Source organism: Punica granatum, chromosome 2, assembly GCF_007655135.1.
Source record: "Punica granatum isolate Tunisia-2019 chromosome 2, ASM765513v2, whole genome shotgun sequence".
In the NCBI taxonomy this organism is placed as follows: Eukaryota; Viridiplantae; Streptophyta; class Magnoliopsida; order Myrtales; family Lythraceae; genus Punica; species Punica granatum.
In genome coordinates, this window is record NC_045128.1 from 43,327,351 (window position 1) to 43,388,221 (window position 60,871).

Sequence of the window (60,871 nt, forward strand, 5' to 3'; positions counted from 1 at the left end):
ACATCCCGCTTGTCACTATATAATTCCCATTCAATGGGAGCTTCCAATGTACGTGATATGAGAGTATAATATTTGGGATCTCTATATTGGTGAATAGCTCGGGTTTTAAGAAAGGTACTCTTCCTGTGAGATACTTGGGGCTCCCTCTTGTCTCGGGCAAGCTTTCCACGAAGAACTGCGAGGCTCTTACTGAGAGAATCCTAAAGCGTATAAGGAGTTGGTCTGTGAAACACTTGTCTTACGCGGGACGAGTACAGTTGATCAATTCAGTACTTTTCAGCATGGCCAGCTACTGGTGTATCCACTTCATTCTTCCCAAGAAAGTCATAAAGTTGGTGCAGCAGAAGTGCAGATCCTTCCTCTGGAAAGGCCTTGAGCAGCATATAGGAGGAGGAAAGCTCGGCTGGGAAACTCTATGTCTTCCAAAGTCTGATGGAGGACTCGGTATCAAGGACCTAACCCTGTGGAATAAGGTATGCGTACTCAAAAACCTTTGGTCTCTCCTCGTGCGTTCAGGGTCTCTTTGGGTGGCCTGGGTTGCTAAATATTTAATCAAAGACCGAAGTATTTGGTCTTTAAGGATACCTGGTGATTGTTCTTGGAACTGGAGAAAACTTTTGCAGCTGAGGACTTTGATGTCTCCCTATATCCGCTATTGTGTTGGCCCTGGTACGAATGTATCTTTCTGGTATGACAAGTGGTTACCGGTCGGTTCTTTAATAAACTATTGCACCAGGGGGCTCCAGTGCTTTCCGTCGATTAGGGAGCACGCAACAGTTAGTTCGATTCTGGTTGATGGATGCTGGCATTGGCCTAGAAGCTCGGATCTGCAAGCTGGCCTGCTCCGTGATCTCGCTAATGCAATTCAACTCTCTAATCGTGATAGGGTCACATGGACGGCTCACAAATCCGAGACATTTTATGTTGCTAGTGCGTGGAAATGCTTTAGTCCCAGAAGCCAGAAGATGGAATGGAGGAACGCAATCTGGTTTGAGGGGCAGTTTCCTCGATCCTCTTTCATTAGCTGGCTTTGTATTCATAATAGATTGAGTACAAAAGATAGGCTTATGAGTTGGAGAATCTCGATTACTGCACCCGAATGCGAATTCTGTAGTTTGGAATTGGAGACCCGAAATCACCTCTTTTTTGAATGCCCTATCACCCAAGGGATTTGGAGAAGTTTATTAGACCGTGTTGGAATGAACAAACACAATGTCGACTGGAATACGGAACTTTGCTGGGTCTCCTCTCTCCGTGGAAAGAAGCTGGATATTATTTGTCTTAAACTTCTCTGGACTCACTACATTTACTGCATCTGGAGGGAGAGGAACGCCAGGCTCTACCGGAATCAAGTCTCGCCTCCAACAATTATAATACGAAGGATCTTCTCGGATGTGAAAGCAAAGTTGTCTGTTCTCCCTCGATTCTCATGTAAAATTGCACACTCTATCATTGCGAGGCATATGTTTCACCATTTTGATACTGCAACTAGTTGACTTGGGAGTAGCTCTTGGGTATTTTTTATTTTACTCCGTATAGTGGAAAATGGTATTGGTTTCTGATGTAAATTCATCTGTTATCAATGAAGTTTCATCATTTATCCAAAAAAAAATATTTGGGATATTTTTCGACATCGGATGGGATGGAAGTTGGAAACATGCCTTGTTTTAATAGGAAAACGGACTTCGACAAATTCAATGCGTTGGGACTTGGGAGATCTATGATACTATTCTAAGACGAAACGGTATAATTTTTCCCAACTTATTAATTCTCAATGCGATCCCTGCAGAGTCGAAAAGGGGGGTAAATTGGAACAACTTGCTTGACAGGTGGCCTCGAGTATTTAAATCCGGAATGACAGACAAATAATATCCAAGGCTCGTATCATGTGCATAGTAGCCAGATAAGGCCAACGTGCAGCACCGACCCGGCCTTCGCCGTTGATAGATAAGCAGCAAGCGGCGGGCCCATGCAGGCGTGGCGCGGGTCTAATTAGGAGACACCAACGTCCCAGAAAAGGTTTGAGTTTAGAGATGGTAATGGCTGTTACGTGGAATCACGTGGCAGCGAGTGTAGTGGCAAAAATCCCATCGAAAGGTCCAATTAATTTTGCTGTCCGGAAGGGTATGCGGTGCGGACGTGATTTGCTGTCGCCCCTCAACGCAATCCTACGGCGGCTCATGAGCCTCACGTTTACCTGTACGAGGCTGACATGTGTCAGTGTCCGTCGTCCACACAGCGCCACTCTCCCTTTAGAGGTAATGCCCCTCGGCACCCCAATTATCACAAAAATGCCACTCCCCAGCAATTAAAATACTTTCGCGACGTGCCTCCTCTTTTGTTGGAAGGAAGCCAAAAGAGGCACCGATGACTAAATGGAAGATTGTAATATTTAATTTGCTCTAATTAACCGGGGATAAAATAAAAGAAGAGAGATGGATGCATGATTCCTGCCATGATAATGTTGAAGATACGAATAAATTATATTTTTAAAAGGTATTATTGATAATCTTATTAATGAATTGTAGCTTTAATAGGTCATATTTAAAATTCATGCAGAGAAGATGACATGTTTGTTGTTCAATGAATGTAATATTTACATTAATAGTGGCAAGATTTTATTTAGGAAACATAATAATGAGATATGAAATTATCTAATTTGATTAGTAAAATGCGAAAGTTCACAGCCAGAAAAACGAGGAGTTCAATAACTTTCATATATCTAATTTGATTTTAACTCAATGTATGCAAAACGTAAATGTGCCATACACAAGCTCTATTTATGCTAAATAATTTAGCACTATTAAGTCATCAATTCAATTGGATAATTGTGAAAGGTTATCTCATAATGTGATATTTTTAAAATTAAAGACAAGTATCCACCTCCACATTTTTCTCTGTATTTCCCTCATTTTCTTTTTGTCACCTCTCTCTTCTGACACCCTCATGCCTCCTCTCTCTTTCTCCCCACTCTCTTCGATAACTCTCGTAATAAGATGAATCTTTTACAATTAAATGAGTAATTAACATTAAAACTACGGGTGTGAAAAATCAAAGTGTAAAATTGAAGTACCTAAAAAGTATATTAAGAATATATTTACTCAGAATCTATTTGTATCAAAGAACATATACGGTAGTGGTGTATGCATTTGTCTAGTGACTAAGAGATCTCAAATTCGGTACTCGTTGTGGAACTATCAATGTCCATATTATGATATTATAATTTTTATTTTATATTATTATTAGGCCATACTCCTACCCCGTAATAAAGAAAAAGAAAATATTTGTATTATTTTAATAATAATAATAATAATCATGATATAATACCGTGCGTGGAACGGTCACACGATATAATATTAACCAATGACTAATTTAAGATAAAAGAATGTGGGTGCAAGTGCAACCCACCTACTCGTTCTGTGGGTGGCATTTCAGTAATTATAAAGAGAAACATGTCCTTTCTCCAGAGACCGTTGTCCGCGTTTCCGCACCAAAAAGTGCCCGAAGGCGTGGCCTGCGTACATTTATTGCCTTCGTAACGGAAGAGTCCAAGTCCTCTGTTCCCATCCTCCACCCCCACACTCAACTCTCTCCTCCGCGAGGCTACCACCGGCAATGGCGGCAGGCCTCTCCGCCGCCGCATCCCCCCAGCCGGTCACCGCCTCCAAGCTCTCCCCGCTCCTCCTCCTGCCCACGCCAGCGGCCTCTCTCCCCCTATCCCGGCAATCACTCTTCGCTCCCTCCCTCCCCAGGAGCTACCTCAGCTACTGCCGTTCCCGGAGAAAGGCGCGCCTCCTCACCGTCTGCTTCGTCCTGGACGAACGTAAGCAGAGCACTCCCACTGAAATTCTCTCTGGAGAGTCCTCAGAATCGGATGACGGCACGAAGATTGAGCCCATCGTGATAAATTCTCGAGCGGCAGAGAGGCTCGCGAGGAAGAGATCCGAGCGGTTCACTTACCTTATCGCGGCTGTAATGTCCAGCTTTGGGATCACTTCCATGGCAGTTATGGCCGTTTACTACCGATTTTCCTGGCAAATGGAGGTAAAAAGTTCCTCGCATCCCCCACAATTTTCCGTTTCAGCTCATAGCGAATATTTTAAGCTCGTGCATCAATGTCGGTTGAACCTCGTACTCATATTTTTACTGATGGCGATGGTCCCTAAGTTCGATCCGTTGAATTGAAATTGGGAAACTGAGCTGGATTTGATTTGTGTAGGGAGGGGAGGTTCCTCTGTCGGAGATGTTCGGCACTTTCGCACTCTCTGTGGGCGCTGCTGTGAGTTTCCTCCTCCGGTTGACCGGAAATTTATGTGTTCAAAGTAAAATCATTCCTGACCGTCCAATTTTCATATTCTCAGGTGGGTATGGAGTTTTGGGCGAGATGGGCTCACAAAGCTCTATGGCATGATTCTCTGTGGCACATGCACGAGGTAATTAACCAAATCAGATCATAGCTAGGCCTGATCAGATTTCTCTGTGGGGGGGGGGGGGGGGGGGTTGGTTGGTGCTGATGTTCTGTGAAAATTGCTCAATTGCAGTCCCACCATAAACCCAGAGAAGGCCCTTTCGAGCTCAACGATGTGTTCGCCATCATCAATGCGGTACCCGCCATAGCTCTCATGTCCTACGGTTTCTTCCACAAGGGACTTGTTCCCGGTCTTTGTTTCGGTGCGGTAAGTGAAGCTTAATGGCAGTCGTTGCTTTCCCTTTTATGACGGCAAATCTGTAGGAATTATAAATGGTTCAATCGGCTATAGGTGATCGATAGATAAAATCGTCCTGATAAAACCTGCACTGGCCAACCCAGGCTCGTCGTGATGGATAAATGGTTTTGACTGGCTATTTGCGGCAAATATGTGGCTCGCAGTGGTAGCATGGACACTATTGTGAATTGTGATTGAAACAAATTAACTTGTTTGGTTTTACAACATGATTTTAACTCTAATTCACTTTAACTTCACTTATTTTCAATTAAACAATACAATTATTACTTCTTTTTTTTCTCAATTTTTTTAACTATTTAATTTAATTTTTTAATACTAAATTCTCTCAATTATTCATTATTTTTTTCACAATTCAACAACATAATCATTACTTTATCTTAACTATTTATTATTTTTTCACATTTTTATCATAATTCAACAATACAATCATTATAAATAAATTAAAATCAAAATTTAACTTTACTCAACTCTAAAATCAAATACGACATTATTGTCAGTGAAATCGTTAAGGTGGGATGGGATTATCCTGGGATTAAGTTAGCTGCTGTAATTATTAATTCATTAATTTATTTAATGAGAAATTGGAGTCATCGTCTGGGTTGGGTCGGAGTAACGAGGTTGACTATATTAATGGAATTGGAAGCAGGGGCTAGGCATCACAGTGTTTGGGATGGCCTACATGTTCGTCCACGACGGTCTCGTCCACAAGAGATTCCCGGTGGGGCCCATTGCCAACGTGCCTTACTTCAGAAGGGTGGCTGCAGCCCATCAGGTAACACATTTCCGCCAATCACATGCCGTCGCTAGATATTCTCCCTCCCTCCCTCCCTCCCTCTCCTATCCTATCGTATCGATCATCACTTAAACAACGACCCCCACAAAAGAATCCAATCCACAATGTCTCTACTCTACATACAGTGGTATGTGTTACCTATGTCTTTTTTTTTTTTTATAATGAAATGCTGAGGAAACGACCGTCAAAATTTTAGGAATTGATTTTAAACTGGTCTTGTTTGTGTTTCAGCTCCATCACTCCGACAAATTCGATGGCGTTCCCTACGGGCTCTTTCTTGGACCGAAGGTAATTAGAACCCAATAATTTCTCCGATTCCTTTCAGTTGTTAACAATATATACTGCGCGTGTTTATCGTTCTATGATAATTTGAGACTCATGCTATCGTTGTGATGCAGGAACTCGAGGAAGTGGGAGGCCTGGAGGAGTTGGAGAAGGAAATTAGCCGGAGGATGAAATCATACAAGGGCTCATAATTGTTAAAATAAAATTTCCATATTATGTATATGAGACCCAATTTTCACTTTTAACTTAGGATTTTTCTCTGTAAAGAATCAATCCATAGTCATGAATGAGAGGAGAATTTTGGGTTGGCCATCGCCGTTATCTTGTCTAAGTCTAGCAAAAGTACAGCGTATTGGGGAGGGGGAAAAAAATGAAAGTCAACATGTGTAAGAGTTAAGGTCTCATAGGATGAAGCTCATTGCCAAAAATCCTGCTTGCATCGCTATTAACCTGCAATATCTTGTTTGTGTTGCGGACTATGGATCGTTATGAAAAAATTATTATAATACATAGTTCAAACAAATTTATTAAATTTACTTATAGGTATATTTCCTAACAAGACACGAGATTAATATTTTTGATAACGAGAAGTTTATTCGCTCGGATCATGAGCACTTTAGAAGTCCATGATCAAGATAAGTTCATGTGGAAATAGATAGCATATAAGGAAATTTGAACTTACGATTTTGCAAACTATTCAAAAAGCAGATGCACGTCCCAACCATTTGCTTTGATATTTGGAAGTTTGACAGGAGATTAATATTTTAATACTACATTATCTAAAATTTATCGGTATTAATTCACCAAAAAAAATATATTGGTATTACCTGAACTATTTTTGTCCCTTTTACCGACCGGTTGCTTTTTGTAGAAATTCTTGGAATAAATTATTCGACGAATCCCGGGATTGAGATTTGCTCCGTTATTTTACAGTCACGTATCTTTGACTCAATCGACAACAAAGGATGCGGTTGGATCTAACAGAAAAATGTGTTCGAATCCTCTGCGTGCACCTGTCCAGCTTCAGTCATATCATATTTATCCACCAATAATGGAGTCCAAAAATATTGGCACGTCCCGTTCGGTCATGGAAGAGGCGTGAAAGCTTCTCCATTTCCACTCTTTTTTCCTCTTGGAATATAAATTATACAATTAAATAGGATTCAACCAGTGGATGAGCAGTGTAATGGTCTTGATAAAGGCCCGATTCGACCTACTTTATTATTTATTTTTTATGAATTAAAGGTTAGATCGAATTATTAATTCGCTGTGGCTGTCCCAATTAAGAGAACCTAACCGCCACGAAATGTTCATTTCACCATAGCTCATTGAGATTTTAGCCTAATTTGATCACCGCAGCCCCACCAACACACTAATGAATTAAGTCCAAGGTCCACTCACTGAATCAAGTACAATAGACCAGCCTACCTTATAATCAAGTAAAAGAATGCTCCCTGTTAACTTTTTCTGTAAATACTCTCTATTAATTCAACTAGTTAGTAAAGACCCTGCTCACCTGGATATATTCCCACTCGAACTTACTTGCAGGATTTTCATGTGGTCTCTCTATGCATTAGTGAATGAAATTCCTAGAATCCCTTGTTCTATTAATAGGAAAAAAAAACTATCAGATAAGAAAAAAGATAGTATTGGACGTTGTATCATCAAAAGTTATCACTATGAACTCCTCGAGCCAAAAAAATAGTATTCTTATCACCTAAAAATGGCGAAAATTTTAGCTGATTATTTCTCACAATGATGCAGTGAAAAAAAAAATAGTTCACTATGTAAATTCATGGCTCACTAACCATGTGTTTATAAGCCATTATTTCTGTTTGCTACAATTTAATTAATTAGTACTTCCTTATAGCACTCGGTGAGGTACGATTCCTCAAGAATTCTTGAAAAATAGTTGGATTAATGGAACTGTTAAGATGAAATACATTTTTTAATAACAAATATAATGTGAAATCGAGAGATTTTTTCAGTCTATTTTATTTTATTAAAGCTTCTAATATCCGTTAGTTCTTATTGTTGTATTCTATTAGATTCATAAGTTATTGTTATAATTCAAAAGTGTCTTATGAATTTTTTTTATGACAATTAAAATTAGTTTTAATCGATAAATTGAGCACACTCAGTAATATCACCGAAAAAGAAATTGGCTTGAAGGGTGAGCAAAATAGTGATAATACCAACCAAAAAGTCTTTATGATTCATGCAAACGCGTCGTAAAAGGAGCAAGTGTTGACCCACAAACCACTAACGAATGTGAATGGGCTACGTGTTGGGCCTAGGCCTCGCTTGTGTGGGTGGGGGGGCACAATATCCCCTCCTATCCCCAATCTCTCTTCATGAGATTGAGAAGCGCAAACCTTAGTGGCCCGTCCACCATATATTGTATAATTATATTGCAAGTCATCAAAAAGCAGGGGTAACTTTTTAGAAATTTGCTTAGCATTATCCTCAACCTAATAATGCCTAATTTTGCATATATGTACCAATTACGAAAATCAAAATGCAAAAGACTATTGCCTATTCAGGTGCATCCACTCGACACGGAGATCTTGTCTTGACATTAATCTTAAAAGGAGAGCTAAATTCGCGAGCCAAGCATTGACGTGTCTTCTCAGCAAACAACCGTGACACGCGCAATAAGGAAGTTGCTTTTTATCGAAGAGATGTTCATAATCTTCAAGTTTGAGATTTCAAATTGAGTTTCTCACCTACTGATATCCAAACATGTCAAATTACTCAAACGATTACAAAAAAACACATAATCCATCAACCCAATAACGATTGAACTTCTCGAGATAGTTTACTATACAAGCGGCTCGACACTAAAAAGGGGACGTCTGTGGGTGGATCTATCACGAAAGTTCAATAGAAAGTACATTTTCCTATATTTGCGGAAATCAGTTAACCGAAAAATTTGTCAACATGAAATTAGTGGAAAGCTCAGCTACAGCTGACTTTGATAGTGCCATGGTGGATATTCCATCTCCTTTCCCACCGCCCAACCAATGAAATCGAGCCCGACATTCACTGACAGGGCAAAAACTTGGGATTGGGCCATCTCTGCCTGTCTGCCTCCACCATGTGTCTCCTTCAAAGCCGCCTTTTCTCCCCAAGCAAAATGTGCCTTTTAAAAGTGGAATACTGTTATACTATTCATTCAACCCTCCCTACGCGTGTTTTTATTTTCTTTCTATTAATTTTAAAATACAATTATTTTCATAATTTCCTTTGGTTGAAAAAAGATTGTTATTAATATTAATATTAAATAATAAAGTTAATAAAGAATAAAAATGCCCAGGAGAGAGAAAAAGAGGGAAGGAACTGTGAGAAGAAAAAAGGAGGAGAGAGTGTACTAAGCCCATGACTTTCTATTGTAATCAACATTAGAAAGAGGAGAGAGGGCATAGAGAAAGAAAGAAGAGAGTGAAATGTTATTTTTAGTGGTTAAGATACGCATAAATTTACTAAATTTTCCTCTTAATGTCCAATAATTTTGGAGGATACTAAATTGATAATATTAATCAAAAAATTGTTGATTAAGTGATAAGTAGCTCTAAACCCTGTAAGGATGAGAATACAAGTTCGAATCCCGAGAAGAACATTTGTTGGGAGAGAAAATAATATTAATGCTTGATATCCCGAAATTGCATGAGTGATATCTCTCGCAGTTTAAATTTACCGAAAAATAAATTGATAATATTATATGGCGAAGTGGATTTTTGAAATATATGAATGTTACCCCAATCACCACCCTATTCCAATTTGTAATATAGATGACGTTTTTTGTTTCATTTTTTTACTTAAAAAAAAAACTTAAAATACGGAAGACATTCATCAATGGTAACTACCTAGCGAAGCAATTGGCGGGCATCAATTTTGATTCCGGGCTTTGTTTCCCCGGTTATAAAAGGGGAATGAGATTTCCCCACTTTGGAGTAGTTGAATTCCCTGGATAGGAGGAATGGGATTTTGATTCCCTCATACCAAACACTTGAAATTTGAATAAAACGTCCCAGATTCATTTTTCAAATTACTTTTCTCCCAATTAAACGAACTCTAAATACAAACTAGGCAAAATAGTGGAGATACCCGATATGGATGGTCCACCTGTATGTAAATACTAGTGAGCTATAACTCTTTTTTTTTTTTTGCTGAAATCATGAGGATTCATTCATTCATAATATGAAAGGGTACATCCGAAAATGTTTAAGAAAGTAAATAGAAATCCCAGGGGATTTGGCCTAGTGGTTAATGTGCACTTAAGTTTGCACCGAGACCCGGGTTCGAATCCCCTTGGGGCCACCGGAGCGCCTTTGGCGTAATTACCTGCTCCGTGCGCCGCCGGGGGTTCACGGAGCCTCGGAGATTAGTCGGGCGAAACCCGGATACCCCGGGTTAGCAAAAAAAAAAAAAGAGTAAATAGAAGATCAGAGTAACAGAGAGATCCTCCTTGGCAGACTATATGAAAAATTTTTAAAGGTGGAAAATAACAATCAGTTAATTGGATGTACTAGCTCCTGACATACTGATCAAACGCCAATTAGTTAAATCAAACGGCCCTGAAGACGATGCAGTGAGCCATACATAACAGAATGACTCCGTCACTCGCATAATAAGAAATTCTCATCCAGTATTCAATTCTCATGATGGTGAAAACATATAATCTCGTCTCTTACTATTTATGTCATACCTAATTTTCATGATATAATTTCAAGCATCGAATTCATATTGTCGAGGACCTTTTATCTTTCCTTAGTTCACTTCGAATTTGAAATTTGAGATTTCATTGGATTAAGCGTATTTAGCTTGATTACTTTCATAGATATACTCAACTCGAAAGCTTCTCATTTGCAGGACGGGACTAAATCACAAGAAAAATAAACAAAAATTGAAAAACAGAAACGAAAGATTTATCCTCCAACGAGTGTAGATCACGGATATATCTACGCGAGTCAAATTTTCCCGATGAGTAGAGATTTTCCTTTCTCGATGATTGACTTTGCTTCTATTTCTACTCCAGTAGTGCCCATTCAAGCGTTTCAGCGGATTTTAAAGAGTTCATCAATGGATTGAGAGCTAAGACTTACTGAATTATCGGACGATGGATAAGAGAGTTGAGAACTTGTGTGCAACACTGCTGGCAGGCAAGGCGAGGGTAAGAGTTAATTGAGCTCACAAATTTGCCCAATGGGCTTGGGCCGAAACCTCACCACCAGGTATGGGCTGGGCTAGTGAAAACCGGGAAAAACTTCCACCTCAATCAAAAGGCTCCTACACCACCTAATCACAAAGCGACACGTGTCCTTAATTTGTTGATGGTTGACGCCATCGTTCGTTCTTGCATCTTCTCCAGCTTCTTCCGCAAAAAATCTCTGCACTCCACTCTCTCATTCCCGTCGACCCGAGCAGAAGCGATAGAGAAGAAGTTCCGGTCAGGTCCTCCTCGCCATAGCAGAGAAGCTTGCTGCGATTCCCCTTCAATATCAATTCCACCGCATCAGGTTTTGATTTCTTCGCTGTTTATGTTTTCCCCCAAATCAGATTAACGAAGCAATTCATGTTTGAGCTCATCTTCTGCTCCAGTCTCGAACTAATCACAGTGGTTATGCCATTCCTTTCGAATCTCCGGGCTCAGGCGATCAGCTTCATTCAGAATTTGACGTTTCTGTAACTGTCTGGTGTAAATTTGTAGATCTCTGATTTGAAAATCCAGACGAGGAAGAAACTTTACTTGAATTCTAAGTTGCATCTACGTTCTTAACATGATGTCCTCCTGTTTCATTTCTGCTGTAGGTTGGACTATGTGAATGATGATGTTGTTGGCACAGTGGCCGCTGCTTCCGCGAGTTGATATTAGCCTGTAGTTTCCGCCTGAGTGCATAGTATTAGCAAACCCCTCAGGGTTGTGGAGGATTAGGAAGGATGCCAACAATTCATGGGAGTGTGAGTTCTTACAGTGTCACTCTTCTTCTATCTCCTGCCGTGTCGGTTTGGGAGTGTGTTGTTCGTAAGATGAGGTATTCCTACATACCGGAGTGGGTGTAGTTTGTCTGGATATCGAGGTTCTTTCTCACATATATACTAGAGCTAGAGCCTAGGAGGTACGCATTGCAGAGGAAGACTCTGCAAGAATAGAAGCTAGATCAACTTAACCGCAGTCGGGGAACTGTAGAATCGATTATCATGAATGACCTGGTGTGCAATAGAGCACAGCCTGTGGTGAAAAAGGCGAAGAAGAAGCAAATAGTGGATGAGGTGGATCGACTTAAACAGGCCGAGAAGAAAAGATGCCGCCTGGAGAAAGCTCTAGCTACGTCAGCAGCTATTCGATCTGAGCTAGAGAAGAAGAAACAGAGAAAGAAAGAGCAACAGAAGCTCGATGAGGAGGGTGCTGCAATCGCTGAAGCTGTGGCTTTGCACGTCCTCGGTGAGGACGCTGATGAAACATGTGATGGTGTCTGCGACAAAGACGATATTTGTGGCGAATTCTTCAGGAGCTGTCAAATAGAGAGCTTACCTTGTTGGAAGAGACCGATTTGTTCGCTCGAAAAGATTGGTTGGGCATGCGACACTGGTGGATCGAAGTTCATATGGGGCGGATCCATCGATGACGAGGTATTTCCACTGGGAAATTTCAGAGGGAGCTTATATGAACCCAAAAATGAATAGAGTGTTTGGGAGAGTCCCAGATATTCTGCTGGTTTCTCGGCAGCACAGGCGGTCTCGTCTCTCCAGACCACCACAGAAGATGCTGGCGTTGGCTCACTCAGTTAACTGCACATGCGGACACAGTGCTCTTATCTGTTCAAACTTCCAAGTCTTGGTCCCGTGGTGTTCTTCTCTCGAACTCTCAATCATATGCTCATATCGTTGCTGAGAATCTCCCTATACGACGGGACTTAGACATCATATAATGTACTGGTAATCTGGTACAAGTCTTGCCCGTGGTTCACTGTTTATAAATTAATAAATAATGTAATGTACTGAGCATCTGTTTCTGTCATGCTTGCATTCTGATTTCTATGCCAATTCTCAGCAGTTATTCTTCTTTCGAACTCTCAATCATATGCTCATATCGTTACTGAGAATCTCCCTAAACGACGGGACTTAGACACATATAATGAACTGGTAATCTGGTAGAAGTCTTACCTGTGGTTTGCTGTTTATAAATTAATAAATGACGTAACGTACTGAGCATCTGTTTCTGCCATGCTTGCATTCTGATTGCTATGCCAATTCTCGGCAGTTGTTTATAATGACCTACTCAAGGCAAAGCCCACTGTTGACGTTTTCTGCAACAACTTAACAATTCAATGAATACAGTTCAAATACTAACTTTCAAAAGTTGCAACCAAATCGGGAGCGTAGTTTGATGAGAAATGAAATTAGGCCTGAATACAAAACGAATGATTGGTCTAATAAAACAAATGTGGAGTAGTACACACCAAATAGCTTGTTATATCTACTGGCCATCATCCCTTTGAATTCTGTCGTACTGGTGTTTCCTTAGCTTCCTCCGTTTTATGCCACAATGCATCCTCTTCTTGTTTATTATCCTCTTCTAAACTGTTTGATGGCTTGGCACCTGAGGTGATAAGGTTTTTAAACCAAGTTCCTTGACATCGAGGAGTGCCTCTGTGAGAACTGGTGGGTGAATCTGGAGAAACTGTAGAGTTTGAAGCGGCACCCAGAAGAAACCGATAGGCGACTTTGCTAGCAGATACAATCTCCGTCTTGGCTTGCCGAAACTGCAAGAAGAGAGCAAGGAAAAAACAAAAGCTTAGGGGCAGGCTTATAGAGAGGTAAATTAAGTTAAGCAATCTAAAAAAGGAAAAACAATATAAAGCAGCACTTGCATAACTTGGTGACAGGCTGAGAAGAACATTGCAATCATAACTCAGATAATCATAGTAATTGGTCAGCAATTTATATAAGCAATTTAATAGAGATGTCAAATATCGTTTGATATGAAACAGATATCATTATCAAAAATCTCTCTCACTCGTATGTTATCCAGGGGGCTGGCAAACATATAAGCATGCCTAATGGCGATCCAACAAAAATAAGGAAGAGGCGCTCCTGAAATGTGTTCAACATTTACAGAAAGGCATCTTACCCGCACTGCTGTATTTCCAGCTACTACCATTGCAGCATCACCAGCATTGGCAAACCGATTGATCCAAGCTGCAGGAGTAAAAATATATGAGGCTTTATCATTTTCTTAATTCTCATGCAGTGCTTATCTTCGTAAACGTGAAACGGTTAAACGACGGGGCAAATTATCCAAGGACTATCATGTTAAGGCAACATTTTGATGAAATCATCCCGTCCCATGTGCACTACCGTATCATATGTAAAATTAAACCGGTTGATTTCTACAGAGCATTATGCCTCCAACAAGCCAATCTCTGACTTACAGTTTCTCCTCAGATCAGGTGAAAGCCTGGCATTTGCAAATACGACCGAAGCAACACATAGGAAGATCTCGACATAAGAAAGCTACTTCTAGACGACAGAAAGAAAATTTAAAACCAGCTACAGCTATACCTGGAGGCTTTTGTACACCAAGTCGTCCACAGAACTCATCACAGAAGTGATTGCAGTTTCTTGCCAACAAGTCATATGTACTCCCCGGCCACTCTCTACTAAGTTCTCTCAAGATCTGATTCACTTTGGAGATCGAGAACTCGGTTCTTCCAAGAACAATGCATTCACGATATGTATACATGGGATTCTGTCCCGAAGGACAGCTGAACACTCCACTTCCTCTTTCGCAGAACCCGAAAGACCATTCATCATCTCCGTACACCTGGCGAGAAGAAACATAAGATTCTGTCAACTTACTCCACAGAAGGGGGCAGAAGACATCGCAACAATCTTGCCCGGAAGCAGTTTGTTAGTTGCTTCCGCATTCAGGAGAAGAACGCACAGGAGAAGACTAACAATCAGAATCCGAAGACAGTCTCTCTCTCTAATGTTGTACAATGGTGAGATCAGTGTTTTGACTAGGCAAGAAGACAAAATCCACATGCTGCAATGACATACTATGTTTGAAAGTGCAGAGAGGATCTGTGGATCATTCAGAAAGTAGAAGGACCGAAACAAAGGAATGACAGCACGTTTCTCTTCCGGAAGGATCCGTTCTTTAACTTGGATCGACCGAGAGAGAGACAGGGAGAGAGGGAAATACCTGAACAGCGCTGTGGAAGATGCCGCCGACACCCATAGTGTCCTTGAAGATACGGTTGATCTGCATAATGGTGTTGTTGGTCTTCTCGGATCCGCTGTTGGTCACATCGTAGATGTGCAGTATCACTTCCGTCATCTTCCTCACCTCAACCGGAAACCTAGAAACCACAAACTGAACCGCCCCGCCCCGCCTCGCCAAACTTCTTCTTCTACTCTCTGTCAAAAAGAAAGACTGCCTCTTTCCCTATCCCTCTTTCAAATTGAAACTGAAATTGAAGTCAAAGAAAGTAGCATTGGATTAAAAAAAAAAAAAAAACTCACTTTCCTTCTCGACACTCTCCTAAGATTCCATTCTCCGTCTCGAACTTCTCTCAAGATTGTTCCTTTTTCATGAAAAGGAAAAGCTTTGTCTCTCTCTGCTGGAATCGGATGGATTTCTCCGGTTTTCAAAATCGAAGACCTGTTGCTGACTCCACGCCACTGAATCTCAAACGACAAAATATGAAATCTCCCTCTCTCTCCCTCTGAAAAAATGGCGGAGCATCGTATTGACGGAAGCACCCCAACTATTCTTCACAAATACGGTATATGCCATGCTTTTTCTTTCCAAAACTCACTTTCAAAAATCAGAATCAAAATTTGAAAAGATAGATTGTTCTCATTTATATCTTGTGCAATGGAGAAAATTTTAGATGATCTTATTTTAAATGACGTGATTAGAAAGAATTAATAAAAATTTATTAATAAAGAATAATTATGTTAATTATTTAAGAGATTAGCACTAAGTCTCTAGTTTCATGTAAGTTGATTGGTGTTTCTTTACGTCATGTAATGAGATAAAATCACCTAATAATTTCTCTACGCAATGCGTTATTGACAAATTTAAGAGAACATTCTTCACAAAATTCGTTTAAAAATATATAAGATAGTTTTCAAATAAACCAAGTTACTGTCAAGCAATTGGCAACTGATGTCTACAGCTAAGACAAACGAGTTCTAGCAAACAGTTAATTTGTGGAAACAAAATTAGAAACAGTTTGAAATCAATATTGTTCATATTGGAGAATTATCTTTTGCCTAATGCAAAAACAAAAGTTACTTTTCTTCTCTTGTGAAGGTGGAAGTAATGATTTTGGCGAAGGGTGGATAACTAGAGGGCAAGGGGGCCAGTCTGGCAATAATCAATAGATAAACAGTGTAATGACGATTGTACCCTTTCAAACTTTTTCTTTTTTAATAATTCATGGATTTACTTTTTATTTGATCTTGGAGTTATTTTTTATTAATTTACTTCAATTTAATTTCACATATTTTCAATACAATAATATAATAATTATTATTATTTTCAATTTTTTATATTAACTACCATTCAATTCGATTTTTAAGATCAAATTCTCTCGTCTATTATTATTTTTTTATAATTCAACAACACAATAATTATTTTCTTTTAACTATTCATTACTTTTATAACTTTTTTTAATATTAAATAACACAATTATTACTTTATTATTTTCTCCTTCCACCTTATTATTATAATTCAATTAAATATATACGTGCATAGTTAACTCAACTCCATTTTTAAACAACCTTTAAAGCTTGTGTTTGCTTTTCGAGTTGGAACCCAACTTGCTTTTATGTAATAATTACAAGTGTTGATAAATATAATGATGTGTGAGAATATATATCTATATATATAAATATGAAAGTAGATGAAAATTTTATTGTTAAAAAAATCGGCATGTATATATAGATGTGAAAGTAGATGGAGAATTTATAATTAAAAATTAATTATAAAAATAGTTAGAAATGATTGTATTGTTGACTAGTGAGAGAATTTATTATTAAAAAAATACATATATAAAAAGGTAATGATCGTATTGTTAAATTGAGAAAAAAATAAAGTTGAATTGAGTTAAGTAAGATTACAATTAACAAAACAGGCCGACCTCTCATGCTATTCCCACCTCCTAATTTTGTGTTAAGGTTCACTTGCCAGTGCAAAGACTGCTGAAACTAGAGAAGATGTTTTCGGCACGATAATATTCGGAGCTAATTGATTCCCCAGCACGCGAAACGCATCGTCCGTGGCATATATCGTATAGTTGGGGAAACGACTCGGTAGATCCGGGAATATATCTTTCGATTAGCCGTACAGAGAGGGAGTCTTTATCAATTATTCTCCTGTGGGTCTTTGCAATAAACATGAGCTTGCAACTTGATTTTGAAAAACTGTCCCTGCAACATCACCGGAAGGGTATCATTCCAGCAAAACCGCCGGGCTACTGAGGAAGGGTATCCTCTCCGGTCGGCGAGAGAGAGGTGATGATGACGGCGAAGACGATGATGACCAATGATGATCGCATCCATCCACATGAAGATTCGGCTTTCCTTCTAGATGGCGATAGAATGATATTTAAGTTAGTGCACCATCCTCATCCTCCACATTATCTCTTCTATTCACCAAGCCCACATACATAAAGAACTCTCTAACCCACATGGAGAGAAGAGTGGGTGACAGGATGGCCGGGTCCCGATCACACGCTCCATCTCCAGTGCTTCCACTAGCCCGACTTAATAGCCGTCAAATCCGTGGAACCCTATCAGTCAAATATGAATCCCCCCCCGGCTTGGCCAAACTTCAGGGGTCAGGTGCAGCGGTACCGGGTTAGGAATGGTAGAGCCTTGTTACGACTGTCTCAATCATGCTTGGTGTAAAAGGATAATAAAGAAATGGAACGAGAACATTGACATATGTTCCCTCCTTTAACATGATAATAATTTCGTTCGGAAACGGTCTCATTCATTTTTGCCAAACGTGGCTGAGAGTATGCTCCAGCCTGCAATTATTGACTCTTAAACAAATCCTCACTACATAAAAAGCCATAATAATCGCAAGGACACTCTCCATCTTAAGCATCAATTGAAAGGAAGACTCAATAAACAAACTCAGAACGACTGACTTCTGATCCTTAAACCTTATCCGTGACAGTTGTCTTAAAATGGTATCATATTACTCCGCAGCTTAAGCATCAATTCATGTAACTAAGTACAATACAAGTTTCAGTATCGAACAGATCTTTACTGAACGAGCAAACAATCAAAGCTGAAACTTAAGAAAGAAGCCGCAAAGACAGGTATGATAGAGAGCGAAAATTCCACCTTTATTAGCAGAACATTCAACCCGAAACGAACAAACTCTACAAGAACCCAGCTATGTACAATTCAATCATTAACCATAAGTAACGATTTACTACAGATGCAAAGCTATTGCAGTGGAACAAAATGAATAATAACTTACTTACCTGTCAACTGGCGAAAACAGAACTGATCTCATGGCAAACTATCTGCCTTCATTTGTTATCAACTGCGAGAAAACTTGGCTCGTATTTGTCTCCGAGCTCCCATTTCCTTCTTCATCTCGCTCGATTCTCACACTTTGCGAAGGAACCCATGGAACAGTTGTCGCAGAAGGAAGGTCTTGCATGCCAATTTCACTATCCTCGTGGGCTTCTCTCTGCTTCTCATTCTCCTGTAGCTGTAAACAATACTCCAAGTTCCATAAAACATCGCCCATGCTCGGCCTGTCGACCCCATAGTCAGCAAGACATTTCTCAGCCGTTTCTCCAAACTTCTTCAACGAACTCGGCCTAATCTGCCTGACAAGATTTGGATCGATAATTTCCTCAAGCATTCCCTTCTTCTGCCACTGCATGGCCCACTCAGCTAAATTCACCTGCTCCCTTGCAAGAAGCGGGTCCACCGCAGGTCGGGCACAGAGAACCTCGAAGAGAACAACCCCAAAGGAATAGACGTCCGATTTGTCCGTAAGTTGCTGTCTTCGGAAATACTCGGGATCCAAATACCCAAAGCTACCCTTTACGCCGGTGCTGACATGTGTCTCATCGAGGCGCGGGCCTGACCTCGAGAGCCCAAAATCGGCGACCTTTGCAACATAATTCTCGTCGAGCAATATGTTGGTCGATTTGATGTCCCGGTGAATTATCCCCTGGGCTGAGCCCGTATGCAGATAGTGGAGCCCTCTCGCGGCACCAATGCTGATCTCAAGCCTCTGCTTCCAAGTTAATGGAGGAAGCCCTGACCCGTATAAATGGTGCTTTAAGGATCCCTTCTCCATGTACTCGTAAACTAAGATCATCTCGGACTGTTCCTCGCAATAACCAACAAGGGAGACCAGATGGCGATGGCGGATTTTGGATAAAATAGTTATTTCTGTCTGGAACTCTGGAAGGCCCTGCCTTGATCCAGGAACACCTCTCTTGACTGCAATCTTCGTTCCGTCTTTCAAAACGCCTTTATATACCATCCCAAATCCCCCCGAACCGATGATCAGATTCTTGTCGAAGTTGTTTGTTGCTAATTGTAAGTCTGCGAAGGGAATTCGCAGGCCAAGATACCCGTTTTGCCCAGGCGAGGTTGTGGCAGTGTTCTGAGAGGTTCGACTATGAGAGCTGCCTCCGTACACTCGTAAAGGAGTCCAAGCCACACTCTCTGAGGGTCTCGATTTTAGTTTTTTCTTCTTGCACTTCATAACCATTAAAATCACCAGCAGTACCACCAAACATAGACCGACGAATCCACCAAGAACTGGACCCACTATCACCCAAACATTTCTCTTCTTTCCAATGGTCCGCGAACCCGCAAGAGTGACCAGTTTCATGATCTCAGCGCCATTTAGAATAGCATTCATCCTCATGGGGCTGCTCAGATCAGAAGGGCCTACACTAACCCTCACGACCTCCGAAGGACTGGAATCAACGACAAAGTCTATGTAATAGGGGGATGCAAGCAAGTGATCCATGAGAACCGACAAGTCTAGGTTAATATAAGCTGGATAATCATCGATGTACACATCGAAGTATAGTTGGTTAAGGCTAGTACTCACTATATCACAGAAGTGCAACCGAACCAAGTGACTAAAACCACCAGAACCAACAGGGAAGTCCCAAGTAATATTGAATTTCGAATTAATGGTCGAGTTGTCGCGGTTCATCTCCTGTGCTGTCATATAAACATTATCAGGTGCGACTTCCCTGCTCGCGCCGCCACTCTGGTAATTGGGCGGGTGGGTGGTGGAGACTCGTTTGGCGGCTGATTTAAGGACCAAGTAATCGTCGTCGGGGATCCAAGTCCTCCACAGGGTATCATTGAAAGGGGTCACATTGGGACCTCCGACATTAATCCTATGGACAGTCTCTAAAACTTGCGAAGACATGTTCTTGTATTCCTGTGTCCCAGCATCGGAAATCAACCTCGCCCCGTCGTCGAGAATCAAGTCCGGAGGAGCAGAAAAGACCTCGATTGCATTCACGAACCCGAACCCCGAACTGCTGCTCGGGGTGAAAATGATATCGAGAGAATTCCCATCTACTTTCAGGATAAATTCTTTAACCACGGTAGCTTTGGTACTAAAACCGCTCAAGACCGAGAACCCATTAACGGATACCCCAAAAGCCGCAGACTTTAGATCAAAGCTGTGAGCTGAGAAGGGAGAGAAGTGGAAGCGTACCAAGTGGGTCCCATTCTTCTTGATGTCGAACCGGTAGACGGAAGCAGCCGTGAAGACCCTGGCGGTGTTGTAGAGCTCCGGGGAGCTCGGAGGTGGCTTTTGGTCGGTGAGGGAGACTGAATGGTCGTCCTTGGAGAGGAAGGTGGAGCCGGGTCCGGCTGAGTCTCCCACGAAGAGGCGGCCGAAGAGGCTGGCGTTTGTGGCGGAGCCGCAGCTGAGGAGGTAGTTGTCGGAGGGAGTGAAGGCTGAGGAAAATGGTAGAAGAGCGAGGAGAGGCAGGAACAGGAAGTGGAAAAGCTCGTCGGGTCTCATCGGAATCAAGCCTTGACCCTCTCTCTCTCTCTCCCTCACTGTGTGTGTACTCAATTGCGCTGAAGAAGAGCAAGAAAGCTCATCAGTAGCTTTTATGGTGAAGAGAGGGGTAGTAAGTAGCACAGCAAGGAAAAGCTACGGGGGGGTGGGGGTGGCATACGAAAGTCAAAATTCGGAGTAATCATCATCCTCCTACAGAAACAATTTCGCTCCTTGTTCATGTCTTTTTTTCCTCAAAGTCTGGTTTCTTTTTTTGAAAAAAACTTATTAGAAAGAACAGGAGAGATATTTTTTTTTTCTTCTTCTTTTTTATTTCCTTCCTGTTTTGATCCAAATCTCCTACATCATAATCATGATATGATATAAAATGGGAAAGGTAATGTCACACAACAAATTATTTACAACAACATATAATAATAAAACACTAACTTCGTTGCGTTGATGTGATGTAGTATTTCCTATCAATCTACATTGACTTGGTTCGTGAAATTTCAATTTTTTTTTTTCATGTCAATCAGAGATACATATATGACAGAGTGAAAAATATAACACGTCACACTTCACCGGCACCGCAGATTGAAACAAAGACAGAGCAGGAGGAGGAGGAGGATGATGAGGAGAAGAGAATCGTACATAAGTTCGATTCCACATGGCGTATTTCTAAAATGGTAATTGGGAGAGTGATTGGGAAAAGGACATGATGTAAAATGAAACCGGGCTGGGACTGTTGTCGTCGGTGCCCCCTCCCAATGTTCCTTCTCTCTCTTTTTTTTTTTCCTTTCTATTTTCATCCCCTCCATTGGGTTAATTACTCCCCAATACAAAAAAAAAAATTAAAAATGTAACACTTTGATATATAAAAAAGTTATTATTATAACAATCGAGTACATAGGTTTTTAAAGATATTACAATCAAGCACATTCTGTGAATTTCTACTGACGAAATTAGCGAATGCCACTGTAATTAATTGTAACATCTTTAAAAATATGTGTACTCGATTGTTATAATTTTTTTTTTGTACAATAATATTACACCATTAAAACGATATGTATTCACGGACTAGTTAGCCCCCTCCAATTCCATTGTTTGGGAAGGGAAGAGCTGTCACCAACCATCTGGAATATGGATAATGCCACCAAAAATGCCTCTATCATTAATGGGATCTAGCTAGCCCCTATAACTAAAATCCACATTGCCATGATTCTTCGATTAGTCATATGGAATCTCTATGGAAAATCGCACCACCGCCAAAGTCCTTTTTCGCTGATAGACCGGGGAAAAAAAGAAAATTTGCAAAAGAGGTCATTCGGTTTCTTATTTTCTCCTCTTTTATTGAGTTAGAGATCGATCATAACCCATGGAAATTTGGGGAAGCACTCGGGAAAATCGACTTCTCTTAATACAATTGGATTGTTTGAAAGAACGAGGAAATTAATTTGAAGAATATCATACATGGATATGGGAAGAATTTTGCTTAAGCTCGATTGAGACCGAAGTAGGACCGCCGATAAACGGTTAATACCTAGTAGACTTTTCTTCTAACTGTCCTTGGTGTAAAGTCTTATTGTCAAAACAAACTCGTGGTCATTTTATTTGAGGTATATGTAATAATTTAGCTAGATCAATTTTTTTCTTCGGTAAAAAGATGGGGCTGAGGCTATAAAGTGTTGCAACTGATATACGATAGTAGAAGACGATATGAACGAAAAAGCAAAAGGGACACACGGAATTGATTACCTAGTTCGTCAGTAATTCTGACTACGTCTGGGGGCGTCGCCAAGTCAGGTATTTCACTATTTTGAGTTAGGGTTACAAGAGATATAAACTGCTGTTTATAAAGGGAACAAACTACAACAAGGGCCGTGGGTAAAATAAGCAAGAAAAACAAAATGGATAAACAAACAAAATTAAAAATAGAAAAAAAATTCCTGGCCTAAGAAAAGAGAATAGAAAGGCCCGAGAAAGTCATGGCTCATGGTCTTAGGTCCACTGGGCTCAACTCAACAAATAAGCTTCGAGGACATGCAAAACGTCGTCGTTGCTCTATTGGGACGCTGTGCTGCTCCGTCCATCCTCTCCCTCCTCGACTCAGAGAATCTCTGCATTCTCCCCAGCAAGCACAGCACCCTCCGTCGCCATTCGCGTTCCGTTTTTGGATTTTCCGGTGCTCTCTGCTCCACCAAGTCAATCAATTGATCATATCGGGGCAGTTTGAGACGTAAGCTCCTTTCTTTTTTGTCAGCCAAGTTTTATTTTCTTTTTCTTTGGCTTATTTTCTGGGCGGTTGCTCCGTCGTGAAAAGAGATGATGTTTTCTTTAGGTTTCCCGTGATCAACTTCCTAAAGATTTTACTTTTATGTGTAGATTTCTAGCCCGTGATATATTCTCATGATTTGGGATTCACTCACCTCAAAAAATCTTCTGATTTGCTACGACAGGTCCCTGTCTGAGGTGACCCTTAAAATGGGTTGCGCAAAAAATTTGATTTTTCATTGCATTTTTTTTTTGGGGGCTATTGTGTGTCTGATATCGTATTCATAGATAAGACAACATTAACAACAACCTAAAGGCTTGCTACATTTCTCGTTGTCCTAAGCAAAGCAGCATCAGTTTCATGTTCCAGTCAAGAGGTTACGAATAATGATGCTTATTGAAAGGATGAACTTGGATGTGATTTGACTGTTGACTAAATAGATGTAGTTCATGAGATGAGACTCTCTGGGATTTTTTTTTTTCCCCAGCAGTTTAATCCGGATGAAGGGATGAAGTGATTCTTATCGCTTTCCATCTACTTGGAAAATCGAAGGAAATCTAGCGGATGATGCTTCAGAAGTCTCGCTTTTGCTTAGACTGATCGGAGTCTCAGACAGCCTGCCTTACTGTTTAATTGTTTGGATCATGGTAAAACTGAACCTAGTGTATCTTCTTTACTTGTTGAATTTGTCTGTCAAGTGTATGTATTTACTTATGGCATAACATCCTATCCTATGGCGGCAATGAATGGATGGATATAGGATTCTAATGGCTCTGTCAACGAGAAGTGTGAGAACAGACTCTACATTGGCAATTTGGACTTGAGAATAACTGAGTAAGCAAAAAATCTTTGAACCTTGATGCTTTTTTGCTTTAAATAGAAAGTCTGTATTGCCATTTTCACACATGATTGAGATATCAATATAATCTATTAGGGCTGCTCTAATCAAGATGTTCTCGCCATTTGGGACAATCGTGTCGGAGGACTTCCTGTGGCACACCCGTGGACCCAAACGTGGAGAGCCACGTGGGTATGCTTTCATCCAGTACAGCACCAAAGAGGTAGGGTAAGTGGACTGCTGTTAGATGCCTCCAACGATGGGCACCATCTAATTTTTTCATTTAAAGTGAGTATGCAGGAAGCTCAGCTCGCCAAGGAGAAGATGCACGGGAGACTAGCCTGTGGCCGTCCTTTAGTTGTTCGTCTTGCTAGCGAGAAGTACTTTGCGGAGACTCTGGAGAGACCTCCAAAGGCAGCGGGGCCAGCGAGCAGGGGCAGCATCTCGAGCAGCAGTTCGAGTTTGGGCCAAGGCTCGAGTAGGAGTGCCAAGATTGCTGCGATAAAGAGCAAACTCAAGGTCTTGGAGGAAGAAAGTTCTAATTCCAAGAAGCAAAGACCGAGTTGATACAGATGATGATAGTAAAACATCTAGCCGGTTACCGGGCGAAAGTTTCTGTAGATGGAAGGAGGAGCTGTTCTTCCACAGTTTCCGGAATGATATTTGACTGTGTACTTGGCTCGGCTGTATGAAGTTTCTTGGAGCTTTGTCCAGCCCAAGTTGTTGTGTCCTGTAAAAGCTGAGCAGAACATAGAAAGGATTGGATCGAAACGTTGCACTGTGTGTAAGATTGAAATGATGAAAGACCCAATAATGCGCACTAAAAGATTCTGCTTATAACGGTTCTATTCGATCAGTTCTATTCTGCTAATAATGGTTCTACTTGATCAGTTATGTGCTCTTTTCACCAGCAAATTCGCCCTTCACATATATGTTCAAACGGTATATATACATGACGAAATAAATAAATAAATAAATATATATATATATATATATATATTTCGCTAGACGAAATAAACCTTTTCTTATGAGAAGAAGAATCTGATTCTGCGTATGTGCGTGTGTTTGATTTTTTTTCCTAAGTAATTTTAATTTTTACTTAAAAAGTAACTGAGCTGTTTGGGTTACTGTTTAACAGAAATTAAAGCTAGTTAGCTCGAGAGGTAATTGGACTTCTCAGTTGAATTCTGCTTCTTTTTAGAAGGAAATGATACTAGACACTATTATCAAAAAGTTATGTTGGCTCATTACATTTATTTAGTCTGAAAGAAGAGGAATTATAGGATTTTCAAAGGTAAAAAGATAGCTCATAAAGCCTTGATTCCTCAAATTATAGAGATGGTTCACCCGAAAGTAATTTCACCGTCTAACTTTACTCACAAAGTTAAATCCTACTGTTTAGTCTCTAATTTTAGTTTTGATGACCTGATGTAAAATTAGTAAAGCATTTTGTTGACTTGTGCTTTATATATTCTGATCCTTGAAGTATTAATGAAATTGCAATTATATATATAAAAAAAAGATTGAGCATGACTGACCCAAAAATAAATTAATATATATATATATTACATGAGTACTGGTTGCAAAATAGGGAAAGTCAGACATATTATTATGTTACGTTTGGTAACGGAGTAGAGTTTGATTTAATTCGATTTAGTTTAATTTTACTGGATGAAGATAAAAGTAGTTAGAAAAATTATTATTAAAATTGAAGAAGAAGATAAAAAAAAATGATGATTGTGTTGTTGAATTGAATGAAAAGTAATGAATAATTGAGAGAATTTATTATTAAAAAATAATTATAATGATAGGTAAGAAAAAGTATATTCGAGAATTTATTATTAAATTTAAAAAAAAGATAAAATAGTAATAGTTGTATTATTTAATTGAGAAAAAAGTAAAGTAAAAATAAATTAAATAGAGGAAGTTAAATTTACCTCCATTTTGAAATGGAGCATAAAATTACAAGGTTTAACGTCCAAATACGTGCTTTTCAGCTCTGCTGACTCTACTCTCCTCAACTGCCCACTTCCAAGTAGACGGACTTGACTGACCGGGAGTATCTCTCTATCTCTCTCTCTCTCTCTCTCTCTCTCTAGCTTTAGCTTACTTCTCCGATCTTGACTCTGACTCGTCAATGTCGTCTAAGTTCTCCTCGCTCTCCATGGGGAGATCACCACTGCCCTGCAGTCCACGGCTCTGGAAGTCACGTCCATTTTCCCGCCACAACCTCGACCTCCCGATGGCACTGACAGTCATATTTGAAAATTGTGAATTTTCCTCATCAAGTATCAGTAGAAAGTTCAGGATTTTAGCATTTGTTAGCACATACTAATCACAGGAACAGGCAAGTTGTTTCAGTTCAACATGAAACGTCTACTTACTGCTTCAAATGCTATCGTGGATGGAAGCCGCATGGGGGATGGTAACTTAACTGATGGAGCTCCCTTATTGTTCCTGGAATTCTTGCTGGTATATTTGGCAACTCCTCATTACCTCCTTTTTCTCGAAATTAACTTTGGTAGCACTGTCATGGTACGTGCAAAAATCGTGAAATTTTCACTCCAAGTAAAAATAGCAAAAGAAGGGTATAAGCAACACGTAACCACGAATGAAGAAAAATTGCTTCGGTTCACAAAAATGGGAAAGACAATATACTCGTCCAACTGCTACCACAGGACAATAGACCCGCCCATGCTTGAATGAGTTGGCGGAATCCATCGGCACAAAATCCAGAATCCTGGTCCTTCCAGTGGGAATACCGATCCGGGGATGGAGTTTGGCAAGGGTTTGGTGAGTCAAGTCCGATTGACACTTCGCATCTTGGAGGAGATTGATTCGCCATTTGCATGTCAGCCATCTCTTCATACTGCGAGAAGTACCGTGTCAGACTCTCGAGCTTCAGCAGTCGAAAAGAAAACAAGTAACTTTCTCTCTAGGGAAGGTCACAGGAATTGCTAAAAGGAGATTTGAGAGATTTTGAAGGCCATTGAAGTCTCATCAATAATGCTTATCGAAAGGATGAACTTGGATGTGTTTTGACTTTTGACTGCTGACTAAATAGATGCGGTTCATGAGATGAGACTCTCTGCGATTTTTTTCAGCAGTTTAATCAGGACGAAGGCATGAATTGATTGCTATCTCTTTCCATCTACTTGGGAAATCGAAGGGAGCCCTAGCGGATGATGCTTCAGCAGTCTCGCTTTTGCTTATGACTGATCGAAAGTCTCAGACAGCCTGCCTGACCATTTAATTGCTTGGATGATCATGGTAAAACTGAACCTAATGTCCCTTCTTTACTTGTTGAATTTGTCTGTCAAGGGTACGTATTTACTTGTGGCATGTCATCCTATCCTATGACGGCAATGAATGGATGGATACAGGATTCTAATGGCTCTGTCGTGTGAGAACAGACTTTACATTGGCAATCTGGACTTGAGAATAACATGAGTAAGCAAAAAAAAAAAAAAAAAAAAATCTTTGAAACTTGATGCATTTTTGCTTGAAATATAAAATTTGTATTGCCATTTTTACGCATGATTGAGATATCGATATAACTTATTAGGGCTGCTCTAATCAAGATGTTTTCGCTGTTCGGGACGATCGTGTCGGAGGACTTCCTGTGGCACACGCATGGACCCAAACGTGGAGAGCGACGTGGATCTGCTTTCATCCAGTACAGCACCAAAGAGAAGAGGTAAGGTAAGTTGAAATGCTGTTAGATGCCTCCGACGCTGACCACCATCTAATTTCTTCGTGTAAAGTGAGCTGCGGGAAGCTCAGCTCACCAAGGAGAAGATGCACCGGAGACTAGCCTGTGGCCGTCCTTTAGGGCATGTTTGGTTCAGCGGATTTAATCAGACAGGGATTAGCTATTCCGTACGTAATAGCTAATCTGGTGTTTGGTTCGCATGATTACGGAATAGGTATTCCGACCGGGCTGACTTATCCGGTTTACATGAGGATTAGCTAAGCCCCTCAGGATGGTCCGGATTAGCAGAGCCGGATCCGGAAATGGACGCGAAAAGACCAAAATACCATCGTCTTCTTCGAGTAATTACAATCTCATGCCATCCCATAAAAGAGCTGCAGAGGTCGACATTTCCCCTTTCGTCTGAACATTCAAAACCCTAGCAGAGCAGAGGGCGTCACAGCAACACCACCCGCAGGCTCCCATCTCATATAAACCTTCTTTCCCAAGTTCTTGATTCGATCCTTTTCCTCTGTCACCAGAAGGAAGAACAGAGTCGGTTGCAGACTGGGCCCGTGCATGAGTACCGGTTCGTTGGGTCGGGTTTGAGGATGTTGTGTTCCATGGCAAGAAGATGAAATTGACGGAAACGGGAGGTGGATTTGGTTTCGGAGGTTACGGAGAGGGTAGTGGTGGTTCAGCTTTTGCTAATTCTTCTTCTGCTGCTGCCACAAATCTCTTCTTCCCTTTAGTTCCTCTGCTGCTGCTGCTGCTTCTGCTCTCACTGATACTTCATTCCTCAGTCCCTCTTCTTCCTCCCCAGGTAATAATAAATAAATAAATAAATAAAAAGAAAATGTCTCTTTCCTTTTCCTTTCTATGCCATTAATCAATAAAGCTGAAGTGTCATGTAGATTGTAGAGGAACAAAAAGAGATAGAGAGAAGAGTAAACTTTATAACTGGTGGAGCCTGGATTATTGGGTGAGTGGCTTGCTAAATGAGCGTCACACAGATATAAAGGAATTGTATTACGTACTTGCAGTCAAATTTCATTATTCAAATATATTCTCTAAAAACTAATTCTGTTCATGTAGTTATAAAGCATGGGGCTCCCTTTTAGGTCAACAGTTAACTGAGAAAGGCATCATAGTGGCATGCATTGACTATAGGTATGTTCTACTTCATTCTGCAAATGCACACACTCTTACTCTCAGTTAATTCTAATGTCGACCAAATAAACAAGATGATCTGCTGGTGATAAATCCTTGGAAACTTCATTTTGTTTGTATCATGATCCAGGACGCAGTTATTGCTGTGATTAGATTCTCATGCTTGGGAGTTTGCATGATACTTTGGGGGGGGGGGGGGGGGGGGGGTTCAGAAGAACCTATCGTTATATCATGTGACACATCTCCTGTCATTATCTTAGATTCTTAATTGACTATGAATATCTTGTGCATGGATGTTGATGAGGTAAAACTGAATTTGCACAGGCTCTCTATGGACTAATATTTTTTATTATTATTATCTCCTGAAAGGAGCTAAAGCCTGAATTTCATTTTTGGCACCTGCTGGTAGAAATTTTCCTCAAGGCACCATTAGTGATATGGTCACAGATGCTTTACAAGGTATCTCATTTGTATGCAACCATATCACCGAATATGGTGGTGACCCAAACAGGTAAAAAAAAATTATTTGTGTATTTTTTCCTTGAAAATAATTATACAACTAGTTGTTTGCATTCATTTCCTAGTATAGAGATTAGTTAAATAAATGCTTTCGGTGTGTAGAATATACGTAATGGGACAGTCAGCTGGTGCACACGTTGCTGCTTGTGCACTGATGGAGCAAGCAATTAAAGAGTCTGCTGAAGGAGAGAGCACTTCCTGGAGTCTCTCACAGATAAAAGCTTATTTTGGATTATCAGGAGGGTTAGTGCTACTTATATCATTTCCAGTGACTTGTCTTTTCTTTTTCACGGGTTGTGAACATATTTTTCTTCATGTGAAATGACAAATTGTGAGCGTCATATAGTTGGCCACAATTGCTTGTTCTCAAGGTTAAGAAGTGAAATCCGGTTGGTTGATCTTCTACGTCTATGTAGATGACGAGCTCGTCGGGAGTGGCGAGTATCGGCCCAAGAAGGAGATTGCGATCAAGTTTCCCTGAAGCAACAGCACCAATGCAACAATGGAGGCTGCCATTTGCATCCCTCTCAGAAGCCCAACAGAACAGAAACAGAGGATGGAGAGGAAAGCGTTGATGAAAATCTGAGATGAGCTGCCACTATAAATAAGGAATCACATCCCCATGTGAATGTATGATCCCTCTCCCTCTCTGTCTCTCTTGCAAGTAGAGAAAATTGATGAAATACATTAATTGAGCTTAATTATATTATTTCTAGTTGGATTATACAATTCCACATTTGCATTTCATACCATATGCCTTCACAAGTCCACATGCACTTCCCCAATTTAAAAGCCGAGAACATTTCACCCTCAACTAGGTGTGTGTGTGTGTGTGTAATATTGTATAATTATTTTATCGGTCCACTTGGGTAATAAATATAGTTCACGCTCGTTGCTTCTGAACTTGTCATCCTGAATAAATGGGCTCACAATGTGTCATCACATTCCTGCACATGATTTTACGAGCGTGAGAGCAAAACTGCAAAGATATATTAGCTGATTGTAGAAGTAACCTTACATTAGATCGATAAACAATTGCCCACTTGAAGAAATCAGAAACCCGAGATTCGCTCCTGCCGAAACACTATAATCATCGCACTGTCCGGTTTGGTGGTACAATGTACATGTACCCGAACGAATCTTAATCACAACTTACCTCGACCTAATCCATATATACCAAAACACATGATGAAGATCCAGAGAAGATCTGGATATGCAGAAGACTTACTTTATCTGAAAATTCGATGTTTCGGAGGTTAAAGCTCGGCTATAAAAAGAAATCCAATGTTTCAGATATCCTTCAAACCTAATGTAAATAAATCAAAAACATAACATGGGGGGGAGGGAATTCCCATAATCCGAAAGGAGATAATTATGCTTATTACATTATTAAAATAATTAATTTTATTAATAAACACAATTTTTAGTAATTTAATTTAATTTTTTAATTTTTAGAATTATCTTTCTTTACATTTTTTAAAAATTTTATTTTTTATTAATTATAAAAATTGTCATTAAAGTTATCTATTTATCTTATAAAACCCATTATATTTATATGAAGGGCATTTATGTCTTTTTATCCTATTCATGTTCTTTCTATTCCTTATTCAACCCAACCAAACATCAGAATTATAATTCTATTCCCTGTCTATTCCCTCCAACCATACACAAAAATTTCATTCTATTCCCTGTCTATTCTAATCCCAGTCTATTCTATTCCCTATCTATTCTAATCCTGTGAACCAAACGTGCCCTTAGTGGTTCGTCTTGCTTGCGAGAAGCACTTCGCGTGGACTCTGGAGAGATCCCCAGAGGCAGTGGGGAATGATGACAAGGGGGGTTTACTTCGTGCGCATTGAAAGATTCTAATTGTAACGGTTCTATTCTCTTTTCACGGGCAAATTCGCTCCTTACGTATATTTTTTAAGAAATATATACGTGACGAAATAGGGTCTATTTAGAATTAGAACATTTTCTTTCGACGAGATGAAGGATCTGATTCCGTGAATGTGCACGTGTTTGAGTGTATCTTTCTTTACGGAAAAGTACAAAAATTTTAATTGTGATTTGAAATCGGGATAAATTGCACCATATATTTTGTTATGGATAATTAGCCTCCCCGTTAGTCATAGGGGTTATGAAGTTAGCTTTATTTTCATTTTTAGTTTTCTATCTTTAGTCTTTTAATTATTTTAGTTTTAAATCTTTTCTTTTTTATCATTTCTATTCTCAATTTTTTCATTTTAGTCATAGAAAGAAAATGAAAAGGGAATGAGGAGTTGGGACCACCAATCGACCACCTCGACCCCTCCACCGAGGTCGCCGGCGTCCTCCATGGATACCGACGACCTTGTTGGAGGGGTCAGGGTTGCCGATTGGCGACCTCAACCCCTAAATCGATTGGGGACTCCGAGTTGAAGTCCCCGATCGATTCTCGGGCTGTGGCCACCAACCGACGATCCCGACCCCTCCATCAAGGTCACCGGCGACCTCTATGGATGCTAGCAACCTCTATGGAGGGGCTGAGTTGGTCGATTGGCGGCCCCAACCCACAAATCTATTAGGAACTCCGGGTTGAAGCCTCCGGTCGATTCAAGGGCTGGGGTCGCCAATTGGCGATCCCGACCCCTCCTCCGAGGTCGCTCGTACCCATGGAGGATGTTGGTGACCTCTGCGGCGACTTCTACCCCTCCTTTTCTTTTAATTTTCTTTTTAGGACTAAAATAAAAAAAATGAAAAGTTAAGGATATATATGACAAAAAAAAGATTTAGAACCAAAATGATTAAACGATTAAAGATTATTCACTAAAAATAAAAATAAAAACTAACATTGTGATCCACAAATGGCTAACGAAGTCCATGACATTGGGGCTAATTATCCTTAATAAGAATACATTGTGCAATTTGTCTTGACTTTAAACCACAAATGATATTTTTTTATATATATATTTTGCCCTTTTTTATTATTTATTTATTTTAAATTTTTACTATATACAAATATGGAAAACTGACAAGTGAAAAAGTAATTCATGACTATTCGTCTCTTCTCTACAGCTCTCCTCTTCTGTCCACTCCCAAGTGGACTGAATTTGGGATTCTCTCCGATCTTGACTCTAACTCGTCAATGGCGTCCAAGTTCTCCTTCTCGCTCTCCACGGGAAGATCGCCGCCGCCCCGCAGTCCCCAGCTCAGGCATTCACATCCATTTTCCCGCCAGAACCTCAACCTCCCTACGGCACTGGCAGTCAGTCCGCTCCCGCCAGGCTCCCGACTCACCGCATCTCACCATTGCAACCGAAGCAACCAGAGCCAAAAGTTGCGATCTCCTCATCCTCAGACTCCTCAAAGCTCCGTATCGACTCGATCAGTCGCCGTCAAGTCTTACCTGAATGCCAACCCCCCTCTAGTCTCCGCGCATGATCAATGGGGCATTTGGACCGCTCTCTTCGCCACCGGCGCTTTCGGAATCTGGTATCTCTGTCTTGCCGTCTCCACTCACTGTTTCATGCTATAATGATGAGTTGCTACACCGACAGTTCAGGAGAAGAAATGAAAGGAAAAGGAAAAGGAAAAGGGATGGGTTTTAGCAGATGAAGAAACTGTCGGGATTAGCATTTGGGGATAGCTAGCTAATCGACGTTAGGTTGATTGACATACGTAAGAGTTGTGACTAGAGAGGTTAGCAAGCCTGAGGGCGGATTTTGCAGAACAATTGAGATGGGGCGGGCAGTGGCACCTTGAATACAGACTTATTCACAAGAAATTGAGCCGGCTGTCCTATCCTGCATTCTTTGTATTCCGAAGCTCACCTCGTTCATTCTCTTAATACAGACTGATTCACAAGAAATTCTATGGGAAAAAACTTGGATATCCCCTCCCCCCCCCGGGGGTAATATGTATTTGTCTATTTCTTTTGATGATTGTAATTTTAGGTCGGAGAAGACGAAGATCGGAAGCACGTTGAGCGGCGCTCTAGTGAGCATTTTAGTTGGATTAGCGGCCAGCAATTTGGGAATCATTCCAAGTAATGCTCAGGCTTACTCAGTCGTGTTGAACTTCCTTCTTCCTCTCGCGGTGCCCTTACTGTTGTTCAGAGCAGACTTGCGTCGTATTATAAAGTCTACTGGGGTGCTTCTTTTGGCCTTTTTGCTTGGATCAGGTATCTTTCTGGTATAGTGTTTGAGTGTTTGGCTTCTCCAAGTATGCTCGCTATAAATAAAATGCTAATTGTTTATTTTCTATTTGCATTTCAAAATGTCGACTGAAACGATGAATCTTAATTCGATCTCTTTAAATGGTAGTCGCAACCACTATTGGGACTGTGGTAGCATATCTTTTGGTGCCAATGAGATCTCTGGGGCAAGATAGCTGGAAGATTGCTGCTGCACTTATGGGGAGGCATATTGGTGGAGGTAACTAATTACAAATCGTCAGTTGCTCTGAGCAGCTTCCTCACAACGAACAAATTCTTTTCATCGGCATACAGCAAATTAACCAAGAGTCAACAATTGCCTTGTTTGTCAAAGCTTGGAATGATCAATGAACTCACAGCTGCCTTTTGTTGCTTCCAGCTGTCAACTATGTTGCAATTGCCGATGCTCTGCGTATGTCACCTTCCGTTTTAGCCGCTGGACTAGCAGCAGATAATGTAATCTGTGCTGTATATTTCACAACATTGTTTGCACTGGGTTCTAAAATACCTCCTGAGTCTTCCACATCGACCAGTGGTGCGTGTGCAAAGACCCCTTGTGTCTTTTTATTCTGCTGATAATCTTGCTAGCCTGTTTATTTGTTGTTACTAAGCCCCCTGATTTGGATCAAAGTAAATGATTTATCCCTTCTAGAAGTGTGTTGAATCAAGAGTGCTTGAACTGTAGATGGAACTCTCGACTCAGAACCTGGAAACAGCAGCAAGCTTCCTGTGCTTCAGAGTGCTACAGCCATTGCTGTATCCCTTGCTATATGCAAGGCTGGCGCTTTCCTCGCAAAATATTTTGGAATTGAAGGTGGGACTCTGCCTGCTATAACTGCACTCGTGGTGATCTTAGCAACTCTTTTCCCAGAACAGTTTAATCACCTTGCACCCTCCGGGGACGCTATGGCCCTCATACTTATGCAGGTCAGCATTTATTTACATATAAGTTTTCACTTCCTCCTGATAAGTTATACAGTGGACCTCTGATCCAAATTCTATTCTAGGTTGACCATTTTGATTTGGTAAAGTAGGTAAAGGTTCTTCACCTGTAATTTTCTTTACTTTGAAATGTAATTTCCATAGTTATTAGAACTTGAATAGCCAGTTAAGAACTCATGGGTTCATGAGTTTAACTGGAATCAATGGATTTATGGATCTAACCAGGCAAAAGAGGCAGCTTTAGATCAATGCTGGGCAGTTGACTATCAAATCATCACAAACCATTAGTTTCTCAGGGATTTCAGACCATCTCACGAGGTTCTTTTGCATTCGAAGTCTCTTCTTGATGCTAGGCTCAACTAGGGTTGTGTTCGGACTACTGATGAAAAAGGTCCAGTTGGCTGGGTCAATCAATGCGGCTTCTTAAGTTGGTTGTAATCCAATATTTTCCGCTCTCTTTCCTTGTCTTCCGAGAAGACAAAAATGGGATCTACTAGTTTCCTCTAGGACCTCTTATCTGTTAACCCAACATAATTTGTGCCTCTCGTATCTGGAGCAGGTATTTTTCGCTGTAATTGGTGCGAGTGGCAATGTGTGGAGTGTCATAAATACAGCTCCAAGCATATTTGCCTTTGCTTTCATCCAAATCGCTGTCCACCTTGCAGTGATCATCGGCTTGGGAAAGTTGTTTCGGTTTGACATGAAGCTTCTTCTTATCGCTTCGAATGCTAATGTTGGGGGCCCGACAACAGCTTGTGGGATGGCAACTGCAAAGGGATGGAGCTCCCTTATTGTTCCCGGAATCCTTGCTGGGATATTTGGAATTGCCATAGCCACGTTTCTTGGATATGGCTTTGGCGACAAGGTCCTGAGGTACATGTAAACTTGTGGATTTTCCACATCGAGTACCAGTAGCAAGTTCAGAATTCTAGCATTTGTTAGCACATACATATCATAGGAACGGGCAAGTTGTTTCAGTTCGACATGAAGCATGTACTTTGCTTCAAATGCTAATCGTGAAGCTCCTTTATTGTTCCTGAAATTCTTGCAGGTATATATTTGGAATTGCCATACCTCTTTTTCTTGGAATTGACTTTGGTAGCACTGAAATAGTACATGCAATATCGTGAAAGTTTCACCCTGAGAACCAATAGCAAAACAAGGGTTTAAAGCAACACGTAAACACAAACGAAGCAAAGTCGCTTCGGTTCACACCAATGTAAAAGACAATAGACTCATCTAACTGCTACTACAAGAGTCTGATAATAGACCCTTAGTGCTGCTTTTCTAGCCTAAAACATGAACTCATCGACTGCTGCAGCTTCATCTACTAAGGAACAAGCATTGATGAAAGGGGAAATCAATGCTTGAATGAGTTGGTGGAATCCATCAGCACAAAATCCACAGAGTCCTGGTCCTTCCAGTGGGAATACCGATCTGGGGATGGAGTTTGGCAAGGGTTTGGTGAGTCAAGTCCACTCGACACTTCACATCTTGGAGGAGATGGGTTCAACATTTGCATGTCAGCCATCTCTTCATACTGCGAGTAGTATCTTGTCGGACTCTCAAGCTTCAGCAGTGAAAAAAGAAAACAATTAACTTTCATTAGAGGAAGCTAACAGGAGGTGCTTAAAGGAGATTTGAGAGATTTTGAAGTCCACTGACCATCAGTTTACTGGACACAGGAGACAACCAGGGAGATGCAAATTGTTTCGAAGGACCTAAATAGCACGAGGCATAGGCACGTCAATTACATGTTACAACTAAAACGATAATGGAATCGAGAGATGGAAATGGACTAAGAACGTTGTAAAGTTTACGTACCCTTGTCAAGTCCGAGTGTTTTCAGGAAACAATCTTTGTCTATAGCAGAAGCCTGCATCTTAATGCACTCCTGGTGATTGTGCAGAAACTGTTCATCAGCGATAGCATCAGCAAGAATTGAATCCTCTGCAAGGACACTAAGCTTCGTGCCCGTGTTCTTCTTCGGTGCCTCGGGGGCATGGGGCTTCTCTGAGTTGGGAAAATTCCTCGAGTTGGAAATGTCAGTGAGCGCCTTCCTGCCAGTCGACTGCGCTTTATCTGCAGTTTTGGAAGTGCTTTTCTTTCTGGTCACATTGCTCTTGATCTTAGAAGGGCCAATTACAGTTTCCTCCTCAATGACAGTGAACCCTTTCGAGTTCTGCTTCTTAGATGCCTGGTTCAGAAAAGGCTGTTTCCCCGCATTTGATAAGTCTCCGAGAGGTTTCCTTCCACCGACTGCTACTTTATTCTGCTGCCCTTTCGAACCATTAATGTTTCCACCAACTGAACCAGAACCTGGTGCAGTTTATAGTGCGTGAGCGTGCTTAGTTTCAGGGCAATACAATAAACCAAGAAATGAACATCGACTTCAATTAAACCGTAGGAAGAGATTTTACCAGTAAAGCTCAGATTTAAGTTTTGGTCTCGAATCAAGCGAATACCACCTCGCGATGCCATCAGTGCTTCAGTTCACACGACTTATAAGATTTCTGCAAATGATCATATCATATCATATAAAGAAAGAAGCCCTACAACTGTAATTCTCCATGGAATCATTTTCCCAGGCAACTGCTTTTCACCCAATTAAGGTTGAAACGCGAAATGCCAACTACAAATTTGAAGGGGTATACGGCAAAAACTCAAAGTACTCTTCATCCATGAATGAAGGCATCATAACGAAAGTACGGATGCATTACTTTCTCAGTAACCAAACAGATGAACAGGATACATTTTCCGGTTGATCGAAGAAACGAAACACCGAATAATCTAAACCAAAACATCAGAAAGACTCACCAAGAACAAAGAATTCAAACTCTCGGGTTGATTTCTCAGTCACTTCTCCGCTTTGCTTGCTTCCTTGGAAACCCTAGACAGGGCAGTGGCTCTTTTTCCGATTCTCTTCTTGCTCTTCTCCGTGCAACCGTTTCTATTCTCGTTGATTTTCGGATTTGGATTTTTGCGTGTTTCGAAATATATAAAAGGGAAGCGCAGCGAGCAATCGATCAGAGGAGTCGTCCCAACGGTAACATGGAATTATCTGACATAAATGCCCCTATCTTGAGGATATAATCACGAGAGAACCCTTGGACCGGCCTCGTAATCCTCGAGGTGACGTCGTAACAGGCCCAGGCCCAAGAGCGACGGTTATCCATGAAAATGGCCCTAGTTTTTTGGTTGAGTCGTACGGGGTATTATATAGTAAGTTCCTTCTATTGACATTTATACTTGAGGTAGTCTAAGCCATTCCAATGCATCCATTTCCAGGAGGTTATTATCGCAGACTGATTGCGATCATTGGAGTGCGAGTAGAGAACCAGAGCTATAGAGTTCGGGTTGGCAAGAATTGAGAAATTTATCGAATGTTAAAGAGAATCCTCGCATAGATTGATTGGAGTTTATGACCCCTACCTGCAACCCCACCCGCAACCAAACATGGCATATGAAGAAATCATCGGTTGAATACAAGAATTGCTGTCATAGTGATACAACGCCAAATTATCCTCGTGAAAAAGTTCCAGACTCATATTTGTTCGACAAAGAGAACAAAACTCCGGCGCCCAAACACTATTCTAAGCTGCAGGTTTCTGCTTCTTAGAGGGCATCCGGTAGCCTCCAACAACGCAGGCATGATCCCGCTCAAAAGGCTCGAGAGTGACTTGCTTGGAGGGCCTAAACTGCTCCGCCTGCAGCTTCTTCACTTCCTGTGCAAACACTGACTATGCTGGGACAGTGGAATCTATGCAGTTTGCCTGCAATTTCAAACGCCATGGAAAAGGCCATATATTCAATGTGCAGAAAACAAGAGGTATCTAAAACCTTCGATTTGTGTGAAGCTCAATTCATGAATGAATGGACAGGGAAGAGAAACCTTAATCGATATGACAAAGTGCCCTCCAGCCTTGAGAAAATATGACGCATTCAGAGCCAGAATTCTTGCCTGCAGATCAATCAATCAAATCCAGCATTTAATTCAATTGCAAGCTAAGCACAAGGATAAAACTACTTCCCGATGTTGCTCATGTAGTTATATTGCGAGCAGAAGTACAACTAAACAAAAGGATGCTCATCCAGTAACATGCTCGAGAATATTCAATTAGCATTTTAGATGTCAATTATATACAGGCTTATCAGGATACCGGTGACAGACAGTGCTTTTACGCGTGAAGTGACGAACCGTTTCCACATTTATGCCCATGAACTTGCCCATAAATTCTCGGATGAAAAACTAGACCTGCATCAGATACTCAGATTGCATCACCCATAATGTCTTGAAGGGGAATCTGAGTAATTCGTCACATGCTTAGTGATAGAACATAATGTCCTTTTTAAGGCTGAAAGCACATTCACCAAAACTGAAAGCATAATGTGACCCTTTATAAAGGAAAGGGCTAGAAATTTTGCATAGTCCAGGAAATGTTTCAAGCTTTTCAAGAACTTAGTCTGGATGATCAATGAACCTAAAAACACAGATGTGAAACCATCTGATATGCATCAGAAAACTCGAGCTTGCATCACCCATACTGTCCTGAAGGGGAATCCGAGTTATCTCATCATATGCATAATGATGTAGGCTAACTTATCCAAAAAAAAAAAAGAAGAGGATGTAGGCTAAATTTCACTTTCGAAATAGAAGATATCAACTCCGACATGAAAAATAACAAGCTTTAAATAGAACAAAAAGACAAAATCACCTCAGAAGTAAATATGCTTTAATGTAATAGCATTTATGTGAAAATAAAAGGAACATCCTAAAACCAATCCAAATGAAAATGAGGAAAAGGATTTCCTATAATTTGTTATTTTAGAACTCTAGGTGACAGTGAATTTCATGGCATAAAAAGAATAGAATAAATCAAACAGTACTTTAAAGTAAAGGGTGTTGAAAGGCAAAACCCAACTGAAAATGTGACCGTAATGCATATGAACTGACGAAAGATCAGGTTTGTTAAAAGACCAAAGCAGTTATAGAGTTAAAATTTAATAGTTATGGTCTACATACGGAACTACTTAGCATCATCCAGAAGCCAAAAAGTGGAAAAGAGGGGTTAAAAAAAAATCAAAGGAAAAGTGTCGGCTGTGACAAGGGCCTACTCAAATATACTTGATGGACCTTAAAGGACTGGCAATAAGCCAGCTTTTTCAATCTTATCAGTGAAAACGGGTAATACCTGGTCAGGCTGAGCAACGTCAGAAAATATCACATCTACCATGCCGACAAGCATCCTATATTTTGCCTGGATGCCTAGCATCTTCAATAATGGGTATAACATTAGTTCTCTTCTTCGCCACTTCTATGAGAGAACTCAACCGCATAAACAACTCCAGTCTACAACAAGACAATATTTCATCAGTCAATTCTTGTCCTGCGAAGAGGAAGAAAAGAAAAACCATTCCTTTGAAAAAAACCACTTACAGGTCCAACAATGTCAGATACATGAGACACAGTGGTTCCTGAAGCAGCTCCCAGATACAGAACCCGAGCACCAGGTTTCTTCATTCGGAAATATCATAAGAAATGTCAGTGATAACCGACGTAAGTTTGAACACCATAGAACAATCCGGTCCACAGAGGAGGGGACGGGACTTACTATCCATATTTCATCAACACCACCAAGAACGGCAGCAGCTAACTTCGACCAGAAAGGGTTCCAAACTCTGTATTCAACTTTGCTTCCATCTTCATTCTGTTAAATTGAAAAAAATAGCAAAGACAAAAGGCCGTTTGATTGCAATCCAAAGTTTTGAAACATATCAGAAATGGTACATTCATTATGATATTCAAAAAAAAGAAAAAAAAAAGTGACTAACCTGCACAGAGATTCTCTTCTCATTGTAGACAGCTTCGCCAGGGACCATGTTCTTGGTAACAACGGCATCTTCTTTACCCTTAGCTATGAACACCCCTTCGTGCCTATGAGGCTCAACTACCACCTTGCTTCCACCTTTTCAATCGGCCTCTCCCACCACCGCGACCTCCACGTCGGCCGCCACGCCCTTTCATTGCACTGCCTCTATCACCGCCCCTTCCACCTCCACCACCCCTTCCTCTACCTCTGCCTCCATCACCCCTTCCACCCCTAAATCCACCACCACCACGTCCTGCGCAGTTACAAGACATTAGAACATCAAGCCATGAGACAAAGTAAGGCCACCCGAATATATCGTAACAGAGGTCAGGAGGGCTCTGAAGATCCAAAACTTACCTCTTTGAGGAGGCCTCATTCTTTGCGATGGCCGAACTAATCAGAGAAGTGCAAGCGCGGCGCAAGGTGAATTGCTGGAGCAGTCAAAGGATGAAGTGTCGACGGCCGGGGAAGAGAGAGCGGGGGTTCTTTGTACTGACATCGCAGGGGGTTTAGGATTTAGGCAGAGGGGGTGGGGGGAGAGAGAGAGAGAGGGGAGGCTGATTGTGTCCGATGAGGTGGATCCGACCCGATTAGTAGGATGGGCCTCAGCCCGTTTTACCGTTAATCGGAGAGCCAAATTTTAAGGTGGTTTGTTCCCCCTTGCTCGAATTCTGTCGAACAGTTGAAGCTTGAAGCTCGTCTAATCAGACCATATCTTATCTTAATCGGCTTGCAAACATTAACCGAGTTGATAGAAAAATATACGTAATGCCTTCGGAAGTGTTAATCGGAGTAGAAGAAACTCCATCAGCCTCTTCTACGTGAAATAGTTGAATAGAATAGACATATTTCATGAACTCTCCGACTAATCCACGTTCATTAGCAGATGTCCAAGAGAAGGATCTTTGATCTATTATCAGTAAAAAAAATATAAATAGAAATAGTCCTCCATGCTTTCCAGGCTTCAACATTTAAGCCCTGAAAACTGTAAAAACTACATCCTTACCTTAGTTACAACGAATTCCTAAGATACAACTCTGATGAAACTTAACGACATGTTATTGAGGATGATATATCCAAAACTCAAGAAGGAAGAAAAGAGCAAAAATTCCGAACGAGATGGATCAACGCTTGACCCACTGGAAGCTCTTCCTTGCTTTCGCTTTCCCAGGTTTCTTCCTTTCCACCACCCGCGAATCCCTTGTCAAAAAGCCGGCTGCCAGCAAAAAGATAGATCAAAACTGAATCAGCACATGACAGCAATCAATCAATATTTCCCTTTGAGTTGTAGACAGCATTTCAGCAATGCAGTCTCTATGAGGAAAGCCAGAATGCATTTTATTATTTGTTTCGTTCAGCAGAGTAACTGATATAGCACTGTTCCGAGAATATAAATACACATCGAGAGAAATAACTTTCCAATTTGTCTCAGTTCAGCCCCTATCCTATCATCGATGGGTTGTAATAACATGCCGAATTTACTTTCCTCAATTTGTTACACATTTCATTCCAAGTAAGTGAGTCAAGCACAATACATAAAGGGTGATAATGCATCAAGAAGCTTCAGAAGGTTATATTTACCAGCTCTAAGTGCAGGTCGCAAATCTGGTTCCCAGCACTGCAGAGCTCTGCTGATCCCAAGACGAATGGCTCCAACTTGACCTATAAGCATGAAGAAGTTCATTTTTATTCTCATTAGTAGGTATAAGGAAGTGGTATCTATGCGTGAATTAAGACATTAGAAGGCACAGTCGTACTTCTCGGCCTCACTCTAGCTTGGGACAAAAACAGCTCTCACACTCACATTTACTCAGCAATCTAGGAGAATCTTTCATAACTTCTTTTACCAGCATGTCATACATTAGAGAGAAATCTTAAGCAAGAGATTTCCTGACAATCAACATGATTTCTCCAGATTTTGCATAACTAATTCCAATGAAGCATACATTTGTATTGTATATCCAGAGGGCACGCAGGGGAACACTTAATTCAAAGGAGAAGCTCACCCCTTAGACTGTTGTTCTACGTATATTGCGTGTGCATGTGTGTATGAATATAAGGATGGTGACACCCCGAGTCTGAAGGGGAATGATACAAGAGTTTACCTGTAGTACCACCTCCTTTTACAGTACAATTGATATCCCAAAGACCCAAAGTTTTTGTCTCAGCAAAAGGCCGGAGAAGGGCTGCTCGATGGTCGAGCATTGGGAAGTATACATCGAACTCTTTATCATTCACCATGAATTTCCCATCACCGGGCTGGATCCAAACACGAGCTATGCTGCACTTCCTCCTTCCCGTCCCATAAGCCCTTCCCTTCTCATCAACTTGCCTCACCCTCGACTTGGCAATTTCCTCCTGTTTCTGGCGCTCAATCTCGGATCTCGTGGACTTCCTCGTGTTCTTCTCGTACCGCATGTCTTCGATTACACTCAGAGGTGGCAGTCCTTCAATGCCTTCAAAGTCCTTGAGAGCTATCAAACTGTCCAACATAGCATCCGTGATTCCAGAGATAGCGATGAGGTCTCCAAATGCGCGATTTGGACCTGCAACATATGTCAAATGAATAAAATCCCTGCAAATTTTGCATTGCGGATCCACTACGAATCAAGGTTCATGAATAGTGACATAGCAAACCCAAGACAAGAAGACATAACATGCTCAACTGAGTTCACAGGCAATGCTAACAGCTGAAACCTTCAGCTTCAGAGTGGTCAATGGCTATACATTAGGAACATGGCCAATCTATATTCAGCACTTTCGAATCAATTCATGCGACTGTTACTGCTGATGTTCAAATTTGGCATTTTCCTTACCTTTGACAACCTCAGTGAGCTCTTTCTCTTCCTTCTCGAGAGACTTCCGCTGCTCCTGTGTCATTTCCCTCTTCAGCCCTTCGACGCCGCCACTCTCACCCTTTATCTCAGCCACGGCCCCTGCACCCTCCCCGAGATCGAACAGATCGTCCTTCCCCTCCTCCTCACCCAGCTTCCAAGGCTCGAACCCATCGGCCGTCAGCCAGTCATCTTCCGCCGCGCCGCCCTTCCCCTCTGCTCCCTCACCAAATACCCCAAAGTTCCCGCTGGACTCATCGTTGAAGATACCGTCGAAATTCCCCTCACTTTCCTTAGAAAGCTTCCACGGGTCGGAGATCTTGGGGTCTCTCCCACCGCTGTCGTGATTCGATGAGAAGTGCCTCAGGAAGGAGGCGAAAATGGGGTCCTGCCGAGGGTGGTGGCGATGAGGGGGAGGGTAAGACTGGGATTTGGAGGTTATCACCGATAGTAGACGAAGATGGGAGGATTTGGGAAGCAAGCGAGAGAGCATTTTGGGTGGGGATGGAGGAGGTGTACAGTGACCAGTAAGTGTCAACAATGGAGTTGCAGAGGTTCCCTGGGATGGGTTAGGGTTTTGCAGCTGAAGGAGAAGGAGATGACCCGACATACCAGTTACCAGAAACCGGGTCGGACTTTTATCCAGCGATGTTTACAATTTAGCCCCTACTTTTTGTGGATTATTTCGAAATGCTCCCTACAGTTTGGATTGTCCGAAATAGAAATAGTAGGCCCCACACTCAAACTTTTTTTTTCCCGGTAGGGCCCCACACTTAAACATTAACCCTTGAAAAAATTATGAGATGAGGGGTTCTGCAACTGATCTTGTCCACAGGTTAGTGGGCTCAATAAATTTGGGCTTACTGCTTTTGTAATATACAATTTATCATGGACGCATGCAAACTATGAGGTAGTTGAGGGGGCTACTCGAGGGCGTTGAACTCGAATACGACCCTATGTCACGATCTCTGGCCTCGGGTCATCCATTCATATATCATGCAAGTAGCGGTTCAAAATTATACAATTTTTTGAAGAAACTAATAAGTTATGATACAAAGGCACTCGTACACACATAAAACTAATAGATTTTGAGTTCTCCTCCGTTGTCATTTGTCACTGAAATTTTTCATTTCCTTCTAATTTTTTTAGTATTTTATATTTTTTATTATACTCCTGAACCTCGTCATCAATAATTAAAAAATATAAAGATAAAATCGAGCCGTAAGCATAGAATTAATTCTGCTCTTAATCAAGGTTGTTAGAATCACGATTCTACCTAAAATCGGTCGATGGTCGTAGAATCGTGAATCGTAAAATTCTACCTATATATATATATATATATAACATATTTTCATATTTAACATTGTCAATTGTTAGCGGAGATTTCTTTTTTTTGGATTAATAACATTGTCAATTGTCCATCTTCTCTGCTTTATTTTCGGGATGGGATATCCAGGTTCAAAGAAGAAGGGATCAGATTGGAAGTGAAGAAGTAACAACATTCACAGGAGGTTCCTTATGCGCATCAACAGTCAGATTTCTTTTTCCTTTTTTTTTTTGGTTTGTACTCTGTAGAGGTAAATCCCGATTCCAATTTCCAAGCCAAGAAAAAGATGTAAAATTCTGATTAAATCTAAATATGGTAGTGCATGTTAAAAAGAGAGTACAGAATCGAAGATACACTGCCCACGTGCCCAGAATCGAAAATACATTGGCCAGAGAGAGATAGAGTACAAAATCGAATCAATCGAGCTTCCTGCCCTGCCCCCGGTCGAATTAGAGTACAAAATCAACTCATGAGTTTGGGGAAAGGGAGAATTAGAGCTCAGAATCGATGCTTCCTGCCCTACCCCCGATCGAATTAGAGCCCATACTAGAAGTACGGAAGCTCGGAGTACATGTTGAATTAGAGCTCAGAATCGAAGCTCGGAGAAGGTATTGTACCCCGTGGAAGCTCGGAGAAGTCGAGAAGGAGGTGGAAGCTCAGAGAAGCTAGCTGGTCGGAAGATGTAGGGCAAACTCGTCGAAGAATCGAAGATTTAAGGCACATTAACAGAAGCTCGGACTGAAAGTACGGAGGAAACTAAAGAAAACTGGAAGAATCGAGTGGAAAGGAAGAAGAATGGGGGTTGGGAGGAGGGGAAGAGGGGAAGAAGGTTGGGGCTTGGGCTTCGGCCCGCTTCTGGGCCTGGCTAGGTCCTACTAGCTTGAACCCAGAATCGCAGAATCGGTCTGATTCTGCGATTTTGTGATTTTGCGCCCGATTCACACCCGATTCTACCTGCCCGACTCGTCCTGTAGAATCAGAATCGGTGACCCCCTCTTAAATTGTAAAATCGTACGATTCTACGATTCGAATCGCGATTCTGACAATTATGCTCTTAATTATTATAGGTGGGCCAAGCTAAAAGAGAGGATTCAAGAGTTAGTTCATGTCCAAGTGGAACCAACCAAATTCTCGAAATTCCACCCAGATTAATTAATCATATGAACTCTCTTTAGGATTCAAGAGTTTTTTTTTAATAAAAAAGATTAGATAGGATTATTAGCTCGCGGTGACTACCCCGATTAAGGGAACCTAACCGTCACTGAAAGTTTCTTTCGTCATAGCTAGCTGAGACTTTAGCCCAACTTGATCACCGCAGCTCCACCAACACACTGGTGAATTAAGTTCAAGGTTTACTGGATCAAGTATTATGGGTCGGCTACCGCCATCTTATAATGTTGGGTATCCCTCCAATTTGGAGGAAGTTGGGCTCAATTGTATTGGACTTTTATCGGGCTTTAATAAGCCCAAGAACCCAGTTTTGTTAGGGTTAATATTTCAGCAAACTAGCTGAGGAATAAATAGCAGCAGAACAGCTGCAGATTAGCGGACGTGCGGCAGCAGCAGACAGAAGCAGCAGATCAGCAGAAGCAGCAACAAAAGAACAGAGCAAAATCGGATAAACAGGGGCAGCGCGCAGCTGGAGATCAAACCTCGATCGGGACGTCAAACGAACTCCGATTGGGACGAAATTTTGACAGCAGCTTCACAACACGTGGGGCTAAGTTCTGAACGGTCAGAATTTCTATTCGAGCTCTGTAGGTGCTGTTTCAGCTGACTTTGTGAACCACCCGGTGTGGGTGACGAATTTAGTATTTGGGTGATCCAAGAGAGTGTTTCTCTTGAGTTTGGTGATCCAAGGGTTTACCCTTGATGAAAGACATTGTATAACCTTCATTCATAGTGGATCGTTGATTCGGAGTTGGTCCCGTGGTTTTTCCCCACATCGGGGTTTTCCACGTAAAATTCTTGGTGTTCTTTTACTTTACTGCTTGTTGGTTGATTTGATTAGTTCCTATCTCGATTACACTAGTAGGGGAGGAAGATTAATCGCTGCGTTATTATTTGGTTAAGTACATCCCTTCCCAACAAGTGGTATCAGAGACTCGGGTTAGAGAAGTTTGAGTTTTTCGGTGTTTTCGAGATGGAGGAATCTACAGGATCTATGTTCAAGTTGAATGCAACCAACTACTCTATATGGAAGTCTCGGATGGAGGATCTTCTATTTTGCAGGGATTTGTACGATCCCATTGAAGGGGATTCCGCGAAACCCAAAGATAAGGATGACAAGGCTTGGGAACGCACAAATCGGAAGACTATTGGTTTGATTCGGCAGTGGATAGACAATAGTATTTATCATCATGTTGCTCAGGAGACAAATGCAAAAGCTTTGTGGGATAAATTGACAAATCTCTATGCGAGGAAGACACCGCAAAATAAGGCATTCCTCGTGAAGAAGCTGGTTCATCTTCGTTTTCAGGATGGAGGTGATATGGCTGCGCACATGAGTAATTTCCAGGATATTATTAACCAGTTGACGAACCTGGAGATAATATTACCCGATGAGTTGCAGGCTTGTCTACTTTTAGGGACTCTACCGGATAATTGGGACACACTCGTGATTGCATTAAGCAATTCTGCACCAAACGGGAAGCTATCGTTGGCCACGGTGACAGACAGTTTATTTAATGAGGAGACTAGAAGGAAAGGCTCGGGGATTTCCATTCAGTCTGAAGCCTTGGTTACTGAACAACGGGGAAGAAGTCAAAGCAGAAATTTCTCTTCCAAGCATAGTAACTCACGTGGCAAATCGAGGGGTAGATCAAAGTCGAAGACGAGGAAAGTGGTCACTTGCTATCACTGTGGAAAGGAGGGACACTACAAAAGGGAGTGTAGAGCTCTGAAGAAAAATCAGAATGGCAACGGTGAGAGCAAGAAGGAAGAAGGTACTACAGCAGTGGCATCTGATGGAGAGACCTACATCATTTGTGATGAAGCCTATGTGAATTTCACATGTCAGGACTCTACCTGGGTTGCAGATACAGGTGCCTCGTTTCATGTCACTCCTCATCGGGATTTCTTCTCATCTTACACTACCGGGGACTATGGTTATGTGAGAATGGGGAATGGACAGTCATGCAAGATTGTCGGTACTGGTGATGTCTGTCTAGAGACCGAGCTTGGCTGCAAGTTGCTTCTGAAGAAGGTGAGACATGTTCCAGAAATTCGCCTTAACCTAATCTCGACGGGTCAGCTTGATGATGAAGGCTACAGTAACGAATTTAGCAATGGGAGATGGAAGCTCTCCAAGGGTTCGTTGATTGTGGCACGGGGTCAGAAGACCGACACTCTCTACAGGTTGCGTGCCAGACACAATTCCGGTCAAATTAATGTTGCTGAGGATTATCCTATCGAGCTATGGCATAGGAGACTTGGGCATATCAGCGAGAAAGGTATTCAAATTCTTGCTAGAAAGCAGTTGATAGGGTTGAGTCGGTCTCCGAGCATGAGGACAAGTTGCATATTTCTACCGGACCGATAACCAGAGCACGTGCCAAGAAATTGGAGCACGCTTTGCAGAACTTATGGACGAATATTCTGGAAGAGGCATGCAGTTCGAGAGACGAGCGAGTCGACTCGGGGCTGATTTTGGTCATCAAGAGTGCTGAACCTCATCAGTACACATCGGGACATTAAATGATGACCACAACCACCTCAAATCGGGTTGAATATGCATCCTAGAAGATGGCCACCAATTCTGGTTTGACTATTAGGTTGGAATATGCCTTCTAGAAGATGGTCACCAAATCTGGGTGGAATATTAGGTTGGAATATCTGGTTGGAATATCTGGTTGGACTATTAGGTTGGAATATGCCATCTAGAATATGCTTGTTTTCCTTAGTTGTCTTCAATTGCAAGAGCATTATATAAGCTCCTCCCTAGGTTAGTTTTAGACACAACTCTTCTACCATTTTTCCTATCTTGTGAGAGATATTCTCCAAATTGTTCTTGTTGAACTTATGCTTCAAGGGTTGCAAGTCGATTACTTGTAGTTCTTAAGCTTCTTATAATATCGGTTTCTAGCTCTATATAGCTACGGGGTCGATATTCCACCTTTCGAAATCTCTATCTTGGACGATCCGGGATTTGATTCCATATCATTGTTGCTGGGTTCCGCGACGGATTCGACGGGGTTCACATCATTTTGGTATCAGAGCTTAGGCTCCAAATTGAGGTTTCATCTATCCTTGTTCTTTCCTTGTTCACCATTCTGGAATTTTTAGATCTATCTTCCATTTCTATCCTTTCCATTTAGTCTTGACTGATCCGTTCATAGCTATTAAAAAAAAAATCGTCCAAAAAAAAAACGTGAAAAAGAATCAAAAAAAAAAAAAAAAAAAAAAGAGGAGAGGAGATCTGATTACACATGCCTTAAGTAGATCTGTCATAGTTGCTTCCATTCTGCTTTTCTCCGATCGTATTTGTGTCCATTCCATCTTTGATTTGTCTGGGCTCATTCCTTTTACATACATCTTGTCCATCCATATATCTCTTTGCTTCTTTGCTACTTGGAACTGATATTATAAGTGGCTCGAGCGAACAAGTAATTTCCTCAAGGACTTGTAATTAGATTGCTCAGTTCGTCCAGAACTTTGTGGAGAAATCTGTGAGAGGAAAAAGGCCAGAGGGAGTGAGACCATCAGAGGGTAAAAGCCATTGTATCGAGTGAAATACGAGAGTTTGTGTGACATCGATTTGAGAGTAAACACGTGAGGGAGTGATTGTGAGGTTCTTTTTCTCTAATATTTCTTTGCAGATTTCAACATGTCGCAAGAAGATAGCGGGGGACATGAGCAAAGTAGTGGAGGGCCTGGTCAAAGCACAATTATTCGGGCTATGCAACAACAATTTGAGCGAATGAACATGGTGCTCAATACGATTAATGACCGGTTGGAGAGGCATGATGAGCGGATTGACCAGTTGCGACAAGCTCCCAATCAGCAACCAAGGAGGAACAATAACCGACAGCCAGCACCTACTACTGATCCATTTGATGGCCACGAGGAGGGATCCTATGATGATGAGGATGATGTGTCTTCCATTGCCGCAATGAGACGAGCTCGAGGAGCAAGGGCTGAGACGCCATGGCGCGGACGTGGAAGGCGCCAAGAAAGAGACACCGTTGATCGTAATATGGGGTCCATCAAGCTGACCATTCCTCCATTCCAAGGCAAGAGCGATCCCGATATTTACATCGAATGGGAAAGAAGGGTTGAACTGGTTTTTGATTGTCACAACTACTCCGAGGAGAAGAAGGTGAAGCTTGCAGCTGTGGCATTCACCGACTATGCCATAGTTTGGTGGGATCAATTGACGGTGAGTAGACGCCGAAATGGAGAGCGACCTATTGACAATTGGGAGGGCATGAAAGCTGTCATGCGGAGGAGGTTTGTCCCATCCCATTACTACCGGGATTTATACTTGAAGCTGCAGAATCTTAAGCAAGGGTCTAAGACCGTGGAGGAGTACCACAAGGAGATGGAGATTGCCATGATTCGCGCCAATGTTGAGGAGGATCGAGAGGCAACCATGGCTCGGTTCATTAGTGGACTTAATCGGGAGATTGCCAATATTGTGGAGCTGCACCATTATGTGGAGCTTGAAGAATTGGTGCACATGGCTATGAAGGTTGAGAGGCAACTCAAGAAGGGGGGACGATCGTCATCCAGGTTCGAATCCTCTAATTCGAATTCGAAGTGGACTTCCAAGTTTGAAGGGGCTGGACCTAAATGGACTGGTTCGAAGCAAGAGGAGAAGGCCAAGGGAAACAAGCCCGCAACCAAGCCATCATCTGATTCTAAGGAGAGGGGTAACTCTTCTTCCCAACCTCAAAGAAACCGTGATGTAAAATGCTTTCGTTGTTTGGGTTCTGGTCATTATGCTTCTCAATGCCCGAACAAGAGAGCCATGATTATGTTAGATAACGGGGAGATTGCAAGTGCGGATGAGTATGAGAGTGACACTGACTCTATGCCATCACTTGAAGATGCCGATGATGTGGAGCATGCTGTATCGGGTCAAACTCTTGTTGTTTTGAGAGCTCTACATGTGCAAGCCAAAGAAGATGGTGATGGGCTACAAAGAGAGAACATTTTCTACACTCGATGCCACGTGAAGGATCGAGTATGTGGACTGATTATTGATGGGGGAAGCACTGTGAATGTGGCAAGCAAGCTGATGGTGGAGAAGCTTGGTTTGAGCACTCAAAAGCATCCAAGGCCATATAGACTTCAGTGGCTGAATGAGAGTGGTGAATTAAAGGTGACAAAACAAGTGTTAATCTCATTTTCTATTGGGAAGTACCATGATGAAGTTTTGTGTGATGTAGTTCCTATGATAGCCAGCCATTTGTTACTCGGGAGGCCATGGCAATTTGATCGAAGAACTACACATGACGGGTACAAGAATCGGTATAGTTTCATCAAGGATGGTCGAAGCATGACACTTGCACCGCTGCCACCACATCAAGTGTTCGAAGAGCAACTCCAAATCAAAAGGTCCAGTGCTGAGAGTTCAAAAGAAAGTAAGAGAGTGGCTGAACCAAAAGAAAAGGAGAGTAAAAGTGAGAGGAAAGAAATTCGAGAGAAAAGTGAGAAAGAGAGTGAAAAGAAAGAAAAATGTGAGAGTTCAGCCTTGAAAAGAAAAGAGGGGAAGAAATTGAGTTTCTTCACAAAAGAAAGAGAATTAGAGAGTGTTAGTAAGGATGAAAGGCCAATGATATTGTTCTTGTACAAAGAGGCCTACTTATCTAATACTTTTAACCTATATTTGCCTAGTGTTGTGGTTTCTCTTTTGCAGGAGTTTGATGATGTGTTTCTTGAGGGGACGCCACCGGGATTGCCACCAATCCGTGGGATCGAACATCAAATTGATTTCATTCCAGGAGCGCCTATTCCAAACCGGCCAGCATATCGGTGTAATCCCGAAGAAGCAAAAGAACTCCAAAAGCAAGTTGATGAGTTGCTGACCAAGGGCTATGTCCGAGAGAGCATGAGTCCATGCTCTGTGCCCGTGTTGCTTGTTCCCAAGAAAGATGGCACATGGAGAATGTGTGTGGATTGTCGAGCTGTGAATAAGATAACGGTAAAGTATCGCTATCCTATTCCTCGATTAGATGATATGCTTGATGAATTGCATGGTTCCACTATATTTTCTAAGATTGATTTGAAGAGTGGATACCATCAAATTCGCATGAAAGAAGGAGATGAGTGGAAAACAGCATTTAAAACCAAGAGTGGATTGTATGAGTGGTTAGTGATGCCATTTGGATTGACTAATGCACCCAGCACATTTATGCGCCTTATGAATCATGTCTTGCGTGCTTACATTGGAAAATTTGTTGTTGTTTACTTTGATGATATTCTGATTTATAGCAAAACTGAGCATGATCATATGAATCATTTGAGGTGTGTTCTTGAGGTGCTGAGGCATGAGAAGTTGTATGCTAACCTTAAGAAGTGTGAATTTTTCTTGGAAAGTGTTGTTTTTCTTGGTTTTGTCGTAAGTTCCAAGGGTGTGGAAGTGGATGAAGAGAAGGTGAAAGCAATCCGGGAATGGCCTACACCCACTACCATTGCTGAGGTCCGAAGCTTCCATGGCCTTGCTGGGTTCTATCGAAGATTTGTGCGCAATTTTAGCACCATAGCTGCTCCTTTGACCGAGATCATCAAGAAGGAAGTTGGCTTTAGATGGGGCAAAGAGCAAGAGAATGCATTCAATACCTTGAAAGAAAAGCTAAGTTCTGCTCCTTTACTGATTTTACCGGACTTTTCTAAACCTTTTGAAATCGAATGTGATGCTTCCGGTATTGGTATAGGTGCCGTCCTTATGCAAGAGAAGAGGCCTATTGCTTACTTCAGTGAGAAGCTCAACGGGGCTGCGTTGAACTACTCCACATACGACAAGGAACTCTATGCTTTGGTGAGGGCTTTGGAGACATGGCAGCATTACTTGTGGTCCAAGGAGTTCATCATTCACACCGACCATGAGTCCTTGAAGCATTTAAAGGGTCAAAGCAAGCTGAACCGAAGGCACACACGTTGGATCGAGTTCATCGAGATGTTTCCCTATGTGATCCAATACAAGAAAGGTAAGGAAAATGTAGTGGCTGATGCCTTATCTCGCAGGTATACTCTTATCTCAACTCTTGATGCCAAACTTTTGGGATTTGAATATATCAAAGAGTTATACTTGCATGATCATGATTTTAAGGAAGTCTTTTCTGAATGTGAAAAAGGGGCTTTTGACAAGTTTTATAAGCATGAGGGGTATTTGTTTCGTGAAAACAAGCTATGTATTCCACAAAGTTCCATGCGAGAATTGCTTGTTAGGGAAGCCCATGGGGGAGGTTTAATGGGGCATTTTGGTGTGGCTAAGACCTTAGATGTTTTGAGAGAGCATTTCTTTTGGCCACATATGAAAAGAGACGTTGAAAGGATCTGTCTTAGGTGTGTCACATGTAAGAAAGCTAAGTCTAAGATTCAACCTCATGGACTTTACATGCCTTTGCCCGTTCCTAGTCATCCATGGACTGATGTATCAATGGATTTTGTTTTGGGTTTGCCTAGGACTAAGAATGGTAAGGATTCTATCTTTGTAGTAGTGGATCGTTTTTCAAAGATGGCTCATTTTATTCCTTGTAAGAAGACGGATGACGCTACTCATGTGGCGGGCCTTTTCTTTAAGGAAGTAGTGCGTTTGCATGGCATCCCCAGAACAATTGTAAGTGATCGTGATGTTAAGTTCCTAAGTCACTTTTGGCGTGTTTTGTGGGGAAAATTGGGAACAAAGCTATTGTTTTCTACCACTTGCCACCCACAAACTGATGGGCAAACAGAGGTTGTAAATCGAACCTTAGGTACTTTGCTGCGAGCTGTTATTAAAAGGAACGTGAAAAGTTGGGAAGATTGCATTCCATTCATTGAGTTTGCATATAATCGGGCCATGCATTCTTCTACTAAGTTTTCTCCCTTTGAGGTTGTTTATGGCTTTAATCCACTGACCCCATTGGATTTAACTCCATTGCCTATTGGTGAGATTGTTAGCCTTGATGGAAAGCGTAAGGCAGAACTTGTGAAGAAGATCCATGAAGAAGCAAGGAACCACATCTTGCACAAAAACGAGCAAGCTGCCACTCGAGCCAACAAGGGAAGAAAGCATGTCACTTTCGAACCGGGAGATTGGGTCTGGGTTCATTTCAGGAAGGAGAGGTTTTCAAGCCAAAGGAAATCAAAGCTAAATCCGCGAGGAGATGGACCATTCCAAGTCTTAGAAAAGATTAATGACAATGCATATAAACTCGATTTGCCGGGAGAGTATCAAGTGAGTTCTACATTTAATGTTTCTGATCTTTCTCCCTTTGATGTGGGCGCAGATTCGAGGACGAATCCTTTTGAAGAAGGGGGGAATGATAGGGTTGAGTCGGTCTCCGAGCATGAGGACAAGTTGCATATTTCTACCGGACCGATAACCAGAGCACGTGCCAAGAAATTGGAGCACGCTTTGCAGAACTTATGGACGAATATTCTGGAAGAGGCATGCAGTTCGAGAGACGAGCGAGTCGACTCGGGGCTGATTTTGGTCATCAAGAGTGCTGAACCTCATCAGTACACATCGGGACATTAAATGATGACCACAACCACCTCAAATCGGGTTGAATATGCATCCTAGAAGATGGCCACCAATTCTGGTTTGACTATTAGGTTGGAATATGCCTTCTAGAAGATGGTCACCAAATCTGGGTGGAATATTAGGTTGGAATATCTGGTTGGAATATCTGGTTGGACTATTAGGTTGGAATATGCCATCTAGAATATGCTTGTTTTCCTTAGTTGTCTTCAATTGCAAGAGCATTATATAAGCTCCTCCCTAGGTTAGTTTTAGACACAACTCTTCTACCATTTTTCCTATCTTGTGAGAGATATTCTCCAAATTGTTCTTGTTGAACTTATGCTTCAAGGGTTGCAAGTCGATTACTTGTAGTTCTTAAGCTTCTTATAATATCGGTTTCTAGCTCTATATAGCTACGGGGTCGATATTCCACCTTTCGAAATCTCTATCTTGGACGATCCGGGATTTGATTCCATATCATTGTTGCTGGGTTCCGCGACGGATTCGACGGGGTTCACATCAGCAGTCTTTGCCCGTTAAAGGTATGCACTTGAGCACTTGTGATCACTGTTTAGCTGGTAAGCAGAGGAGAGTTTCTTTTGTTAGAAGTCGTCCCTCTAGATGCGATCATATACTTGACCTTGTGCATACTGATGTTTGTTTCATGTCGGATAGATCTCTTGGTGGTGCTCTCTATTTTGTGACCTTTATAGATGATCACACCAGGAAGGTTTGGGCTTACCCTATGAGAACTAAAGATCAGGTGACTGAGATTTTCAAGAACTTCCATGTAGCAGTGGAAAGAGAAACGGGCATGAAGCTGAAATGTGTAAGAGCTGATAATGGTAGTGAGTATAGGGGTCCTTTCGAGAACTATTGCAGGACTCACGGTACCAAACTTGAGAAGACGGTACCGAAGACACCACAGCAGAACGGGCTTGCAGAGAGAATGAACCGCACAATTGTTGAGAGAGTTCGTTGTATGCTTTCTCAGGCGAAACTGTCTAAGCCTTTCTGGGGCGAGGCAATGAGGTCAGCGGTTGATCTTATTAATCTTACACCGTCAGTTGCACTTGATGGAGATGTACCCCAGCAGGTGTGGACCGGCAAGAAAGTATCATACAAGCATCTCAGAGTCTTCGGGTGCAGGGCATCTGTTCACATTCCTCGAGATGAAAGATCAAAACTTGATGCCAAGGCAAAACAGTGCATCTTCTTGGGTTATGCACATGAAGAGTTCGGGTACAGGCTTTGGGACCCTGATAGCAAGAAGATCATCAGGAGCAGGGATGTTGTCTTCTTTGAGGACCAGACAATCGAGGATTTGCAAAAGTTAGAGAAGGCCAGAGCAGACAATCCTCACGAGATCTCTATTCCTGTACCGGTTGATGTAGAGCATCCAGTGGAAGAGGTACCTGGTGAGTATGAAGAAACCACGACTGGGGGTGAGATTCCTCAGGTAGATGATGATGTGACTACGGATGATACAGGCTCGCGGTTACAGTTAGGGCCTGCAGATCTACCTAGACAATCTGATAGAATAAGACGACCATCTACAAGATATCCTCCTCATGAGTATGTGCTACTGACTGACGGGGGAGAACCTGAGTGCTATGATGAAGCTGTGGCACATGAGCACAAGGAGCACTGGTTGAAGGCGATGAATGAGGAGATGAACTCCTTGTCTGAAAATCACACGTATGACCTAGTGAAGCTACCGCAACGTAAGAGAGCATTGAAGAACAAATGGGTCTACAGGTTGAAGACAGAGAACTCGCGACCTCGATACAAAGCTCGGCTGGTAGTGAAAGGTTTCAACCAGAAGAAAGGAGTTGACTTCGAGGAGATCTTCTCGCCCGTTGTCAAGATGTCATCGATCCGAGTTGTTCTCGCACTGGCAGCTAGTCTGAACTTGGAGATCGAGCAGCTCGATGTAAAAACAGCTTTCCTGCATGGTGACTTGGAGGAAGAAATATATATGGAGCAGCCTGAAGGATTCCGAGTTAAAGGTAAGGAGCATTTGGTGTGCAGGCTGAGAAAGAGCTTGTATGGGCTTAAGCAAGCACCTCGGCAGTGGTACAAAAAGTTTGACTCTTTCATGTTGAGCCATGGCTACACACGGACAACTTCAGATCATTGTGTGTTCGTGAAACAATTCTCGGATGGTGATTTTATCATTTTACTGTTATATGTGGATGATATGTTGCTTGTCGGTCATGATATGAGCAAGATTGCAGAGTTGAAGAAAGAGCTCAGCAAGTCCTTTGCCATGAAGGATTTGGGACCGGCAAAGCAGATCCTTGGGATGCATATTTCTCGTGACAGATCAAGTGGAAAACTTTGGCTTTCTCAAGAGAAGTACATCGAGAAGATTTTGGATCGGTTCAACATGGGTAATGCTAAACCAGTTTCATCACCACTTGCTTCTCATTTCAAACTTAGCTCGAAGCAATGCCCTACAAGTGAGAAGGAGAAAGAAGAGATGAAGAAAGTTCCTTATTCATCAGCTGTAGGAAGTTTGATGTATGCCATGGTCTGTACAAGACCAGATATCGCTCATTCTGTTGGTGTGGTTAGTCGTTTTCTCTCCAATCCGGGGAAAGAGCATTGGAATGCAGTTAAGTGGATTCTGAGGTATCTCAGAGGAACATCCAAGGTGTGTTTACACTTTGGCACTGGTAAGCCGGAGTTAGTGGGCTATACGGATGCGGATATGGCAGGAGATATTGATTCCCGGAAATCTACTTCGGGATACTTGATGACTTTTGCAGGGGGAGCTATCTCATGGCAATCAAGGCTTCAAAAGTGCATCGCTTTGTCTACAACGGAAGCCGAATACATTGCGGTGACCGAAGGTTGCAAGGAGATGTTGTGGTTGCAAAAGTTTTTGCAGGAGTTGAGCTTGAAGCAAGAAAGGTATGTTCTACACTGTGATAGTCAAAGCGCCATTCATCTTTGCAAGAATCCCACTTTCCATTCGAGGTCGAAGCATATCGATATCAAGTTTCATTGGATTAGAGATGTGTTGGAGTCCAAGCTGGTGAAGCTAGACAAAGTGCACACTGATGAGAATGGAGCTGATATGATGACAAAACCTCTCGCTAGGGAGAAACTTCATGTTTGCCGAAGTATAGCCGGTATGCTTGAAGCCTCCAAATAGTCGGGAGGGGGAGTTTGTTGGGTATCCCTCCAATTTGGAGGAAGTTGGGCTCAATTGTATTGGGCTTTTATCGGGCTTTAATAAGCCCAAGAACCCAGTTTTGTTAGGGTTAATATTTCAGCAAACTAGCTGAGGAATAAATAGCAGCAGAACAGCTGCAGATTAGCGGACGTGCGGCAGCAGCAGACAGAAGCAGCAGATCAGCAGAAGCAGCAACAAAAGAACAGAGCAAAATCGGATAAACAGGGGCAGCGCGCAGCTGGAGATCAAACCTCGATCGGGACGTCAAACGAACTCCGATTGGGACGAAATTTTGACAGCAGCTTCACAACACGTGGGGCTAAGTTCTGAACGGTCAGAATTTCTATTCGAGCTCTGTAGGTGCTGTTTCAGCTGACTTTGTGAACCACCCGGTGTGGGTGACGAATTTAGTATTTGGGTGATCCAAGAGAGTGTTTCTCTTGAGTTTGGTGATCCAAGGGTTTACCCTTGATGAAAGACATTGTATAACCTTCATTCATAGTGGATCGTTGATTCGGAGTTGGTCCCGTGGTTTTTCCCCACATCGGGGTTTTCCACGTAAAATTCTTGGTGTTCTTTTACTTTACTGCTTGTTGGTTGATTTGATTAGTTCCTATCTCGATTACACTAGTAGGGGAGGAAGATTAATCGCTGCGTTATTATTTGGTTAAGTACATCCCTTCCCAACAAGTTGCGGATGGGCCCAAGTCCAAAGTAGACCTGTGGATTTTTCCTAACAAGTGGTATCAGAGCCCAAGGTAATGATCCTAGGGAAGTGCACACGCTATGCGTGGAAACCCACACCACGCCAAGGCCCGAGTGTGGAACTCGTGGCTAGTGATGGGCCTAACAATTGGTATCCGAGTCCGGAAGTGGAAGCCCGGCTCGAAGTCCTCCATATAGTCGAGAAGGGGGGGAATTGTTGGGCCGGTTTCTCTCCTATATGGAAAATGGTGAGTGCGGGTGTTGGAAGTAATCCCACATGGAAAAGTTGAGAGGAAATCCATAGGTTTATAAGAGATAATGGTCTAGTAACCCATTGGCTTAAGCTTTTGGGTTGCGGATGGGCCCAAGTCCAAAGTAGACCTGTGGATTTTTCCTAACATATAATACATCCACATAGTAGCGAGCTCTACGTTCTTAGTGAATTTCGAACTCGTGATATTCAAGTGGAGCGTTTGATGCTTAACTATTAAATCACTGTGCTGGTGGTAGGATTCAAGAGTTGGACCATATGAATTTTGATTTTTTGTTGAAAAAGTGGGCACGCACCCATTTATGGCTGACTAGTGGAATGCCGAAAGTTGGGAGTTCAGCTAACATTTCATGCCATTATTTGCTTCGGACGGGAAGAATAAGGTCAGTTTTCAATCAAAAGTCATCTCACACATAATTTGCAGAGAAAAATGAAAAAGAAGACAAGTATGCACATCAATTTCTTTTTCTGATAAATGTATTTATTGTTTGATGGCCAACTTTCTGTAGTTTCACATGCGTATAGACGGAGCAGCACTTTGTCTGATTCCAGTGATGATGCTTTTTAAGGGTATGGTGTTCATCTTCCAATCAACCAAAAAACAAAAATGTTCCTCTCTCAGAGAAAAAGAAAAAGAAAGAAAACTTGTAAGTCAGGTAAGCAATCGACTATAACTCTGAGGAGCTTAGTCTAGTAATAAGGATGAGTTGAAGTATCCACTTGATTTCGGGTTCAAAACTCCTTGGAGCCACCGGAGCGCATTTGGCGTAATTGTTCGTTTCGTGTGCCATCGGGAGTTCACGGAGTTTCGGAAATTAGTCGGACGAAGCCCAGATATCCCGGGTTAGAAAAGAAAAAAAAAGGTAAGCAATCGAGGACTGCAACAGTTGAACTCCGATTGACTATTTGATTTTGCCAATTAATCATTCTCTTGGAGTAAAATTTTGCTAAAACATATATTAACCTAAAAATGGGTCATGTTGTTGCGACACGTCTATAATTAGTGCAAACACGGTAATTTATCTTGTATAGTACTGAGCTGTGTCGAGACAACGTGTCAACTCTACTTAATTGGCCATTGATAAATGTTTAATAGCCCTACCGGTACCTGCGACCCCCCCGACCAAATAGGATATATAATTGAACCGTAGGTTTGAAGAAATGAAGGACCATTGATTGCCCACCAATATTTTTCACCGCTACAGATATATATGTGATTCATTGCATACGCATGTACAATAATCTTTTGCCTATGGCCCTTCAAGTGTACAGATCTATACCATATCTATGTATCGTGCATCGAAACAACGGATGAATTCAATTATGTCACTTCTTAACTAAACATTATTATTAATCATCTCAAAAAGCTCACAGAGCCAAAAAAAAATAATCTCAAAATGCTTATGGTTTTTTTTTTTAATAAGAGAGAAATGCATGGATCTAGAAGGCACAGAAGTTTTACTGTCAATAATATATAAACTTTTTTTAATTAACTATGATATTCGGAAATTCAATAGAGTTCGATCGATTAAATCAATTTAAGTCGGATCGGTCTATTAAGAAATAAAACTCTATTAACATGAATTTTCTATCTTAAAATGAATCGAATGTCCTGAAATTTTATTCAAAAATAATCAGCATCGATCCACTTAAATACTCATGTTAGTAACTTGTGATAGTAAGAAAATTACTTGACAGAAGCTGCCGAGATATATGTCATTTATGACTAGTGTTTTTACTTTGTTGGCCACCATTTATAACTAGTTGAATTATTTATGTATAATTGGAGTGGCTTGCATGAATTGGGTAAATAAATTATTATTATTCGCAAAGTAAATTTCCTTTTAAGTTGCCAGCTGGAAGGTACTTGAGAAGAAATGGGCTAATTCCATTAAGAAAACCATCTGGCTGTCTCTCGAATTAATGGATCATCCATTAAAAATTTATATCATTGTCTAATAATTAAAATATTTCAAATTCATTATTCGTGATAAAATTATACATATCATTTTATTATTAATTATTAAAAATTTTATTTTATTATATTAAATTCATAAATCTTTCGTATAACTGAAAAAAAAATCATATCCTCTCCCGTGAAAAAAAAATGAAAAGAAAAGGTCATGTCCTCAACTATCCACTTTCAACAGATAAAGTTATGAAAAGCAATTATACATGCATTGACTAGAGGGGTCTTTCTCGGACCAATGCACATGATATATACGTACATATATATATATATATATATATTATATGTATGTAGATGCGACGTATTCAGTGATATTTGATGCAAATATTCCGACACATCAACCAACAATCACTATATCACATGGAGCATCACGGTTCATATATTGTGTGACACATAAAACAGATGACCACATTATATAATTGGAGTTCATGTCAACTTACCACAAGAGTTCTCTGTAAACTATAATAGGAATAAATTTCAGATGAACTTTTTTATGTATACCATAATATTCAGAAGTTTAATGGGTCCTAATTAATTTAGTTTGAGTCGAACGGCTGATTAAGAGAATAAAACTCTCTCGGCATGAA

The 60,871-nt window shown here is 41.4% G+C and overlaps 8 protein-coding genes, 1 long non-coding RNA gene, 2 other non-coding genes and 1 pseudogene across 18 annotated transcripts; 5 read left to right on the forward strand and 7 right to left on the reverse strand.

The window, feature by feature from the left end:
• Positions 1-3,520: 3,520 nt before the first annotated feature.
• LOC116197800 (beta-carotene hydroxylase 2, chloroplastic-like) lies at positions 3,521-6,277 on the forward strand. The gene is made up of 7 exons (XM_031528049.1): positions 3,521-4,044; positions 4,220-4,279; positions 4,362-4,433; positions 4,542-4,676; positions 5,374-5,499; positions 5,752-5,808; positions 5,919-6,277. The coding sequence occupies exons 1-7, from the start codon at positions 3,616-3,618 to the stop codon at positions 5,994-5,996; spliced, it is 957 nt and encodes a 318-aa protein (XP_031383909.1). The 5' UTR covers positions 3,521-3,615; the 3' UTR covers positions 5,997-6,277.
• Positions 6,278-12,750: 6,473 nt separating this feature from the next.
• Positions 12,751-15,624, reverse strand: LOC116196180 (deSI-like protein At4g17486). 3 transcript variants are annotated; one of them, XM_031525776.1, is made up of 6 exons: positions 15,334-15,624; positions 15,014-15,228; positions 14,371-14,632; positions 13,940-14,007; positions 13,269-13,571; positions 12,751-13,115 (listed from the first exon to the last, which is right to left on the reverse strand). In XM_031525776.1, the coding sequence occupies exons 2-5, from the start codon at positions 15,146-15,148 to the stop codon at positions 13,296-13,298; spliced, it is 741 nt and encodes a 246-aa protein (XP_031381636.1). In that variant the 5' UTR covers positions 15,149-15,228; positions 15,334-15,624; the 3' UTR covers positions 12,751-13,115; positions 13,269-13,295. The 3 variants fall into 3 exon arrangements, with proteins under 3 accessions (XP_031381636.1, XP_031381635.1, XP_031381634.1); XM_031525775.1 differs by having other exon boundaries at positions 12,751-13,124; XM_031525774.1 differs by having other exon boundaries at positions 13,052-13,571; positions 15,334-15,623.
• LOC116196182 lies at positions 13,339-14,205 on the forward strand. Its single transcript, XR_004154786.1, has 2 exons — positions 13,339-13,625; positions 13,841-14,205. It is a non-coding gene; the product is annotated as an uncharacterized LOC116196182 (long non-coding RNA).
• Positions 15,625-18,034: 2,410 nt separating the features above from the next.
• Positions 18,035-21,108, reverse strand: LOC116196282 (probable receptor-like protein kinase At5g24010). Its single transcript, XM_031525931.1, has one exon. It carries the CDS (start codon positions 20,849-20,851, stop codon positions 18,353-18,355), a length of 2,499 nt encoding a protein of 832 aa, XP_031381791.1. The 5' UTR covers positions 20,852-21,108; the 3' UTR covers positions 18,035-18,352.
• A 1,771-nt stretch (positions 21,109-22,879) lies between these two features.
• Positions 22,880-24,780, forward strand: LOC116193986 (probable RNA-binding protein 18). 4 transcript variants are annotated; one of them, XM_031522724.1, is made up of 5 exons: positions 22,880-23,069; positions 23,593-23,752; positions 23,866-23,939; positions 24,040-24,166; positions 24,244-24,780. In XM_031522724.1, the coding sequence occupies exons 2-5, from the start codon at positions 23,750-23,752 to the stop codon at positions 24,508-24,510; spliced, it is 471 nt and encodes a 156-aa protein (XP_031378584.1). In that variant the 5' UTR covers positions 22,880-23,069; positions 23,593-23,749; the 3' UTR covers positions 24,511-24,780. The 4 variants fall into 4 exon arrangements, with proteins under 4 accessions (XP_031378584.1, XP_031378586.1, XP_031378585.1 ...); XM_031522726.1 differs by having other exon boundaries at positions 23,596-23,752; positions 24,233-24,780; XM_031522725.1 differs by having other exon boundaries at positions 23,596-23,752.
• A 3,258-nt stretch (positions 24,781-28,038) lies between these two features.
• On the forward strand, positions 28,039-30,070 carry LOC116197845 (probable isoprenylcysteine alpha-carbonyl methylesterase ICMEL2). Of its 2 annotated transcripts, XM_031528098.1 has the most exons (6): positions 28,041-28,457; positions 28,549-28,616; positions 28,730-28,804; positions 29,214-29,315; positions 29,426-29,566; positions 29,740-30,070. In XM_031528098.1, exons 1-6 carry the CDS (start codon positions 28,269-28,271, stop codon positions 29,741-29,743), a joined length of 579 nt encoding a protein of 192 aa, XP_031383958.1. In that variant the 5' UTR covers positions 28,041-28,268; the 3' UTR covers positions 29,744-30,070. The 2 variants fall into 2 exon arrangements, with proteins under 2 accessions (XP_031383959.1, XP_031383958.1); XM_031528099.1 differs by lacking the exon at positions 29,214-29,315 and having other exon boundaries at positions 28,039-28,457.
• Positions 29,815-35,530, forward strand: LOC116197840 (uncharacterized membrane protein YjcL-like). Of its 2 annotated transcripts, none has more exons than XM_031528094.1 (7): positions 29,815-29,953; positions 32,378-32,794; positions 33,256-33,482; positions 33,625-33,735; positions 33,895-34,050; positions 34,201-34,442; positions 35,017-35,530. In XM_031528094.1, the coding sequence occupies exons 2-7, from the start codon at positions 32,448-32,450 to the stop codon at positions 35,338-35,340; spliced, it is 1,407 nt and encodes a 468-aa protein (XP_031383954.1). In that variant the 5' UTR covers positions 29,815-29,953; positions 32,378-32,447; the 3' UTR covers positions 35,341-35,530. The 2 variants fall into 2 exon arrangements, with proteins under 2 accessions (XP_031383954.1, XP_031383955.1); XM_031528095.1 differs by having other exon boundaries at positions 35,123-35,256.
• LOC116197843 lies at positions 35,516-37,443 on the reverse strand. The gene is made up of 5 exons (XM_031528097.1): positions 37,275-37,443; positions 36,878-36,970; positions 36,282-36,776; positions 36,123-36,178; positions 35,516-36,027 (listed from the first exon to the last, which is right to left on the reverse strand). Exons 2-5 carry the CDS (start codon positions 36,936-36,938, stop codon positions 35,818-35,820), a joined length of 822 nt encoding a protein of 273 aa, XP_031383957.1. The 5' UTR covers positions 36,939-36,970; positions 37,275-37,443; the 3' UTR covers positions 35,516-35,817.
• A 462-nt stretch (positions 37,444-37,905) lies between these two features.
• Positions 37,906-40,925, reverse strand: LOC116197842 (annotated as a pseudogene).
• LOC116198339 lies at positions 38,714-38,783 on the reverse strand. Its single transcript, XR_004155274.1, has one exon. It is a non-coding gene; the product is annotated as a small nucleolar RNA snoR60 (small nucleolar RNA).
• On the reverse strand, positions 38,969-39,041 carry LOC116198338. The gene has a single exon (XR_004155273.1). It is a non-coding gene; the product is annotated as a small nucleolar RNA snoR60 (small nucleolar RNA).
• A 250-nt stretch (positions 40,926-41,175) lies between the features above and the next one.
• Positions 41,176-43,774, reverse strand: LOC116197841 (30S ribosomal protein S9, mitochondrial). The gene is made up of 4 exons (XM_031528096.1): positions 43,144-43,774; positions 42,433-42,873; positions 41,909-41,989; positions 41,176-41,543 (listed from the first exon to the last, which is right to left on the reverse strand). Exons 1-4 carry the CDS (start codon positions 43,769-43,771, stop codon positions 41,452-41,454), a joined length of 1,242 nt encoding a protein of 413 aa, XP_031383956.1. The 5' UTR covers positions 43,772-43,774; the 3' UTR covers positions 41,176-41,451.
• Positions 43,775-60,871: the final 17,097 nt, after the last annotated feature.

Coding starts and splice junctions, on each gene's coding strand:
- LOC116197840 (XM_031528094.1), top strand. CDS start 32,448: ATGGCGTCCAAGTTCTCCTTCTCGCTCTCCACGGGAAGATCGCCGCCG. Junction 33,736..33,894: donor GGGGAGGCATATTGGTGGAG/GTAACTAATTAC, acceptor TGTTGCTTCCAG/CTGTCAACTATGTTGCAATT. Junction 34,051..34,200: donor GTCTTCCACATCGACCAGTG/GTGCGTGTGCAA, acceptor CTTGAACTGTAG/ATGGAACTCTCGACTCAGAA.
- LOC116197800 (XM_031528049.1), top strand. CDS start 3,616: ATGGCGGCAGGCCTCTCCGCCGCCGCATCCCCCCAGCCGGTCACCGCC. Junction 4,434..4,541: donor CTCTGTGGCACATGCACGAG/GTAATTAACCAA, acceptor GCTCAATTGCAG/TCCCACCATAAACCCAGAGA. Junction 5,809..5,918: donor GGCTCTTTCTTGGACCGAAG/GTAATTAGAACC, acceptor GTTGTGATGCAG/GAACTCGAGGAAGTGGGAGG.
- LOC116193986 (XM_031522724.1), top strand. Junction 23,940..24,039: donor TTGGACTTGAGAATAACTGA/GTAAGCAAAAAA, acceptor ATAATCTATTAG/GGCTGCTCTAATCAAGATGT. Junction 24,167..24,243: donor TCCAGTACAGCACCAAAGAG/GTAGGGTAAGTG, acceptor GTGAGTATGCAG/GAAGCTCAGCTCGCCAAGGA.
- LOC116197843 (XM_031528097.1), bottom strand. CDS start 36,938: ATGGCATCGCGAGGTGGTATTCGCTTGATTCGAGACCAAAACTTAAAT. Junction 36,777..36,877: donor CTTAAATCTGAGCTTTACTG/GTAAAATCTCTT, acceptor AAACTGCACCAG/GTTCTGGTTCAGTTGGTGGA. Junction 36,028..36,122: donor CTGTGTCCAGTAAACTGATG/GTCAGTGGACTT, acceptor TCACTGCTGAAG/CTTGAGAGTCCGACAAGATA.
- LOC116196282 (XM_031525931.1), bottom strand. CDS start 20,851: ATGAGACCCGACGAGCTTTTCCACTTCCTGTTCCTGCCTCTCCTCGCT.
- LOC116196180 (XM_031525776.1), bottom strand. CDS start 15,148: ATGACGGAAGTGATACTGCACATCTACGATGTGACCAACAGCGGATCC. Junction 14,633..15,013: donor TCTTCCACAGCGCTGTTCAG/GTATTTCCCTCT, acceptor TCTTCTCGCCAG/GTGTACGGAGATGATGAATG. Junction 13,572..13,939: donor CTGGAAATACAGCAGTGCGG/GTAAGATGCCTT, acceptor CTCTTCTTGCAG/TTTCGGCAAGCCAAGACGGA.
- LOC116197841 (XM_031528096.1), bottom strand. CDS start 43,771: ATGTCGGGTCATCTCCTTCTCCTTCAGCTGCAAAACCCTAACCCATCC. Junction 41,990..42,432: donor AAAAGGAGGTGGTACTACAG/GTAAACTCTTGT, acceptor TCATGCTTATAG/GTCAAGTTGGAGCCATTCGT. Junction 41,544..41,908: donor GCGACCTGCACTTAGAGCTG/GTAAATATAACC, acceptor TTTTGCTGGCAG/CCGGCTTTTTGACAAGGGAT.
- LOC116197845 (XM_031528098.1), top strand. CDS start 28,269: ATGAAATTGACGGAAACGGGAGGTGGATTTGGTTTCGGAGGTTACGGA. Junction 28,458..28,548: donor TCCCTCTTCTTCCTCCCCAG/GTAATAATAAAT, acceptor AGTGTCATGTAG/ATTGTAGAGGAACAAAAAGA. Junction 29,316..29,425: donor TATGGTGGTGACCCAAACAG/GTAAAAAAAAAT, acceptor TTCGGTGTGTAG/AATATACGTAATGGGACAGT.